Raw genomic sequence first — 64,213 nt, 5'->3', positions numbered from 1 at the left:
GTCGATTTCCCTTTCGACAATCCATGCTGACTCTGTCCAGTTCTGTCACTGTTTTCAAAGTGTTGTGCTATAAAAAATATTTATCATGAACTTGGGCATTTTCTCCACTGCTGATTTCTGGCTAATTGGTCTAAAATTTTCTTATTTCCGCTCCCCCCCCCCAACCCTCTCTCTCTCTTTCAATAATTGTGTTAAATTAACTCCCTCCACTCTGTAGGACCGATTCCACAGTCGACAAACAGATAACCATCAATGTTTCTCATATTTTCCAACCACTTCCTGAAGCACTCCTGAAAATAGATTATTTGGCCCTGCTGATTTAACACACTTTAATCTTCCCAGAATCATTCTCTCCAATAACTGATTTCCTTCAGCTCCTTCCTCTGATAAAACCCCAAGTTCACCAACATGTCTGAGATTTATTTGAGAATTCATTTGTGCAGAAAGATCCAGAATATGTTTATCTGTCTTCTCTTTGTTCCAACTATAACATTATAACACTTGTGTGGAACTACCTTGAATGTCATCTGGACGTCCATATAAACAAAACATTCCCTTATTTCACACATTAGTGACCTCGTTAAAACATGTAACCAGGTTAATTAAAGATGTCTGGCCCTTCTTAAATCCATGCTGACTTACTCTGATCTGTTCATATTTGTCAGACATTCTGTCTCTAAAACCAGATTCAACTACTTCCCAACAATAGACATTCAACAGAGATGTTCATTGTGAGTGAGGTTAGTAAACAGCTAGCATTGACATGACGGGCTGAACAGCCTCCTCCTAGAGTCACAGAGTCAAAGAGATGTACAGCATGAAAACAGACCCTTCGGTCCAACTTGTCCATGCCAACCAGACATCCCAAACCAATCTAGTCCCACCTACCAACTCCTGGCCCAGATCCCTCCAAACCCTTCCTGTTCATATACCCATGCAGATACCTTTTAAATGTTGCAATTGTACCAGCCTCCACCACTCCCTCTGGCAGCCCATTCTGCACTCGCACCACCCTGTGCGTGAAAAAGTTGCTCCTCAAGTCTCTTTATATCTTTCCACTCTTACCCTAAACCTATGCCCTCTATTACTGGACTCCACCACTCCAGGGAAAAGACTTGGTCTCTTTGCCTATCCATGCCGCTCATGATTTTATAAACCTCTGTAAAGTCACCCTCAGCCTCGGACACTCCAGGGAAAACATCCCCAGCCTATTTAACCTCTTCCTATAGCTTAAATCCTCCAACCCTGGTAACATCCTTGCAAATCTTTTCTGAACCCTGTCAAGTTTCACAACATCTTTCTGATAGGAAGGAGACCAGAACTGAACGCAATACTCCAAATGTGGCCTAGGTGACCTCCCAATTCCTATACTCAATACTTTGACCATTAAAGAAAAGCATACCGAATGTCTTCTTCATTATCTTATCTACCTACAACTCTACTTTCAGGGAACTATGAATCTGCACTTCAAGTCTCTTTATTCAGCAACACACCCGAGGATCTTACCATTAAGTGTATAAGTACTGCTAAGATTTTCTTTCCCAAGTGCAGCACCTTGCATTTATCTAAATTAAACTCCATCTGCCATTCCTCAGCCCAATGGCCCATCGAATCAAGATCTGTTGTAATCTGAGGTAACCTTATTCACTGTCCACTACACCTCCAATTTTGGTGTCATTTGCAAACTTACTAACTCTACCTCCTATGTTCATATCCAAATCATTTATGTAAATGACAAAAAGTAGTTGACCCAGCACCAATTCTTATGACATTCCACTGGTCACAGGCCTCCAGTCTGAAAAACATCCCTCCACCACCACCCTCTGTCTTCTACCTTTGAGCCAGTTCTGTATCCAAATGGCTAGTTCTCCTGTATTCCATGAGATCTAACCTTGCTAACCTGTCTCCCATGAGGAACCTTATCGAACGCCTCACTGAAGTCCAACCACATCCTGTCTAACGCTCTGCCCTCATCAATTCTTTCTGTTACTTCTTCAAAAAACTCAATCAAGTTTGTGACACATGATTTCCCATGCACAAAACCATGCTGACTACCCCTAATCAGTCTTTGCCTTTCCAAATATAAGGACAATCTGTCCCTTAGGATTCCTTCCAACAACTTCCTCACAATCGACGTCTGGCTCATTGGTCTACAGTTCCCTGGCTTGTCCTTACCACTTTTCTTAAATAGTCGCACCAATTAGTGAACTTCCAGTCTTCTGGCACATCATCTTTGACTATTGAGGATATAAATATCACAGTAAGAGGCCCAGCAAACACTTCCCTAGCTGCTGACAGAGTCCTAGGTTACACCTAATTAGGTCCTGGGGATTTATCCACGTTTATGCATTTCAAGACATCGAGCACCTCCTCGTCTGTAATGTGAACATTTTTCAAGATGTCACCATCTATCTCCCTACATTCTATATCTTCAATATCCTTCTCCACAGTTAAACTGAAGCAAAATACTCATTTAGTATCTGCGCCATCTCCTGCAGCTCCACATAAAGGTCGCCTTGCTGATCTTTGAGGGACCCTATTCTCTCCTTAGTTACCCTCTTGTCCTTAATGTATTCGTAAAACCCCTCTGGATTCTCCTTAACCTTATTTGCCCAAGCTATCTCATGTTCCCTTGTTGCCCTCCTGATTTCCCTCTTAAGAATACTCCTACTGCCTTTGTATACCTCTAAGGATTCACTCAATCTATCCTGTCCATACCTGACATATGCTTCATTCTTTTTCTTAGCCAAACCCTCAACTTCTCTTGTCATCCAATATTACCTTCACCCACCAGCCTTTCCTTTCACCCTAATTAAAATATACGTTTTCTGGACTCAAGTTATCTCATTTCTGAAGGCTTCCCATTTTCCAGCTGTCCCTTTACCTGAGAGCAACTTCCCCCAATCAGCTTTTTCAGAGTTTTAGATTAGATTACTTAGTGTGGAAACAGCCCCTTCAGTCCAACAAGTCCATACGGACCCTCCAAAGAGCAACCTACCCAGACCCATTCCCCTACGTTTACCCCTAGCCTCACACTATGGGCAATTTAGCATGGCCAATTCACCTAACCTGCACATTTTTGGACTGTGGGAGGAAACCGGAGCACCCGGAGGAAACCCACGCCGACCTGGGGAGTATGTGCAAACTCCACACAGACAGTTGCCTGAGGTGGGAATTGAACTGTGAGGCAGCAGTGCTAACCATTGTGCCACTGTGCCTGATACTGGCAAAATTAGCCTTCCTACAAATTTTGAAGTTCAACTTCTGATCTGGTCTATCCTTTTCCATCACTATTTTAAAATGAATAGAATTATGGTCTCTGACCAAAAGTGCTCCTCCACTGACACCTCAGTCACCTGCCCTGCATATTTCCCAAGAGTAGGTCAAGCTTTGCAGCTTCTCTAGTAGATACATCCACATACTGAATCAGAAAATTGTCTTGTACACACTTAACAAATTCCTTTCCATCTAAACCCTTAACACGATGGCAGTCCCAGTCTATGTTTGGAAAGTTATAATCCCCTACTATAACCACCCCATTATTCTTACTGATAGCTGAAATCTCCTGACAAATTTGTTTCTCAATTTCCCGCTGACTACTGGAGGGGGGCTATAATATAATCCCAACAAGGTGATTATCCCCTTCCTTTTTCTCAGTTCCACCCAAATAACTTCCCTGGGTGTATTTCCGGGAATATCCTCCCTAACTACAGCTGTAATGCTTATCAAAAATGCCACACCCCCTCCTCTCTTGTGCCTCCCTTTCGGTCCTTCCTGTTGTATTTGTATCCTAGAACATTAAACGGCCAGTCCTGTCCATCCCTGAGCCATGTTTCTGTAATTGCTATGATATCCCAGTCTCATGTTCCTAACCACGGCCTAAGTTCATCTTCCTTCCCTGTTAGGACTCTTGCATTGAAATAAATGCAGTTTTAATTTATCAGTCCTACCTTGTTCTCTGCTTTGTCCCCGCCTGCCCTGACTGTTTGACCTGCCTTTGTTTTCAACTGTACCAATCTCAGATTGAAATCTTTCCTCACTATCTCCCCCAGGGTCCCACCCGCCCACCTTACTAGTTAAATCCTCCCGAGCAGCTCTAGCAAATTTTCCCTGCCAGTATATTAGTACCCTTCCAATTTAGGTGCAATCCGTCAGGTCATTTCTACCTCAAAACAGCTTCCAAAGATCCAAAAATGTGAATCCTTCTCCCATACACCAGCTCCTCAGCCATGCATTCATCTGCTCTATCCTCCTATTCCTGCCCTCACTAGCTCATAGCACCAGGAGTAATTTAGTTATTACTACCCTTGAGGACCTCCTTTTTAATTCCTGCCTAACTATCTGCAATCTCCCTTCAGAATCTCAACCTTTTCCCTTCCTATGTCGTTGGTTCCAAAGTGTACAATGACCTCCTGCTGGTCCCTCTCCACCTTAAGAACTTTCTGCACCCTCCCTGAGACATCCTTGATCCTGGCACCAGGGAAGCAACACACCATTCTGATTTTTCGCTGCTGGCCACAGAAACGCCTGTCTGTACCTCAGGCTAGAGAGTTCCCTAACACAGTCGATCGTTTGGAATCTGACGTACCTCCCATTACATTAGAGCCAGTGTCAATACCAGAAACTTGTCTGCTCATGCTAAGTACCCCTGTATTTTCCAAAACAGCATACTTGTTTGAAATGGGAATAGCCACAGAAGACTCCTGCACTACTTGCCTACCTCTCTTGCCTTTCTTGGAGTTATGGTAAGAGCCCATGGGATCCAAGGCATTTTGGCAAATTGGATCCAAATATGAGGCAAAGAGTGATGGTGGAGGGTTGTCTTTGTGATTGGAAGCCTGTGACCAGTGGTGTAAGACAGGGATTCGGGCTGGGACCCTTGCTGTTTGTAATGTACATTAACAAATTGACTGTGATTGTATAATTCAAAAGTTTTCAGAGGCCACATAAATTGGTGGTGTTATTGATATTGATTTGATTTTTATTTTAGTTTATTGTCACGTGTACTCGAGTACAAAAGTATTGGAGTACAGTGAAAAGTATGTAACGTCACCTCACAAGGTGCCATCTTAGGTACAAGGACCACAGTACAGAATCGTAAGAACAAGGTAGAAAGAAAGAATAAAATTCAAAATTACATCCTGCAGATATTTTTAGTTTTAAGTAGAAATGAAGAAATAAAGCTGAAAGTTCAAGCATTACAGCATTTCTTAAGAATGTAGCTATCATGGGATCATACTTTAAGTCATCATCTCGAGACCGGAAGTCCACGCTGAGGCCTTCCCTGTTGGAGAGACCACCATATACAGAAAGGACCACTATGTGGGCTGAGAGACACCCACTCTGGGCCACTCAGAGATCGCCACACTAGGCCGAGTGACCATCACGCTGGGCTGACAGTCTAGCATGCTGGGCTGAGAGGCCACCACATCGAACTGAGAGGCCATCATGTTGGACCAAGAGTCTGCCTCGTCGGGCTGGAAGGTCTCCCTGCCAGGCCAGGACACTGCCACACCAAGCCAAGAGGCCACACCATTAGGTCTGCACTGGGTCAGAGGCCTGGCCTGGCCTGGGTCAGACTCCTGAGACTGAGAGTCCATGCCCGGGAGAAGAAATAAGGGAGAAGAACAAAAGAAAAACACAAAAGAAATGGAAAAGAGAAGTGGAATAGAAAGAAGAAAAGGAAACAGACAGAGCAGATGAACTCGGGCTGAAGCATCCTACTCTGCTGCCATCTTGGATGACTGGGTCTCAGGCTACAGTCTGATATTGGTCAGCTGGTAAATTGGGCAGAGCAATGGTGGATGGAATTTAATCCTGATACCTCTGAGGTGATCCAACTTGGGAGGTCTAATAAGGGAAGGATATACACAATGAAAGGCATGTGCCTTGAGTATCCTTATGCATGAATCACAGAGGGTTGGTCTACAGGTACAACAAGCAATTAGGAAGGCAAATGGAATTTTGTCCTTCATTGCTAAAGGGATTGAGTTTAAAAAGAGGGAAGGTTATGTTGCAGCTGGTGAGGCCACACCTGGAGTACTGCGTGCAGTAATGGTCTCCTTACTTGAAAAAGGCAATACTGGCACTGGAGGGGTGCAGAGAAAGTTCACTAGGCTGATTCCGCGGTGGAGGGGGTTGGCTTATGAAGGGAGACTGCGTAGACTGGGATATACTCATTGGAACTTAGAAGAATGAGGGGAACTTTATAGAAATAAATAAAATTATAAAGAGAATAGATAAGACAGAAGTAGACAGGGTGTTCTCATTGGCAGATAAAACTAAAACAAGAGGGTTTAGCCTCAAAATTAGGGGGAGCAGATTTAGGACTGAATTGAGAAGGAACGTCTTCACCCAGTGGGTCATAAATCTATGAAATTACTTGCTCAGTGAAGAAATTGATGCTATTTCAGTTAATGCTTTAAAGCTAAGACAGATTTTTTTTAACAATCAAGGAATTAAGAGATACAGTGAGAGCAAATGCCAGGTCTTGCACTTTAGAAAAAAAATACAGGCATGGACAATTTTCTAAACGGTGAGAAAATTCATAAAGCCAAAGTACAAAGTGATCTGGGAATGCTAGTCCTGGATTCTCTAAAGGTTAACTTGCAGGTTGAATCCGTGGTTAAGAAAGCAAATGTAATGTTGTCATTTATCTCAAGAGCTGAAAAATGTGTTGTTGAAAATGCGCAGCAAGAATGAAGAAGGGCTTATGCCCGAAACATCAATTCTCCTGTTCCTTGGATGCTGCCTGACCCTGCTGCGCTTTTCCAGCAACACATTTTTCAGCTCTGATCTCCAGCATCTGCAGCCCTAACTTTCTGCTAATTTATCTCAAGAGGGTTGGAATGTAAAATGAGTTGTGCTACTGAGACTTTATAAAGCTCTGGTTAGACCCCATTCAGTCCAGTTTTGGGCCCCACACCTCAGGAAGGACATATTGACACTGGACCATGTCCAGTGGAGATTCACATGGATGATCCCTGGAATGGTAAGCCTAATATATGATGAACGGCTGAGGATCCTGGGATTGGATTCATTCGACTTTAGAAGGGGAGATCTAATAGAAACTTACAAGATAATGCATGGCTTAGAAAGGTTGGATGCTGGGAAATTGTTTCCATTAGGTGGGGGTACTAGGACCCGTGGGCAAAGCCTTAGAGTTAGAGGGGGTCAGTTTAAAACAGAACTGAGGAGACATTTCTTCAGCTAGAGAGTGATGGGCCTTTGGAATTCATTGCCACAGAGCGCAGTGGCAGCTGAAATATTAAATGTCTTCAAGGCAGAGATTGATAAATTCTTAATCTTGCAATGAATTAAGGGCTACAGGGAGAGTGTGGGGAACTGTCCTTCAATGCCCATCACCCATGATTGAATGGCGGAGTGGACTCGAGGGACCAAATGGCCTTACTTCCACTCCTTTGTCTTATGGTCTTATGTGGAGCTGAGTCCATGAAAAGATCAGCCATGATCTTATTGAATGGCAGAGCAGGGTTGAAGGGCCAGATGGCCTACTCCTGCTCCTAGTTCTTATGTTCTTATGTTCCTTGGGAGTACTGAGGAACAAAGGGAGCTTGGTGTACAAGTCCATCAATCCTGGAAGGTATCAGCACAGCTAGACAGGGTGGTGAAGAAGGCATATGGGATGCTTGGCATTATTAGCCAGGGTGTAGAATATAGGAAGTAGAAAGTCTTGTTGTTACCTGACAGAGCACTGGTTAGGTCATGTCTGGAATATTGTGCACAGTCCTGGTCGTGACACTGTTGGAAGAACGTGATTGAACTGGAGAGGATGCAGAGGAGATGTTCCCGGGGATGGAAAGTGTTAGTTCTGAGGAGAGACTGGATAGACTGTATATGTTTTCTCTGGGGGAATCTGATTGAGATATACAAAAATATGAAAGGCATAGACAAAGTCAATTGTGAGAATCTTTTCCCCATGTCAGACATGTCTATGACCAGAGGGAATAAGCTTACCATGTGAAAAAGTGGTTTAGAGGGGTTTTGAGGACTTGTTTTCCCCAGAGGGTGGTAGAAATATGGAATGTGCTGTTTGAGAAGGTGGTGGAGGCAGGTCCTCTCACAACATTTAAGAAACATCCCGATGAACACATAAAATGCCAGGGCATGGAAGGCTATGGACCAAGTGCAGGTAAATGGAGTTTGGTGATTACTGATTGGCATCGACATGTCGACAAACAGAAGGGCCTGTTTGTTTGTTGTATGACTCTATGACAATGAAGAGAAGGATGTGGAAGCATTTTTCATGTTGTTTCAGAAGATAGCAACACAAGTGAGGTGGGAAAAACAGGTTGGACCTTGCCCATGCAAAAATGAACTTGGGAAGCACAAGAGGTTTCTACATCCCTGTCAGAGGAATGTTCTCGGGATCACGAGGTGGTGAAAATGGCTATTCTAAGCACATATGAGTTGGCTCCAGAAACATACAGACAGATGTTTCAGAACTTACACAAACAGCCTGGACAAACCTCTACTGAGTTTAAGAGAGTTCAACAAAATAATGTTGACAGGTGGATAAGAGCATTAACAGCTGAGAATACTTACAATGCTCTCAGAGAAGTTATCCTTTGAGAAGAATTTACAACTTCATTCCCTTCTAAAATCAGAATTCACGTAAAAGACCAAAGGGGAACGACAGTAAGACAAGCAGCTAGAATGGCTAATGATCATAGACTTTGTTAAAACCAAAACCTTGCAGATGCTGGAATCCAAAGTAGACAAACAGGAGGCTGGAAGAGCACAACAAGTCAAGCAGCATCAGGAGGTGGAGAAGTCACCTGATGGGAGACCGATCCAGAAACCTTTTTCCCATCAGGCCCAGAAATGGGAGAAAAATAAAAATTGGGAGAGTCTAAGGAAGGTAGATAGCCAGGGGAGAGAATGGACAGGAGGGAACAGCCCGAGAACTCCTCCTCAGATTAAGAAGGAAATTGCTGAGGGTGGAAGTGATGATCAGAAGCTGAAATGTTTCTCTTGGAATAAGGTGGGCCATGTATGTTTGGAATGTTGGAAGTTGAGGTAAACCCATGGGATTAATGGGAGTTAGTAAAATGAGTCAGAGAAGGGAACACAGACAGATAATCCCACAGAGCAGGTTGTAGCTGTCACTATAACAAAAAGGCCGGAGCTGAATTTTGTCATTAGTAAAGGAGGTTGTCAGGTAGATGAGAGGTGGATAGGACTTTTATCAAAAGGAATGGTGACTCCTTTACTTCAGCTAAACCCAGAACCAAACTGAGAGATACAGGAGCAACACAGTCACTTTTACTGGAGAAAGAACTAATTACCCTCCAGAGCTAAGGTATTCATCAATGGAATTGGTGGAGAATATATTCCACTTCCATTGTATACAGTACAACTGGAATGTGATTTGTTATCAGGAGAAGTAATTGTCGGAATGGGAAAACATTCCCTGTTGAGGGAGTCGATTTCCTTCTGGGGCATGATTTGTCAGGACTAAAGGCAGTAGCTTCCCCGATAATTACAGAATGTCCAAAGGAAGGCCAAGAAACAGAACAATGACAGGAACAGGTTCCTGGTCTCTCTCCTTCGTGTGAGGTAACCAGGGCAATGGTTAAACAAAATCCATCAATAAGGGTTGGTGTGACATCACAGCAAGTGAAAGGATCGCTGAAACTTTCCGAAAGGGTGAAGATAATCCAGGTGGAGTGGTTGGTATGATGTCCCTAATTACAACAGATCCAAAAAGCAGATCCTGACTGAGATAAATGAGCACAGTCAACTCATACTGAGGTCGAGGCTGAAGGAGTTTCAGAGTGTTATTGTGTTCAGAATGGAGCGCTGATGAGGAAGTGGAGACCCCCTCATAGACCCCCAGAAGAATGGTCAGTTAGACATTGGCTAGTGGTCCCACCCAGCTATCATAGGGAGATAGTACAAGGAGCACATGCGACTCCCATGGCAGGTCACATGGGGATTTGGAAAACACAGGCATCCAGAAACAAATATTTTACTGAGCCACAATTGGATAAAGATGTGGTGCAGTTTTATAAAACGTGTCTTACTTGTCAAGTTATAGGTAAACCTCAATGCAAAACCAGCATCCTTAATTCCTCTCCCAGTTTTTGAGGAACCATCCCGTCATGTACAAGTTTGTCAAGTAGTGAGTATAATAGAGGAGGGGATCAGAAAAAGCTTGAGATCAAAAAAGACCTGGACACTTCCCAAAGGAAACTTCCTGTTATTAGATGAACAAATTCAGAGATATTTGAGACTTCAGACACTGTATTTTTGTATCTGGAGAAAGATCAACAGGTAGATTTAGTGAGGCTGCTCAGACAATACAAAGATGTTTGTATGAGGTTTCGTTGAGGACTTTGGTTCTGTGCTTGATGGAGTTTAGAAAGATGAGAGGGAATGTCATTGAAACTTAGAGAATACAGGGTGGCCTGGATAGAGTGGACATGGAGGGGATGTTTCTAATAATAGGAGAGTTGGAGACCCGAGGGCACAGCCTCAGAGTGAAGAGACGATCTTTCGAACTGAGCTGAGAAGCAATTTCTTCAGCCAGAGTGTCATTAATCTGTGGAACTGCAGAGGGCCTTGGAGGCCAATTCATTGAGTGTATTGAAGAAAGAGACAGATTGGCTCATGATTGGTCAAGGGATCAAGATTTACAGGGAAAAGGGAAGAGGGCTGAGGAACATTATCAACTGTAAATGACCAGACATGATGGGCCAAATGGCCCAATTCTGCTCCTTTATCTTGTGGACTTGTATTGATACACTTAGATCTACCACGTGATTCAAATATAATATGAATTTGGTAATTCAGACAAAATAAAGCAAAAACCAACCAAAACTGGCAATGGAACAGAGGGCTTCCATGTTGGAGAATCAGCTGATTGAACCATATCAGAGTAATTGGAGTTCTCCTGTAGTATTGGCTCCTGAACCAAACTGTTCAATTTAATTCTGTATAGACTTGAGGAATGTGAGTCGCGTCACAAAACCAGATTCATTCCCTATTCCCACCTGAGAAGGTTGCATAGAGAGGGTTTGTAGAAAATCATTCTTGTATAAAATTGATTTGTTCAAAGGATGTTGACAAGAACTCACTGATAACTAGAACTAAGCGAGTTTCTGTATTTATCACACCTAATGGATTATACCCAATGGCAAGTTTTGCTCTGTGGACTTAACAACTCTCCAGTCACATTTGAATGATTATTGTGAAAGTGAACAAGGTCACACTCCCCCACATTACACTCCATCTGCCCAATATTTCTTCAAAGCCCAGCTGTATCTAACATTCAGCAGGATGGACCTTCACTGAGAAATAGCCATTTGTAACTAGAATAATGATATCTCTGAGAATCACATTAATAATTATTTCTATTGAAGCTTTCATTAGTTCTATGTTGATTGACACAATGCTCTGGTTTGGGCTTTGCTGTCTGTACAAACCATCTGTAATGTCTTTGCTGCAATGGTTCACATTTACATCATCAAACTCACACTCCAAATATCCCGTCATTATTCTCCATGGGATTCACTGGCATTGGCTCAGATCGAACTCCCAGCAGCTGCAATGGAGGGAGGGATACGGCTTAGAGAGCAAGAGATGGAGCACAGGGAGAGAGAGAGAGAGAGAGAGATAGATAGATAGATATAGAGAGAGAGATAGAGCACTAAAAGAGAGGGGGCTAGACCTTGGACAGAGAAAGAGGGATGGAACTCAGAGTGAGATCTATGCAGCTGAGTTAGAGAGGGGTGTGGAGAGAGAGTGAGAGAGAGGGAGATGGAGTCAAGGAGTTCTATGTCACAGATAAATTATACTCTGTTAAAGATTGCACTGGATGAATGCTGACTCTCTGACTCTATGAACACTACCTACAAAGCTGCCTAACTTTGTGTCGTTAGCAAACTAGAGTATCTGACTTTCTATGTCATTATCCAGTGCATTAATAAATAATATAAATAATTGAGGAATGCGCACACATTCCTATTGGACACCACTGGTCACATCCTGCCAATTTCAGCGCTTATCCATGATCCCTATTTTCTGTCACCTGTCACTCAACCAATTTCGGTATGGCAGTATTTTAGCCTCAATTCTGTGGATTTCTAACTGAGTTGAACAGTTTCTTACATGGGATTTTATCAAATGCCTTCTGGAAGTCCCTATAAACAACATCCATTGACATTACTGTGCCCAGTAATTTTGTTTCCTCTTCAAAAATGTTCAATGAGATTTTTCACCATGACCAACTTGTCATGAATCCATGCTGATTCTCCCTGATTAACTGACCATTTTCAAGGTCTGCAGTTACCCCCATCCTTGATTATAGACTACAACAATTTCCACACCACAAACGTTGGCTTAGTGACCTGTAATTCCCTGGCTTTTCTCTAACATCCTTGTTAAATGTGAAATGAAATTTGCAATTTTCCAATTCAGAGGTACGACTCCTGAATCCAGGTAACTCTGAAAGATTATAGTCAGGGTGTCTGCAATGTGGTCTATTACTACTTTATCACCCTCAGGTCCTGAGGATTTGTCACTCTTTAGTTCCATTATTTTCCTTATTACACATGTTATATTGACATTAACTTTATTTAGGTGACACAGTGGTTAGCACTGCTGCCTCACAGCACAGAGTCCCAGGTTCAATTCCAGCCTTGGGCAACTGCCTGTGTGGAGTTTGCACATTGTCTGCATGGGTTTCCTCCTACTATCCAAAGATGTGCAGCTCAGGTGAATTGGCCATACTAAATTTCCATAGTGTTAGGTGCATTAGTCAGAGGGAAAATGGGTCTGGGTGGGTTACTCTTCGGAGGGTCGGTGTGGACTGGTTGGGCCAAAAGGCATGTTTGCACACTGCAGGGAATCTAATCAGTCCCTGACACAGATCCTCTGTTAATTCCTTTTGGACTTCAGGCAAGTCCTCTTCCTTTTCTACTGCAAATCTTGAGGTAAAGTATTTATTTAACATGACTGTCATTTCCCCATTGTCACTTTCAGTCTTTAACGGCCAATATTGCTCCTGACCTCCCAGCTTCCCTTTTATGGAACTGTAACATTTCTCCTGATTGATTTTGTTATCCCTTACATGTTTCCTTTCAGAATCACTTTTGGTAGCTCTTCGAAGTTGACATGTGGCCCTTTTGTATCCATCCCATTCAGCGGAATCTGACCTTATTTTTTGCTTTTCTGTAAGCCTTTTTTTTAACATTTTATTCTTTCCCTTATCTCTTTAATTGACCATTGTTGTTTGTTCGCTTTTCCCTCTCAGGTATAAACTGGCTTTGTTTTGTGTTGAATGTTCCTTTAAATATTCCCCACTGTTCTTCAATTGTTTTACCCAAAAGCAGATTTTCCCAGTTTACTGTGGACAGTCTCTGTCTCATCTCGTTAAAGTCGGCCCTTACCTTAATCTCAAACTCTAGCAGCTGATTCATGCTTTTTACTTTCAAATGCGACACTGAACTAGATCATGTTATGATCACTATTTGATAAATATTCATGCACAAATAGTTACGAACTAAATCTATCTCATTATTCATGACTAATTCCAATATTGCTTGTCCCCTTGTTGTATCCAGGACCTATTGCTGTTGGAAACTATTCTGGACACACAGCAGCAATTCACTACCTTTCTGACAGAGGGCTTGTCTGTCTCCCAATCTAAGTTAAAGTTAAACTTCCCCATTAATAATACACTGGCTTTGCTACACACTTGTCTAATGTCTATATATATATAATCCAGCACCTCAGAGCTGCTGTCAGGGGGGTCTGTATCCAACATCTACTACAGTTTTAGATCCTTTCCTGCTCCTCAGTCCCACTGAATGTTTTCTCCTCATTATGACCTCCCTCACCATTGAAGCCATTTTTTCCCTCATCAATGAAGCTGCTCCACCTCTTCTGCCATTTCCCCATATCCACCCTGTGAACCTTCTAACCCGATAGATATCGTTCCCAATCTGAATGATTCTGCAACTATGGCTCAGTAATTGATCCGATACCACAATCTTAAATTTGAATTTGTGCCTGCAGATTATTGTATTTATTCCTTACGCTCCATGCATTCATATGTAGGACTCGTATTTGGTCCATTCACTGGAATCTGTTCCTCAGCACTGATGCTGTACTCACCTCTTTCTTATTTCTCTCCATCCGTTTAATCAATATCCTTCTGATAGCTTTCCTGATATTGTCCAAATAGGACCTTTTGCCGATTTTTGCTGATGTTGTTGGTCCCGACACAGACAACAACAACTGGATCCTCAACCCCCACCGCAACCCCCCCCCCCCCCCCCAAGTCTGTTATAATTAAAAGATGGCTCGAGGTGCCTTTACCTTAAAAACCAGGCAGGCAACACACCATGTGGGGCTCTCAATCCTGCTCACAAAGGATGCTATCAGTTCCCTTCATTATCAAGACCCCTCTTTTCTTTGTGCTCCCCCAATCTGAGTGGCCTCCTGGACCATGGTGCAGTGGTTTCCTTCATTCATTCATAGGAAATGGACATCTCTGGCCATCACTTGATGTGGTCACTCTGAGCTACAATGGGCTCCACCAGCTTCCCCATCGTACAATTACTACACATCGCCTGGCCCTGTATGTGGAAATTATTTGAGGATTTTTTAATTTATGTTTTAAAATTTGCTGCTGGTCTTTAGTTTTTAATCTGTAAAATACTTCTGTCCAGGAGACAGAGAAGGTGCCAGCACAGGAGGAGGCTGTTCAGCCCCTCGTGTCAGTGCTAGCTGTTTACGAGCCTCAATCACAATGAGCATCTCCATTGAATGTCTGTTGTCAGGAAGTGATTGAGTCTGTTTTTAGAGACAGAATAACGGACAAATATGAACTGGTCCGAGAGAATCAGCATGGATTGACAAAGGTTCAGACATCTTGAACTAACCGGGTTACACTTTGTTAGGAGCTCACTAATGTGGGATATAAGGGAATGTCGATGGCTATTGTCTATAGGGAATTCCAAAAGATATTTAAAAATGTTCCACAAAAGAAACATTGATTCAGATCTTACACTCCACAACCATCTGATGAAGGAGCAGCGCTCCAAACGCTGATGCTTCCAAACAAACCTGTTCCATTAGAACCTGGTGTTCTGTGATTTTTAACATTTACACGACAGATCGACACCGGCATCTCCAAATCATGGAATTGGATGGAATTTGAGAAATGCATTTACCTTGGGTCAGGAATGGGTCTGTCTAGGAGACAGAGAGGAAGGATAATGTGCGTGTGTTCCAATGAGCCAGATGTGAGTAGTGGTATTCCCAGGGATCTGTGCTGGGACCTCAGCTTTTCACGATATTTCTCAATGACTTGGATGAAGAAACAGAGAGCCATATATCCAAGATTATTGATCACACTGAGTGAGGCAGCTTGGAGGAGGTCACAGAGATAGGGAGGGTGGAACAACAGGGAGCAGATTGAGAACAAGGATGAGAATTTAAAAATCGAGGTGTTGCTGGACCAAGAGCTGATGTCAGTCAGTGAGGATTGTGGTGGTTATGGTGGGGTGGGGAGGCGTGGGCAGGGGTGTGGGGTGGACTTGGTATGAGTTTGAACACAGACAGCAGAGTTTGGGATGAGGTGATGTTTACAGAAATCAGTAGCTGTGATGTGGGCCTGGATAACATTGGAATGGTCACAAAAACATGGTTGAGATTTTCAGTGGCTGATAATTGTGATGTGGAGGATTTGGGCCTCAAATCAGCCCCAAAGATGAGGCCAAAGTTGTAAAGAGTCTGGTTGAGCTGCAGACAGTGCTCAGAGAGAGGGATGGAGTTTGTACCGGGAACTGAAGAGGATGGTTGTGATCTTCCCTATGTGTTTCCCAGTGAGCCTGACTGCTCTGAGCTGCTGTGATTGTCACTGATTGGGCACTTATTATTAGAGATTCTGACCACAGCAGAAAGCCCCAGTGTAACAAATAACTGCAAAGATTGTCAGATCGCAACGTTGAAACTTCACCAAGAGAGGAAGTGAAAGAAGGAGCTCGGAGCAGCTGGATGCTTGTTACTGAGACGGGAGAAAACTGTCAACCATCTGCACTCTCTGGAATCTGACAGCACAGGAGGAGGCCATTCAGCCCATCAAGCCTTTGAATGACTCAGTTAGTCCCACTGCTTCCCCCCTCTCTCCCTGTAACCCAGAAAATCTTTCCTTTATAGCTCAATCTCCAATTCCCTCTATAGACCTCATGTCCACAGAGTGAGACTGCCCTGAACCTGGGCTTCAAATTGGCATCTCATTCATTCATTGCGAAACAAACTGCCTGGGCTGGGAAATGGAGCTCAGGACCCTGAACATTCCCTCTCCCCTCCTGAGGAACACTTCATTTGGTTTTGCATATTCACTTGTGGGAAGGGGCTTCACTGGCTGAGCCTAGTTGCCCTGGAGTAGGTGATGGGAAGCTGCCATCCTGAATTGTTATCGTCCACAAGCTGTAAGTTGACCCACAATGCCAGCATTTTAACCCAGCAAAGCTGAGGGATCAGCGACATATTTCCAAGTCCGGATGCTAAGCTTTTTTGAGGGGAACTTGCAGCTCACAGTGTTCCCATGTATCTGCTGCTCTTGTTCTAAATGGAAGTGAACGTGGGTTTGGAGGGAAACTAAAAGAACTGCAGATGCTGTAAATCCGAGACAAAAATAGAAAGTGCTGGAAAAGCTCAGCAGGTCTGGCAGCATCTGTGAAGAGAAATCAGAGTTAATATTTCATGCTAAACCTGTAATGATATTTTTGATTTCACTCCAAGATGCTGCCTGACCTGCTGAGCTTTTCCCACAATTTCTATTTTTGTCCATGGGTTTGGAAGGTGCTATCTGAAGATCAGTGATGAATTTCTGCAGTGCATCTTATCGATAATACACACTGCTGCTATGGAGCGTCAGTGATGGTGAGTTTGGATGCTTTGAGAATGCGATGCCAATCAAGGAGTTTGCTTTGCTCTGGATGGTATCAAGCTTTTTGAGTGGATAAGAAAGACATAGGATACAATCGACATAGATAGGAAAGGTTTCAAGGGATATGTGTGAAATGCAGGCAAATCAGATGAATTCTCTTCAGAAAACCTGGTCAGCATGTCGAAGTTTGGCTTAAGGGTTTGTTTCTGTGCTGTATGACTCTGTGACAATATCAATCTATGAATGTTGTTGGAGCTGCACCTGTCCAGGCAAGTGGGGAGTATTTGCTCACACTCCTGACTTGGTTGACAGACTTTGGGGGGATCAGGAGGTGAGTTACTCGATGCAGTATTCCTAGCCTCTAACTTGCTCTTGTAACCACTGTGTTTCTTTGGTGAATCCAGTTGTGTTTCTGGTCAATGGCACCTCAAGAATGTTGATAGTGGGGATTCAGTGATGGTAATAGCATTGATTGTCAAGGGGCGATGTTAAGTTTGTCTCTTATTGGTGATGGTGATTGGCTGGCATTTGCATGGCACCAATGGGAAATGTCACTTCTCAGACAAAACCTGGATATTGTCCAGATATTGTTGCATTTGCACGTGGACTGCTTCAGTATCTGAGGAGTTGAGAAGAGTGCTGAGCATTATGCAATCTTTGGCAATCATCCCCATTTACAAGTTTGCCTTGAGTTGCAATATCTGTTCGGAGTCTGTCCTATTTAGTACGGTGATAGTACCACACAACACAATGGAGGGGATTCTCAATGTGAAGGTCAGACTTTGTTTTCACAAGGACTGTGTGCTGGTCACTCTTACCAATACTGTCAAGGATAGATGCACCTACAGCCACAAGATTGGTGAGGATGGGGTCAAGCATCTTTTTCCATCTTTTTGGTTCCAGCTGCAGAGCCAGTCCCTCAGCTACATCCATGAGGAACCAACCAGCTCGATCAGTAATGCTGCTGCCGAGCCACTCTCAGTGGTGGACATTGAAACCCCAAACCCAGAGTACACTCTCTGCTGTCATCACCCTCAGTGCTTCCTCCAAATGTTGTTCAACATCCAGGAGAGACTGATTCATCAGCCGAGGGAGCAAGATATCTTGTAATCACCAGGAGGTTTCCTCGCCCATGTTTAACTTAGTTTCATTAGTCTTCATGGGGTCCAGAGCCAATTTTGAGACTTCCCAGGGTAACTCCCTCCTGACTGTAGACAACTGTGTCATCAGCTCTGCTGGGTCTGCCTTTCTGGTGGGACAGGACACATGCAGGGACAGTGATGGTGGTGTCTGGGGCATTGTCTGTAAGGTATGAATCTGTGAGTATGACTGTGTCAAGCTGTTGCTTGAGTCATCTGTAAGACAGCTCTCCTGAATTTGGCACTAGCTCCCAGATGTCAGTAAGGAGGATGGAGCAGGGTAGACAGGGCTGTTTCTGTCATTGTCTTTTCGGTGTCTAGATCGATGCCTGTGGTCCGTCCGGTCTCATTTCTTTTTGAAACATTGTCATAATTGATACAACTGAGAGCCTTGCTCGGCCATTTCAGAGGGCACTAGAGAGTCAACCACATTGCTAGAGGACAGTGCCGTGTACCCCGGCAGTACATTCCGGCTTCCCCCACTTCCCCATTTTGTATATGGAAGGCGGAAGCCTGCCAGTTGGATATTCACCCACAGGAGCTATCACAGCCCGTGTGCAATTCTGTCCCCACATTAAATCCACACAAATCCTGAATTCACATAACTCCTTCAATGTCCAAACATTCCAAGAATGTTCACAAAGTTGCAGTAAGAGGGATGGGGGAGAGGATGGAGGAACATAAGAACTAGGAGCAGGAGCAGGCAATTCAGCCCCTCGAGCCCACTCCACCATTTAATACAATCATGGCTGATCCCATCTCAGACTCAACTCCACTTTCCTGCTCACTCTCCATCATCCTTTAACCCATTACCCATTAAATATCTGTTCATCTCCTCCTTGGTGTGAGACAGGGAAGGGAACACTCCATTTCAGAAAAGACTGACCATGGAAGGGGAAGGAGAGGGGAAGGGATTGGAACATGTTGTGAATGGACAGGATGGGTCAGTGGTCAGAGCCTGTCCTGTCCCTCCAACTCACACTGATGATCTGAGGATCTCCTCTCTCTGCTAGGCCTTCATGGAATGAGGTTTGTGTCCAAATGAGTCCCCAGTGAGAATAGGCCAACAGCACAGAACAGCCCTTCATTTGACCAGAATCTGTCCATCTTCCTGAGAGAGGCCAAACCCTGGTCAATGTGGAAATAGGGCCTTACTCCAGGACAAAACAGGGGTCAAGGGTTAACATCCATTAGTGGGACAGAGTAGAGGGAGATTTATCCTGCATTCAACTGTCACCACCCAGGACACTGTCAGAAAGAGAGAGCAGTGAGGCAGAGAGAGAGATGGAGTGAAAAATAGTGTGAGAGTGAGAGTGAGACTAGCATCTGATATGGTGTAAGATATGTGAGGGGACCAAGAGAGTTAGAGGGAGGTAGAAATGGTGAGGCTGAGGGATAGAGAGAGAAACAAGATGTGAGACAGTGTGACTGAGAGGGATGGAGAGAGACAAAGAGACAAGGAGAGAGAGAGAGTGAGAGACAGGATGGGTGTGAGACTAAGCATGAAGAGAGTTGAGAGGGAGGGTAAGATTGAGTGTGAGAGAGAGATGAGTATGGGTAGATTTATAATGACAGAGAGAGAGAGGGAGAGAGACTGTAAATTGGGAGGTCGAGAGGGAAGGAGAGAGAAAGAGGGAGGAATAGAGAGTGACAGATAACAATTGGAGGCTTTTAATTGAAGTGAGAGAGGGAGCGAGTAACAGAGACAGTGAGAGATGGAGAAACAGATGATAAGATGGAGTGAGAAAGCATCAGTGAGTTGGAGAGAGTGGCTATGAGACAGAGTGTGTGTGTGAGAGAGAGAGAGAGGGAGAGAGAGAGAGACAGAGAGAGAACATGAAAGAGATTAACAGTGGGAGAGAGAGGTAGAGGTAGAGAGAAAGAAATGGCAGATGTGAGTCAGAGAGAGAGAGGGACAGGTCCTGGTCACCACACTCTGGGAAGAATGTGATTGTACCTGAGAGGGTACAGGGGAGATTTCCCAGGATGCTGCCTGAATGTGAGCTTTGAGCAGTGAAGGCTTAACAGGGACCTGATAGAGAGGGATAAGATTATTCAGAACAGTGACAGGGTAGGTAGGATGGCACTTTTTACATGAGTAAAAGACTTAAAAACCTGGTACAGAGATTGAAGGTAACACAGACATGGACACGTAGAAACTTGGAGCAGCAGTAGGCCATTCGGCCCTTTGAGTCTGCTCTGTCATTCAGTATGATCATGGCTGTATCAATTTTTGAATGTCATAATTTCTTCGAGGGTCAGTGTGGGCTTGTCGGGCCAAATGGCCTGTTTCCACACTGTAGGCATTCTATGATCTATGGCTGATCCTCTCTCTCAAAGCCATATTCCTGCGTTCTCCCCATTCTCTTCAAGTTGTTAAAATGCAAAACAATTATCTCTCTTGTTTTCTTGAATATATTCAGTTCCTTGTCCTCCACAGCCTTCAGTGGTAGCGAATTCCACAGGTTGACCACCCTCTGAGTGAAGAAATGTTTCCTCATCTCAGTCCTAAATGGTCTACCCTCTATCCCCCTGAGCCTGTGTCCCCTGGTTCCAGACTCCCCAACCAGGGGAAACCTCCTCCCTGCCCAGCCCTGTTACAATTTTATATGTTTCAATCAGATCCCCTCTCATCGTTCTGAACACGAGGGAGTCCATGGCCAGGCGAGTTGGAGAATTGGAGAGTGAGAGGAGAGTTGAGAAGAAATGTTTTCACCCAGAGGGTGGTGGGAGTCTGGAACTCACTGCCTGAAAGGCTGGTTGAGTCACAAACTCTCGTGACATTGGAGCAGTGTTTAGATATTCCCTTGTGTTGCTGTAACCTCCAGGGTAACGGGCCAAGAGCTGGAGGATGGGATTAGTGTCATCAGACCGCTGTTTACCAGCACAGACACAATGGGCCAAATGGCCTCATTCAATGTTGTTCACATCAATGACTCTGAGACAGAGAGAGAGAGAGAGAGAGAGAGAGAGAGAAGAGGAAGTGTGTGGGGCTGACGTGGCTCTCTCTGCCTGATGCCATTTACATACTGAGGAACACCCAGTCAGACTCTCACAGGCTGCAGCTTTATAAAGCAGAGCCCAGAGAAGGGAGAGTTTATCAGGAACCAGGCACAGGGACAGGAGCACACACCATGATTTCACACATCCAGCTGATCTGGCCCCTGGCATTCTGTGTCGCAGGTACAAATCTCTCTCCTTCCACCTTGAATCTTTAGCTGCTCTCCATTTCACTCCAATTCCACTGACTTGTGATTGAAGGGAAAATGCTGAAACCAGAGGAATGCTCAGTGTCTCCAACAATCTCTCATTTGACAGGCTCTTTGTGTGACAGTTCTGACTTCACTGTGTTTCTCTCTGACCCCTCAGGTATCAGTGGGGACATCACCATGACCCAGTCTCCCCCGGTGCTGTCAGTGGGACTGGGCCAGACCGCAACCATCACCTGTAAGGCCAGTCAAAGCATTAGCAGCAACCTTGCTTGGTACCAGCAGCGAGAAGGTCAGAAACCCTCTCTCCTGATCTACAATGCAGCAACTCGATTCACAGGAGTCTCCGATCGATTCACCGGCAGTGGATCAGGGACCAGTTTCACCCTGACAATCAGCAACGTTCAGAATGAGGATGTCGCTGACTATTACTGTCAGCAGTATAGCAGCTACCCTCGACACAGTGATACAGAGCCATACAAAAACCTCAACACGCACAACACCACCTCCTGGACTGACACATCGCACAGTCACATAAAATGTATAATAATGAACACACAGTCTCACTGCCTGAAGTGATATATCCAGTTAGATCTGAATGAAACTGATCAAATTACCCCATGCTGGGATTTCCACTGTCCACGGCACACTCCAGTCCCTGTGGTGTCTCAACGCTCACTGAAGGCCTCTAGTTTCTCTCTTACACTCCATGGCCACATGTGAAGAGCTGCCTCAAGATTTAACATCGAAAAATAAATTTCACAAACCTCCCGAGCCCAGCTGGAAACAACCCAGAGAGACAGAGAGAGAAAGACACATGAATGAGGGAGAGACAGAGAGGGGCAGGGAGAGGGTGAGAGTGAGCGATAGACACACAGAGACAGAGAGAGGTTGACAGTGATAAGAGGAAAGCAGAGAGCTGAGGTTTTTGTACAGCCTCTGCACTGGGAGCTCTCACTGTGTCTTACGTTCGGTAAAGGAACCAAGCTCAGACTGAGTAAGTAAACCTCAATCCTCTGTTACTAACCCTGTCAATACTGAAACACACTTTCTAAAATACAGTTGCTGATTTGTTGAAGGTGTTAGTGGGAAGCTGCAGTGAATGAAATGGTTGATTGAGGAGCACTGTGTCGAACAGGGTGTCCAGCTGTATTTCTTTACTTTCATGCCCTCTTTAAAAAAAGCAAGATATAAGTCAGTAAGTTTTACTCACCGTGTGGAGGAGCTCTGCCCATTTGCAGCCTGTGGTCCCATTCCTGCAGCATGGAGTGAAATCAGTGAGTAGCCTCCTGCCAGTCTCAGTGTGACGGACACGGGGCAGAGTTTGATGTGAGCTCTGGCTCCCTGTCCCAGTCTCTGATCTCACTGACCTCAGCAGCAGCAGCAGCAGCAGCAGCAGCAGCAGCAGCACAGTGAGACACCGAGCTCCCACCTCCCCCAGCTTTAACTCTGCTCAATCACACAATCACAGAATTGTTACAGTGCACAAGAAGGCCATTCCGTCCATCCTGTCTGGACTAGCTCTCCGAATGAGCAATTGACTGAGTGTCATTCTCCTGCCTTCTCCCTGTCACCCTGCACATTGTTCCTTTTCAGATAACAGTCTCATTCCCTTCGGAATGTTTTAATTGAAGCTGCCTCCACCACACTCTCAGGCAGTGCATTCCACACCTTAACCACCCACTGGCTGAAAATGTTTTCCCTCATCTCACTTTTCTTACTTTTCCAATTACTTTCAATCTGTGGCCTCACAGTCTCAATCCTTTCACAAGTGGAATCATTTTCTCCCAATTTACTCTGTTCCAGGCCCCTCCTGATTTTGAATTTCTGGAACAATTCTCCTCGCTGCCTTCTCCAAAGACTTGGAGGTGCCGGTGTTGGACTGGGGTGGACAAAGTTAAAAATCACACAACACCAGGTTATAGTCCAACAGGGGGTTTATTTGGAAGCACCAGCTTTCGGAGCATCCCTCCTTCATCAAATGATTGTCAGCGGCGCACCAAAAGCTAGTGCTTCCACATCAACCTGTTGGACTATAACCTGATGTTGTGTGATCTGTAACTTTCTCCAAAGAAGACAGTCCCAAATTCTCCAATCTATCTTCAGAACTGATATTCCTCATCCCTGGAATGATCTTTGTGCATATGTTTACCAGCTCTACAAAACATTCACCTCCTTCCTGCATTATTCACATTATTTATGTCCCTCATGATTTTATAAACCTCTGTAAGGTCACTCCTCAGCCTCCGGCACTTCAGGGTAAAAGATCTCAGCTCTTCCAGCCACTAATGTTCACAGAGTCAGACAGCGTGGAAACAGATCTTTCAGTCTAACTCCTCCATGCTAACTAGATATCCAAAACTGACCTCATCCCATTTGCCAGCATTTAGCCCACATCCCTCTAAACCCTTCCTATTCATGTACCCATCCAAACATCTTTTAAATGTTATAATTGTATCCGTCTCCAGCACTTTCTCTGACAGCTCGATCTGGACACGCACCACCCTCTGTGTGACAAGTTACCCCTTAGGTCCCTTTTGGATCTTTTGCCTCTCATCTTAAACCTATACCCTCTAGTTTTACATTCCCTTTCCCAAGGCAAAGACCTGGGATATACACCCTGTCCATGCCTGTCAAGATTTTATAAACATCTATAAGGCCACCCCTCAGTCTCCGATCCTGCAGGAAAAATAACCTCTTCCGACAGTTCAAACCCTCCAGTTCCAGGCAACATCCATGTAAATCTTTTCTGCAGAATTTTAAGTTTAACAGCATCCTTCCTATCACAGGATGATCAGAATTGTCCACGTTATTCCCAAAATAGCCTCACCAATTTCCTGTACAGCTGTTAATGATGTCCCAACTCTGATACTTAGTGCAGTGACCAATAAAGGCAAGTGTACCCAACACCTTCTTCATCTCCCTGTCTCCCTGTGACTTCACTGTCAAGGAATAATGCCCCTGCCCCTGCCCCTGCTCCTGCCCCTGCCCCTGCCCCTGCACCTGCCCCTGCCCCTGCCCCTGCCCCTGCCCCTGCCCCTGCCCTGCCCCTGCCCCTGCCCCTGCCCCTGCCCCTGCTCCTGCACCGGCCCCTGCCCCTGCCCCTGCCCCTGCCACTGCCCCTGCCCCTGCCCCTGCACCCTGCACTTGCCCCTGCCCCTGCCCCTGCACCTGCCACTGCCCCTGCCCATGCACCTGCCACTGCCCCTGCCCCTGCCCCTGCCCCTGCCCCTGCACCCTGCACTTGCCCCTGCCCCTGCACCCTGAGGTCACTTTGTTGAGCAACACCCCACAGGGCCCCACCATTAACAGTATAACTCCTGCCCTGGTTTGACTTTCCAAAATGCAACATCTCACATTTATCTAAATTGAACTCCATTTGTCACACGTTTAGATCAGAGTGGTGCTGGAAAAGCACAGCAGGTCAGGCAACATCCAAGGAGCAGGAAAATCGATGTTTCGGGCAAAAGCCCTTCATCAGTATTCCTCTAGCCGAAAAGTCGATTTTTCTGCTCCTCGGATGCTGCCTGACATGCTGTGCTTTTCCAGCACCAGTCTGATCTAAACTCTGGTTTCCAGCATCTGCAGTCTGCACTTTTGTCCATTTGCCACACTTCTGCCCATTTCCCCAAATGATCAAGGTCCCACTGTACTCTCAGATAAGCTTCTTCACTATCCACTGTACCACCAATTTTGGTGGCATTTACAAACTCGCCATAATTCCTATATTCACATCCAAATCATTTATTTAAATGATAAAAAGCCAAGGACCCAGCACCAATCCTTGTGGCACACAGCTGACATCTGATCTCCAGTCTGAAAAGCAACCACTTACCACCACTCTCTGTCTCCTATCTTGAAGTCATTTTTTTTTACCCAAATGGCTAGCTCCCCCTGGATCCCATGTGGCCTAATCTTACTAATCAGTCTATCATGTGGAACCTTGTCAAATGCTTTGCTGAAGTCTATATAGACAGTGTGTACTGTTTTGCCTACATCAATCTTCTCTTCAAACAATCTCAATCACGTTAGTGAGACATGATTACCATGCACAAAACTGCATTGTTTGTCCAAATGCATGTAAATCCTGTCCCTCAGAACTCACTCCAATAACTTACCCAGCAATGACTTCAGGCTCACTGGATTAGATTTCCCTGGCTTTTCCTTACAGCCTTTCTTAAATAATGGCTAACATTAGCCAACCTCTCTGGTTCTCCAGAACCTCACTCATGGCTGTCAATCAGAAACATACCTCAGCAAGGGATCCAGCCATCTCTTTCCTAGCTTTCCACAATGTCCTGGGATACACCTGATCAGGTCCTGGAGATTTATCTACCGTCTTGCACTTTAAGAAATCTTCTTCTATAATGTGGACTTGTGTCAAGACATTACTATTTATTTCCCAAGTTCCCAAATTTCCATGTCTTTCTCCATGATAAATACTGACCTGGAATATTCATTTAAGACCTAAACCATTTCCTGTGGATCCACCCAGAGGTACATTGTTCATCTTCATGGGGCCCTATTCTCTCTCTAGTTACTCTTTTGCCCTTTTCTTATTTACCATAATTCTACCACTTTTGCCCTTGAGTAAGTTCAGGAATTGTTTGCCCTCCTTCAAATGTATCTCGAATATACCTGGTCCACATCCTCTACTATTCTTTTCAGGACTTTCCTGCCAACCTTTGATCCAACTTTATTCAGATCTGAGACATCCATATCTTATAGAAGCTGGCATTTTCCCCAGTGAAGATGTTTTACCCTGAAAAGGCCTTTGTTCTTTTCTACCGTCACCCTCAACTTTGTGATACAATGATCACTCTTCCTTAAGTGTCCTCTCACTGACACGTGATCCACTTGGGCCTCCTCATTTCCAAGATCCAGATCTAGCAGAGCCTCCTTTCTCATTGGACTGGAAACATGCAGCTGGAGAAAATTCACATGAACACACTCTCACGACTCTGGCCCCTCTGTCCTTCACACTGCTACTACCCCAGTCTATATTCAGAAATTAAAGAAATTCCACCCCCCCCCCCCAACCCCATTTGTAATGACTATTATATTTGCAGGTCACTGTAAATTCCTTGCAAATGTATTCCTCTAAATCCTTCCCATTGGGTGGTGACTTATTGACTGCACTGATGATTCTGTGGACCTTGGTGTTCCTCTCTGACAGTCCCTCCTGACTCCCACAGCTCTGCCAAGTTAGTTTAAACCCTCTCCAACAGCACGAGTAGATCACCTCATTGGAGCTCAGTGCCAGCTCTGTTCAGGAGCAACGCTGTCTGGTCTATCCAGGTCCCATTACCCCAGACCCAGTCCCGATGTCACAAGAATCTAAAACCCTCCCTCCTGGATCCTCTTCCCAGCCCCACAGTCACTTGTGTTATCCTCCTGCTCCTCTTGTCACTTGCCTGGGGCACTGGGAGTAACCTGAAGATTCCTACTTTTGAGTTCCTGATGTTATTTCCCTTCTGAGCTCCCTAAATTCTGACTGCAGGACTACATCCCTTTTCTCCCTCTGTCACTGGGACCGATGTGGACCACGACTGCTGCCTATTCCCCCTCTCCCCTCAGGGTGCTCTGCAGTCGCTCAGTGACATCCTTCACTCTGGCACCAGGGAGACAACACACCATCCTGGATTCCCATCTGCAGCTGCAGAAACACCTATCGATGCCCTCAGTCTCAAATCTCCTTTTACGATCACTCTTCCAGTCTTGCTAATACCACCCCACCACCCCACCACCCCTCACCCCCCCTCCCCCCACCCCCCCCCCCCCACCCCCACCACCGCCCCGGCAACCCCCCATTATAGCTGAGTCACCAGTGATGCCAGGGACTTGGCTCTGGCTGCACTCCCCAGATGAACCATCATTCTCATCAGGATTCTGAACTGTATCCTGGTTGGAGAGTGGGATGCCTGGGGACTCCTATACTAGCTGCCTGATCCTTTTGGACTGTCTGCTGCTCCCCCATTCCCTCTCTCCCTGCATACTCTGAGGCTGCAGAGTTACCACATCTAGAAACGTGCTCTCCACGGAGCTCTCAGCCTCACAGACGCTCCGCACTGACACCAGCTGCTGCTCAAGCTCCAAAACCCAGAGCTCTAACTGCTGTCACAGACTTCACTTCCTGTACTCATGGTATTCCAGGAGCTGGGAAACATTCTGAAATTCCCACATGGATGCACACTCTCTCCACTCTTTGTTTGTCTCTTGGCAAAGTTCTGATGACAAACAGCTCCAGCAGGGCTCACAGTCCAGTGGGTTCAGTGTTCCAGGGTTTTGGGGAAACTCTCCAGAAGTCTTTAAGAAATAGGAGCAGAAATCAGCCATTCAGCCCATTGAATCTGCTCTGCCATTTGATCTTGGCAGATATGCTTCTCACCCCCATTCTCCTGCCTACTCCACAGGAACGTTCGATCCCCTTCACAATCACGAACCTATCTATCTCTGTCTTAAATACACTTAGTGACTTGGCCTCCCCTGCCCTCTGTAACAATGAGTTCCACAGATTCACCACCTTCTGGCTGAAGAAATTCCTCCTCACCTCAGCTCAAAAGGGTCGGCCCTTCATTCTGAGGCTGTGCCTTGGTTCCCGAGTCTGTCCTGCATCCACTCTATCCAGGCCGATCAGTATTCTGCAAATTTCAATCAGATCCCTCCTCATTCTTCTAAACTCCATCGAGTACAGACACAGTGTCCTCAACCACGCCTCATATGACAAGCCTTTCATCCCCAGGATCATTCTTGTAAACCCCTCCAATGCCAGCACATTGTTTCTTAGAATATGGGTCCCAAATCTGCTCACAATATTCAAAATGTGGTCTGACCAGAGCCTTACACAGCCTCAGCAGTACATCTCTGCTCTTGTATTCTGGCCCGATTGAAATGGATGCGAACATTTCATTTGCCTTCCCAAGCACAAACTGGACCTGCCTGTTAAACTGAAGGGAAACCTGAATGAGGTTTGTGCTTTAGATTTCCAAAAGCTTTCCTTATTTAGCAAACAGTCTTTGCATCTCTTCTTCCTCCCAAAGTGCATACCCTCACACTGTCACACATTGTATCCTGTCTGCCACTTCTTTGCCCACTCTCCGAGCCTATCCAGGAGCTTTTACAGCCTTCCCACTTCCTCAACACTACCTGTCCCTCCACCTATCTCATGTCACGTGCAAACTTAGCAACAATGTCTTCACTTCCTTCATCCAGATTGTTAATGTATAACGTGAATAGTTATGGCCATAACATTGACAACTGCAGAACTCTACTAGTCACCAGCGGCCATTGTTCCTCATGCTCTGCTTTATGCCAACCTGCCAGTCTTCAATCCATGCCACTACATTGCCACTAATACTGTGGGCGCTTATCTTATGTCAAATGCCTTGTGGAAATCCAAAGAGATTACTTCCTCGGACTCTCCTTTGTCTGACTGGCTCATTGCCTCCTCAAAGAATTCTAACAGATTTGCCAGGCATGACGTCTCCTTGATGAAGCCATTGCACTTCCAATCCTCTGCAATTTCATCCTTAAATTGAAGTCTAAAACCTTACCAACAACTGAGTCCTGGCGAACTGGCCTACAATGTCCCACCTTCTACCTCCCTCCCTTCTGAAACAGGGGTGGTATGTGAGCCATTTTCCTGTCCCTTGCCCCCACCAAATCCGTCCCCATCTCACCTCCATACCCTGACTCCATTGATTACTGAAAGATCATCACCAATGCCTCCACAATCTCCTCAGTGATCTCCTTCAGAACACATGGGTGTAGTTCATCCAGTCTGGGTGCGTTATCCATATTCAGACCTTTCAGCTTCCCCAGTACCTCCTCCTTAGCGATGGCCACTACACTCCCCTCCGACCCCTGACAGTCTTGAATTACTGGGACACTGCTGGTGTTTTCCATGGTGCAGACTGAGGCAAAATATCTATTCAATTCCTCTGCTATTCCTTCATTTCCTGTTATTCTTTCTCCAGCCTCATTTTCCAGTGATCCATAGTCTATTTTTGACTCCCTCTTCCTTTTTATACACCTGATAAAACTCCTGCAATCTTCTTTTATATTACTGGCTAGATAACTCCCACATTTCACATTCTCCACCCTTAATGCTTTTTCAGTTGTCCTCTGCAGGTTTTTAAAGGCTTCCTAATCCTCGGGCTTCCCACTATTCTCCACCACATTGAGTTCCCTTTACTCAACTGAAATACTGTTCAATCTGATTGCAACTTCTCCCTCTCAAACTACAGGGGGAATTCTATTGTATTATGGTCACTTATCCACAGGGATACTTTCACCTTAAACTCACTAATCAAGTTAGCCTCAATACACATCACTGAATCCAGACCCGCCAGTTCCATAATGGCTCAACCACAAGCTGCTCCAAAATCATCGACATTCCATGAAATCCTTTCCTTGAGATACACTACCCAGCCCACCTATCCATTGAAGTCTGCCCTGACATTTTCTGTCTCCTAATTGATTTCCTTCCCCACACCCTGATTACTGCTTGGAGACCTGGACATAACTTGCATCAGATTCTTTATTTATTGCAGTTCCTCAGCTCTACCCACACAGATTCTACACCTTCTAACTCTACATCACTTCTTGCTATTGATTTAATTTCATTTCTCACTAACAAGGCAACTCTTCCCCCTCTGCCAATCTGCCCGTCCTTTTGATAGGACATGTAACCTTGGATATTTAGTTCCCAGCCCGAATTCCCTTTCAGCCATGTCCCTGTAATACCCACAACATCGTACCTGCCAGTTTCAATCTGTACTACCAGCCCATTGTGTATATTGTGTGCATTTAAGTACAACACCCTTAGTCCTGCATTGATTGCTCTCCTTCCCATCATTGTCCCCTTATCTGCTGTGCTTTATGTTCGATTCCTGATCCTTTCTGTACTCTCTGTCCTTTTACATCTTCTAGAAAAATGAATAACCTTTCCTGAGCCCTCCTCAACTTTAACTCGTTTAAATTCCTTGGAAACTCAATTTACCTGGAATTGTGACATCACTTTGTCAACCCTACTCAGAATGCTTTGTGCATTTAGATACAAACTCTTTAAGTTTGTTCTATTATTGATTTTCCCTGCACTTTTATGATCCCTTTGATATTCAAAAATTCCATCCCTTTCTTTTATTTTTTGGTAACAATCAATCCCATCACTAACCAGCAATCCTACCTCCTCCTTTACCTTCCATTTTCTCATTTTCCATCCAACTGAACCAAATTCCTTTCTCTTTGGGTTGAGTTCAGGCCAATATTTATCGTTGAGCCAACATCATTATTGGTCTTTGATCTCATTGCTTCTAGTGGGATCTTGCTGTGCAGAAACTGGCTGCCACGTTACTGACATTGCAACAGTGACTGCTTGTCAAACAAAACTGTCTGTAACTGTCTTTGGGAGAGCCTGATGTGTTAAGGGCTGGATTGAAATAAAATTAGAGTCAGAGGGATGGACAGCACAGAATCAGACCCTTTGGTCCAACTCGTCCATGCTGACCAGATATCCGAAATTAATCTAGTCCCACTTGCCAGCATTTGGCCCATATCCCTCTAACATCTTTCTATTTACATACCCATGCCTTTTAAATGTTGTAATTGTACCAGCCTTCACCACCTCCTCTGGCAGCTCATTCCATACATTTAACACCCTCTGATTGAAAACGTCCCTTAGGTCCCTTTTAAATCTTTCCCCTGTCACCTTCAGCCTATGCCCTCCAGTTCTGGACTCCCCAACTCTGGAGAAAAAATCTTCTCTATTCACTCTATCTATGCCGCTCATGATTTTATAAACCTCTATACGATCACCCATCAACCTGCAATGATCCAGGGAAAACAGCCTCAGCCTATTCAGCCTCTCCTTTTCATGCAAACCCTCCAACCTTGGCAACATCCTTGTAAATCATTTTAAGATTCGCAACATTTTTCCTACAGCAAGGAGAACTGAATTGCACACAGTATTCCAAAAGTGCCCTAACCAATGTCCTGTACAGCCGCAACAGCTCCCAACTCCAATATCCAATGCACTGACAAGTAAAGGAAAGCAAACCAAATAACTTTGTCACTTCCCAATGTACCTGCAACTTCATCTTCAAGGAACTATTCTTCATTTTTTGGAATAACTGAGAGTCTTTCAGTTGTGAAAGATGCCATTCCACGGCACTGTTGGATGAAGAGCAGGCAGTTCCCCCTGGTGTCCCTGGTCAATATTTATCCCCTAGTCAAAATCACTCAGAATGTATTTCTCTGCTAATTATCACATGGTGTTTGGGATCTCGCTGGTCACAGTCTGCTGGAAAGATCCAGTGGGACATCCTGAATTGGGGACAGGTGCTACACAAGTGCAAGTCTTTCTTGAAGGTTGGAGTCTCCTGATCTGGATCCTCATCAATTGTCTGCGCACTCTCACCTTCCAGGAGTCATGGGGTCATTAGGAGCAGTGACCCTGTCTGACCCTAGGACACTGAGACTCTTTGCAGCCTCACCCTTGACCTCAGCCCAATAGTGTGCAGCAAGGTTTGAAATATAATCTAGAATCTTCTACACAGACACCCCAACGTGATTCTTTCCTGACGTGTGTGGATCCGAGTCTTCTCCAATGTTCTTGGATAAAGTTCTCCTGATCTGTGGGTAATCGGAGGTTTGTTAAAGAGATACCACGCTCCATCCCACATTCCAGCTCTTGCTCCATAGCTCTGGAAGTTTTGCTGTTTCAAGTGAACATCTAAGTGTTTTTTCAATGTGATGAGGGTTTCTGCCTCTCCCACCCTTTCAGACAGTGAGTCCCACATCCCACCAACCTTTGGGTGAAAACAAAGACCCTCAACCCCCCTCTAATCCTGCCCCAACTGATTTCAATCTCTCCCCATGGTTATTGCCCTCTGTGCTGGTGGAAATCAGTCCTTCCTACCCACTCTGTCCAGGCCCCTCATCATTTTACACACCACCATCAAATCTCCCCTCAGCCTCCTGTGTTCCAAAGAAAACAGTCCCAGCCAATCCAATCATTCCGCAAAGCTCAAAGTCCCCACTCCAGACAAACTCCTCCTCTGTCCCCATCTCTAATGGAATCACATCCTTCCTGTATGTGGTGACCAGAACCGTACACAGTTCTCTCACTGTGCTCTAACTGGGGTTTTATACAGTTCCAGAATAAACAAACACCTTGCTTTCACAGTCAACCAAAAATGAGATAAGGGAGGTGATGGTCTAATGGTGTTATTGCTGAGCTGTTAATCGAGAGATCCAGGTAATGTTCTGGGGACCAGGGTTAGAATCCAGCAGATGGTGGCATTCAAATTCATTCAAAACAACATCTGCAATTAAGAGACTAATGATGACCATGAAACCATCGTTGATTGTCAGGAAAAAGCATCTGATTCCCTTATGTCCTTTAGGGAAGAAAACTGCCATCCTTACCATGTGACCCCAGACCCACAGCAATGTGGGTGACTCGAAACTGTCCTTTGGGTGATTAGGGATGGGCAATAAATGCTGCCGATCCAGCAATGCCCTCATTCCATCAAGGGAAAAAGAAAAACAGTTTATCCCATGTGTCTTCTGAACCACCTCACTGACCTGCATTAATCACCATGGCCACATCTTCCACCTCCACACACATCTGACTTCCAGCTTCAAAATGATGAGAGACATTCCTTCATTATCTGAGAAACAGATAGAAACATCAAACACAGGAGCAGCAGTAGGCCATTCGGCCCTTCAAGGCCTGCTCCACCCTTCAATATGATCATGGCTGTTCATCCAACACAGTCCCCTGTTCCTACTTTCTCCCCACATTCTTTGATCCCTTTAATCCTAAGAACTATATCTAATTCCTTCTTAAATACACATTGCATCTAATTCCCTTTTGCTGGAAAAATGGATGACAATTATTGGGTTGTTGTTTTTTGACCAGTATGGACACAATGGGCTGATGGGTCTTTTGGGCCCCTATGACTCTATTGTTATTTATTATGAATAACTGGGTACCAAGGGCTGACCCTGTGGCACCCTAAGTTGTTATTACCTGCCATTCAGAAAAAGACTCATTCTTTCTGTGCTGCCTGCCAACCAGTTCCCAATCCATGTCAGTACGTGAACCCCAATCCTCTTGTTTCTTTGGTCTAGATGTGGGAGTCCCACCCTTACTCATTGTGGGAACAGATTCTGAACAGTCTGTCTCATCCTTCGAGGGCTCCCACTGCCCTGACACTGATTTCCCATCATGCCATTGGTTCCGATCCACTTTTACCAAAGCACCGCACAGTTTAGTAAAATGAAAACTTTTACACTTGCTCCATGGTTCTCCATTTCCATTCCTCCTCTCAATCTCACTGAGTTGTAATCAGTGTCACTAAAATGCTTCCCCATCGATAGCCCTTCCAGCTTCCCACATTCATTCCATAACTGATGGTCCAAAATTGTCCCTTCTCTCTCTGCTGCTTCACCATCACCTTCTCAGGGACATCTAGGGACGGTAATGAATGCTGGCCCTGCCAGTGACACTCAGATCGCAAGAAGCAATTTGAACAGTGTCTGTTCATTTGTTGGGTTTATTCTGTATTGACTAAGAATGTTCAAGAAGATCGTATTGTCAGTGAATATTGTGAGGGTTGAATTCCCTTCAAATGTCAGGGATTAAAATTGTTTCTTTTGTCTTTCAGTCCGTGACAACTCTCAGCCCAAGCTGACCCTGCTGCCCCCCTCCCCTGAGCAGATTAATGCCAAGGACACTGCCACCCTGGTGTGCCTTGCCAATCACTTCTATCCCGATGAGCTGGAGGTGCAGTGGAAGAAAGACGGTGCAGTCATTTCGGACGGGGTTCAGACCAGCAACTACCTGCGAGCTTCGGACAGCACCTACAGTGTCAGCAGCCTGCTGACCCTCTCTGGGTCTGACTGGGAGTCCAACGCTCGCTTCTCCTGTGCCCTCACCCACGTGACCCTCCCCTCTCCCCTCAGCAAGAGCATCAGGAGATCAGAATGTGTGTAGAGTGTTGGAGACAGTCCACAGAGGAGACACAACTTTAAATAGAACAGGGCTGAGCTGGCAGGACAAAGGTCATTGTCAGCACTGAATTTCAACTCTCTTCCTTCTCAGGACTGCTCAGGGAACCTTCTGAGGTTTGGATGTTAAAGCACATCATTGCGACAGTGTCGAGGGAGCTTTATGCTGTGTCAAACCCCATGCTGTCCCTGTTCTGGGAGTGTTTGATGGGGACAGGGTTGACTTGTGATGCCAAGTAAAATCTCTTGAAGTTGCTGAAGACTGTCAGCTGTACAAAACAATGTGAACCTCAGAATTCTCTGCTTCAATAAACCAGATCTCCTTCCTGCTCAGCTGTCAGTTCCAATTTAAGGTTTTGTCACTGTTTAAAGGGACAGGATTCTCATGTTATTGAGCAATTCTCCACAAATGTTTTCCTTAAACACCATTGTGGCTGTGAATTTGAGCAGCTTCCTCTGTCTGGGCTGTTAATTGCAGTTTTTTTTCTGTCAATGTGAATGTGGAAAAGGGAATAAAGGTGAAGATTCAGTCTCTGTCTGGTGTATGCTTTGGAAATAGATAACCTTCCCCACCCCCCAGTTGATTGGCTGCATTTCAGCAGGTCATTGTCAAGATTGGCTGGTTGGCCTGTCAATCAATTACAATCATCAATCATTAATCATTTTCAAATGATCCCTTTGATCAGGAATTTATGTAGGTTACAAGATTCCAAAAAGAACAGAAACCGAAAGCTGTTAGGACTCAATAAGTACAATCTGATGCATTCCCTCTTCACTCTGTTGGTCCAGGCCCATCTGATGGGATCGCACTGTGCAATCTCTGCTGCATGTTGGGTAGCTGCTGAAACAATCTTCGGCCAATCACTGACATTGTCAGCTGTGTCTCTCTGAGGTAAAAACAAGGACTGCAGATGCTGGAAACCAGATTCTAGATTAGAGTGGTACTGGAAAAGCACAGCAGGTCAGGCAGCATCTGAGGAGCAGGAAAATCGATGTTTCGGGCAAAGCCCTTCATCAGGAATAAAGCTCTATCTGGAATGTGTGCCTCTCTGAGTGTGAGTGTTTAACTTAATGCTGCTTGGAGGGGTCTCTCTCAGTGTGGATTTGTTACTCAGAGAGACACCTACAGGCAGCGTTCAGTAACGCACCCACATTCGGAGACACCTGTCTCCAGCATGGAGTGTGATCATGGTCCTCAGTGCAACCTGTCTCACAGAGTGAGTGTGTTACTCTGTGCTGTCTGTAGGTGTCTCTCTGAGGTATGTGTCTCCGAGTGATGGATTGAGAATGGGCTTTGTGCTGGGGATTGAAGATTAGGCTTTAATCTTCTCAAATCATGAATGGAAAACAGTTCTGCTGATTCAGTCTGAGATGGCAGCTCATTCAGATGGCCAAAGTTAAAAAACACACAACTCCAGGTGATAGTCAAACAGGTTTATTTCAAAGTAGAAGCGTTCAGAGCACTGTTTCTTCATCAGGTAGCTGGAGGGGCAGGATCATTGGACACAGAATTTATAGTAAATTCAGATGGCAGCTGAAAAAGGTGAATACTGAGAGTGTATTCTCAGTAAGGGAGGGATTTCAGAGGCAGTGGGCACTGTGCTCCCTCATGCAGAAATGTCGATTTTCCTGCTCCTCAGATGCTGCCTGACCTGCTGTGCTTTTCCAGCACTACTCTAATCTAGACTGTGCTCCCTAATGTGATGTCCAATTACAAGGGGACTTTCTGAATCCAGGGTCAATGGTGGCTGCCTGCCCAGCCAATGCTGGCTCCCCATAGTCATATTTCAGTGGTTAATTAACCCAAAACAAGGTGCAGCAATATTACCTTCCAGGGAGGGGAGCTGTCTGAGGGAGGGAGGTTGAATTCTTGCAGCCCCAAGAGAGGTTGCGGTGGATTAATGACAGGTATGACCACCATGAAGGTGCCACTTTCTCTCCCCCTGCTACAGCTGTAATGACCCTCAGGTTAAAAGTGTGACTGCTCTGGGATGATGACCACATTCCTGGGTGATGGAGGGAAGGCCAACCTCTCCCAAAGGCAGCACAGGCTGGATCGAAGGTGAAACAAGAGTAAGCATGGGGAGATTGAGGGTGACAGAAGGAGGGGGTTGGTTGGCAGGTTGTTATTCAGAGTCAGGTCCCAGAGTATCAGTCCTTCTGACATTCCCCTTTTTATCTGTCAGCCAGGGCTCCCTGATTGGACAAAGTTAACCGTCCCTGTCAGGGAACTCATATTTCATCAAAAAGAATAAAACATTTATTGAACAAGGAGCTCAAGAGCTAAATGACATTCAACAAAATGAATGGTTTGAAAGATTTCATTATGGACACTGCAAATAAGATTTGGTGAAGAACTTTTTCACTCAACAGGTGGTGGGAATCCGGAATGGACTGTCATAAAATCCCTACAGTGAGGAAACAGGCCACTTGGCCCAACATGTCAACACTGACCCTTGGAAGAGTAACCTACCCAAGACCCAATCCCCTGTCTTATTACTCTGCTTTTCCCCTGACTAATGAGCCTAACCTACACATCCCTGACCACTGTGGGCAACTTAGCATGGCCAATTCACCTAACCTGCACGTCTTTAGACTGTGGGAGGAAACCAGAGCACCCAGAAGAAACCTACGCAGGCACTTGGAGAATGTGCAAACTCCACACAGACAGTTGCCTGAGGCTGGAATTGAACCTGGGTCAAAACACCCAATCCAGCCTTGACTTCGCTCCAGCATCTGCCTCCACTTCTGGCCCCTCCCACTCTGCAACCAGGACTGAGACTACAATTCCCACAGTCCCCCTGAGTCCAACTGCCTACCTGCAGCCAGCCAGCACACTCGCTCTCCCTCCTCACCCATCCACCCCCACAGTGCACCCTATCCCTCCACTTCTCCCTCTTCACCACATCCCCACCTTCCCACTCCTACACCTCACTCCATAACCCACCTCCACCCCAATCTCCTTTCTCTCCCACACCCATTCTCTCCCATTCCCATTACCCTTTCCCCCTCCCCTCCTTCAGCCATCTCAGACCCCCCTGAAAACCTCATCCCCCACCCCGAGCCTTGCCCCTTATTTACCACCCCCCCACGACCTCGAACTCTCTGAGGCCAAAAGATCCATCCTGAGAAAAGGGCTCACATTCGTTGCCTACTTCAAAAAATCCCGCACCCACCAGGACGTGGAGCTCTTCTTCCGCCGCCTCTACCTCCGTGTCTTCTTCTTTAACAAAAACTCCCAAACTCCCTCTGAGGACCCCTTCTCCCATCACCAACCTTCCTCCTCCACTTGGTCACCCCCCCACCCCCCCCCACCAACAGCTGTGTACACACCCTAGAGCTCTTTATTGCTGACCACTGATGTGACATCATCTGCCTCAATTTCTCCACCACCCTCACCCTCTCCAATCACCCCTCCTCCAAACGTGCAGCAATCCACTCTCTCCGTACCAACCCCTGGTTCACCATCAAACCCACTGACAAAGGCGGTAGTCTGGGGAACGGACCTCTATGTCGCAGTGGCCGAACCCCAACTCTCTGACACCACGTTCTGCCTCCCCCTTGCCCATGACCCCACCGTGACCCATCAGGCCAAAATCACTCACACTGTCAGTGCCCCCATTGCCTCCAGTGATCTCCCCTCCACTGTCTCCAATCTCATAGTCCCCCAGCCCTGCACTGCCCAGTTCTACCTGCTCCCCAAGATCCACAAACCCAACTACACCGGCCGACCCATCATCTCAACATGCTCCTGCCCCACCGAACTCCTCTCATCCTACCTCAACTCCATCCTCTCCTCCTGGGTTCAGGCACTTCCCACCTACATCCGTGACACCAACCATGCTCTCCATCTCTTCAGAAACCTTCAGTTCCCAGGCCTCCAGCACTTTACCTTCACTATGGACAGTCCTTATATATGTCCATACCCAACAAGATCAGCCTCCTGGCCCTCTGCTTTTTTCTCTCCAACAGATCCATCCACTCCCCCTCCACCAATACCCTCCTCCATCTGGCCCAACTGGTCCTCACCCTCAACAACTTTTCCTTTAACTCCTCCCAGTTCCTCTAAATCCAGGGGTGGCTATGATTACCTGGATGGGCCCCAGCTCCCCCTGCCCCTTTATTGGCTATGCTGAACAGTCCCTCTTCAGTGCCTACACAGGCACTGTGCCCCAGCTCTGCTACCATTACATCGATGACTGCATTGGTGCAGTGACCTGCACCCAGGCTGAACTGGAGCAGTTCATCGTCTTCGCCCACAACTTCCACCATACTCTCAAATTCACTTGGTCCACCTTGGACACCTCCCTCCCCTTCATTGACCTCTCCATTCCCATCCCCAGCGACAGTGTTCAGATAGACATTTACTGCAAACTCACAGACTCCCATTATTACCCAGACTATGCATTCTCACACCCAGTGTCCTGCAAGAACTCTATCCCATTCTTCCAATTCCTCCACCTCTGCTCTATCTGCTCGGATGAGGAAACATTCCACTCCGAAGTATTCCAGATGTCCACCTATTTCGAACAACATGCTTTTGCTCCCTCTGTCATCCATCGCACCACCTCCATTTCCCATTCCACTGCTCTAAACCCACCCCCTCCAAACAGAATAAAGACAGAGTGCCCATTGTCCTCACCTATCACCCAAACCAATCTCTGTATACAACACATCATCCTATTCCGCCAACCCCAACAAGACCCCACCACCAAGAATCTCTTCCTCACGCTACCCCTGTCTGCCTTCCACAAGGACTGTTCTCTTTGACAATTCTTGGTTTGCACCACTCTCTCCACCATCTCTCCTGAACCCCCCGGTACCTTCCCCTGCAAACGGAAATGATGCAAAGCCTGCTGGTACACCAACCCCAGCACCTCCATCCAGGGCCCCAAACAGTCCTTCCAGGTGAGACAGAGGTTCACCTGCCTCTCCTCCAACCGAGTTTACTGCATCAGGTGACGGCGATGTGGTCTTCTCTACATCTGGAAGACCAAACATAAACTTAGGCAGCGGTTGGTCGTGCATCTCAGCTGGGCCTGTAGGGGCCGACCAGACCTCCCAGTCACCACCCATTTTAATTCCCCTTCCCACTCCCTTTCCAACATGACCATCCTTGGCCTCCTCCATTGCCACAATGAACCAAACTGCAAATTGGAGGAACAATACCTCATCTTCTGCCTGAGCAGCCTACAGCCCAGAGGATTCAACACTGAGTTCTCCAATTTCAAATATCTTCCCTTGTCATCCCCTGACTCCCTCCCCAGCCCCTCCCATCTCTTCCAGTCCTCTCTGCCACCAAACAGATTCATTCCTTCCATTGACGAATCAGGTCGTGTCCTCTGCCTGTCTTCATCTATCCCTGTTCTCCACTCTGCCCCTGCCACCCCCTTTATCTGCAGCTCCGCCTACACCCACCACCATTCCTGAAGAAGAGTTACACCCAAAACATTAACTTCTTCACCGCCTGATGCTGCCTGACTTGCTGTGTTCCTCCAGCCTCCTGCCTGTCATTGAATGGAACCAGCAGGAAAGGGCTGGACAATCAAGGGTCAGGGCCATCAACAAATGGGAATGGGACACACTACAGATAGATGCATTGAGACAGTCAATTACAAAGAGAAGACCAAACTGGAAATGAAACACTCATACACAGTGGACAGAATTTAATATCAGAAAGTGAGACCATGCACTTTGTTCAGAATAATCGAAAGGCCGACTAGTATTTAAATAGTGAGAGATTCCAACAAAGTGCAATACAGAGTGATCTGAGTAGTATTGTGCATGAAACACAGAAAGTAAGTACAGCAAGGAATTGAGAAGGCGAATGGAATTTTAGATTACTTACAGTGTGGAAACAGGCCCTTCGGCCCAACAAGTCCACACCAACCTGCCAAAGTGCAACCCATCCATACCTCTACATTTACCCCTTACCTAACACTACAGGCAATTTAACATGGCCAATTCACCTGACCCGCACATCTTTGGACTGTGGGAGGAAACCGGAGCACCCACAGGAAACCCACGCAGACACGGGGAGAACATGCAAACTCCACACAGTCAGTCGTCTGAGTCGGGAATTGAACCCGGGTCTCAGGCGCTGTGAGACAGCAGTGCTAACCACTGTCCACCGTGCCGCCCACACGGCCACCCACAACCTTTGTTGTCTGGGGTTGGAATTTAAAAGTAGAGAAATCTTCTTAAATCTTTAAAGGGTATTAGTGAGCCTGCATTTGAAGTATTGTGTGCAATTTTTGTCCCTGTATTTAAGAAATGATGGACTCCTGCTTCTATTTCTCATGTCCTTGTGTGCTTCAGTGTCCTTCCCTCACAGCACAACTGGTTTGTCCCCTGCCTGCAGTAGCAGCCTCCAGTCTCTGGGTGGTGCTGCCATATGATCTGCCTTGCCCAGGCTGTCACAATTCCCACATCACAGCAATGCCAGGACTTCGGAAGTATTGAATTGGCTTTAAAACATTTTCCAACATCCAAGCTCAAAAACGGCAAAATACGAATATAATTCTCTCTCGTTTTATGTTTTGTCTCCAAGCCTTCCCACCTGTCATCCAACAACATCGCACACTTGTGTAAAATCTGGAATGGATCATGAATCTCTGGGAGAACTTACTTTGTGACAACACTGGGTCTAATGACCACATCCTCAGTGTGCTTTGAGGATGAAGGTCAATAGCAGTCTCACTGGGACTTGATCTGAATTGTCTCCAGTCAGTCAGTGCTTTTGTCTGGTCCAAACAGCATTGACTAACCTTAGACCCCTGTGATCTGATTGAGATGAAGGGTGAGCTGTGCTGGACTTTCACTCATGGCTCACACACATGGTGAAGTAGGGGTTACCCATTTCAGAAGAGTAAATGGAACGAACGAACCGGGTGGATGTGACATCCCTACCTGTCCCCAAGAGAGTGGAGACAGGAACAGTAATATTCTCACACAGAAAGGATGGTAAAAATTTTAACCCACAGAGAGAGAGGGGACAGGAAAAGCAATGCTCCCTAAAGACATGGGACAGCATCTGTCTGTTCCCCACTTTCTTGTTGTGTTGTGACCATGGGAAATTGATTTGGTTTATATTTTCTCCATTGTATTTAGGTTTGATGAGGTGATTCATTAACAAGGATTCCAATTGCATATTTCCTGTAGCAGCAGATCCATTGAAGATCACATTTTCATTTGGAATTTGCCCAAGTTTCTGTGCAGGCTGATGCAGCATGGTCTACCAGTGCTGCTCCTATTGGGCTAAACCATCACACACGAGGGAATCTGACGGACACTTTCTCTTTGTGCTGACAAAGGGAGAGTTTTGGTTTTACTGCGATGGTGGCCAGAGAAATTAGTCAGTGGATGTAGTTTCAACTGAGCAGAATGTTCTGATGTTCATGATGGGATTAACCACGACAGTTCCCACTTACCTTTACACTGACAGTGGGGCAGGAAGTCACCACACAGTGGTCTCCTGGCTCACACTGAGAAACCAAGTTGATGGTCTAACTGCAGAGAGCAAGACAATGGCTTTGACTAACCGAACAACCAGAGGCTTCAGCCAACATCTGGGTCACCGGCAAATGGCGTGTTGTATAAACTCTCAGTATCTCAGAGAACATTCATTGACAAACATAACTACAAAATGGAACAGGATATTGTTTATGAAAATTGGCATTGCAAAAATAAAATCCAAACACATTATAGATAATCTCATTTCAAAGACTACAGCATTTTCTTTGAAAACTGGACGATAGTGAGATGAGAAATCAAACACCCATCCACTCCGTCACACAGAGTTGAAGACGCACTGTCCTCATCATAACAGGTTTGCAAGCATCTGAATAACACATAAGTGGAGAGAAACATTGCAAACTGTATTATCATGAGAGAGGATCCATTAAAACCTAGAACCATGATGTTAAATGCTCCCTGCTATAAACAACACTGATGCATTCACATCATTGGAATGTTAAATTATTTAAATCTCAAGAGGCATTGATGATTTTTTTCCAAGTCCATAGCAAGGAAGCAGCAGCTGACATATGAACTCTAACAAAATGATAACAGGCACTGAATACAGAGCTGACTCCAGAGAGAGAAGAAAAATCAACAGCAGAAATCTGTCCAGTGCTAGGAGAATTTTAGACAAGACAGTTTGTTGCCAGCAGCTTGAAAACTCCAGTACGGTCAGAAAGAGAAAAAGGACAATGTGCAGATTGTTGAACAGGCCCCTACACCTGGGCCTGAGGGAGGAGCCCAAGCTCCAACACACTGGCCTCACGTCACACCAACCTTCACACAGTGCGGGGTCATGAACTCCGGCCATCAATCCCTCTGGGACAGGGACGGAGTGAGGGAACAGGGACAATTGTAGAAGAGTCAATAAGGAGTAAAGCAAGATGGAGAGGGTGTTTTGGAAAGGGGTTAGAGGAGGAAAATATACTTTGTGCCACTCAGTACTGACATCATCTATGTGTTTCACAGAATGAACAAAACAGCACACTGTGAAGACAAACGAAAGTCACATCAAAGTACTTTTCTTATCACAGGGGACATTTTCATTGTGGTGTGATAAGTACCCTGCTTCTAAAGCTGCACTGCCTCTCTATGGGTCTCTATAGATTCAGCCTCTTTGCTCTAAGCAGAGTCCCAGTTAATTTTTTACTGATCAGGGACAATGAAGCACTACCCTCTAGTGGCGAGAGAGCGCTTGCACTGATGCTGAGGATTATGGGTAAAGTCCCCTTCCATTGGCGCCCACACACACCAGCAGCCACTTCAGCTGCTTTATTGAAAACCACAAGCTTTCAAGGTGCTGTTCTTTCAACGGTGGAACTGGACACACGATCAAATGAGTGAGTGGCAGAGGAAGGAGATTCATCCTCTTGAGCCTGCTCCCCATGGCTGACCTGATTATTCTACATTCTTGCCTTACTCTGATAGATTCTTGAAAGCAATGGCTATCTACCTCTTCATTACAAGCATTCAGAGGTTTCATTTCTATGTTTGATGAAGAGTTCCGAAGATCCATGACCTTATGCAAGAAAAAGAACCTGCTTATCTCCGTCTTCTATGAGGGAATTTGTTTTAATTTGATATTCTCGCTGAAAAGGAAACATGCTTTTCACATCCACGCTGTATTCTATGCTCATGTTGATATGGCATCTGCTTTAATCAGCTGCTCTCTTATGAGAACAGCAGCCTATCCTGCCACCTTCAGTGACTGATGCACAAAAATATCCAGATCCAAGTACCCCTACACCCATCCATACTTGTACCCTTTAGTTTGTTTTGTCTCCCCTGTTTTCTTTCCAAAATGAATCAGTGACATCTCTTTCCATTAAATTGTTTCTACAGCTATCTGCTCATTCCATTAACTTATCTACATCCTTTTTGAAGTTAGAACTATCTTCTTCATCAGCTGTAATACATCCAAGTTTCATACCATCAGCAAATTTTGAAGTTATGCCTTGTGCACTCAGGTTAACATAGATTTAAATATTTTAAATATTTTTTTAAATGAACTATTTTATAAACTATTGTAAATTAAACCACAAATTTATTGCCCATCCCTAGTTACTCGGACTGAGTTCTGAGCCAGATTATGGGGCCATTAAGAATGAATCACGTCACTGTGGGACTGGAGTCACAGACGGGATGATGACTGGGTTCCCTTGTCCAAACTACATTCATGAACACGACATTGAGTTTCATGGGTTTTATTGTTCTGATCGCAGCGCCTTCCTTCCCAGATATTATATGGCTCACCACCGCCCTCTCCAGGACAATTAGGAAAGGGCAAAAAATAGCAGCCACTTTTGTGCCCACCCATCCTCGGAGAAATCAATATAAATGAGATACTCTTCAAATGATCAAACTGGTGAAGCTTGAATTCATCTCTTTGAAAGACTGGACCCTCGGCCAGAAACAGAGCCATGACATGGGTGACCCTGGTTTGTCAGACTGAAAGGTGGAGTGTCCTTCGGATTGACACTGAGATCAGACACAAAATGAATTATACTGAAAGACTGAACAAACTGCTATCAAAACGGGTCACCAAACTGGAAAGAGCAGCAATTTATCTGGGAGACCTCAACAGGTATCAATGGGTGTAAGAGCATTCGGCAGGCAAGTGTCAGATATTGTTGAACACACTAGAAACACAGTCACACAGAAAGGGAAGCAATTGGGGTAGAGCAGGGAAACGGGAATAACTGAATTTCTCCACTGAGAGCTGGAAGAGGTTTTCTTGGTTGTAACTCCTCTGAGAACAAAAAAGGTTGAAGGGTGGTCTATATTATAAACAATACTGCAGCGCGCAAGAAAGGATTCAAGTGACAGATCTCCTTTAACTTAGAAAAAATATCAGAAATAAAGGTCAATGTGATTTTGGATTGAATATTGATAGTGAGGAGATGGAGGGGAGAGTGACCATGGTTAGGTCATGGCTAGAATGGTGCACAGTTAGGGGCTGCTTTGAGGGGCAATAGATAATGGGACATGGATAGGGGATCTTGGGTCACAAGAGAAGTGCAGGTTGGCAAATGGAAAATGCCATGGAAAATGCAGGATTACAGGAATAGGGTGGGGAAGGTGTGCGTCTGGGTGGGATGGCCTTCAAAGGGTCAGTATGAGCTTGCTGGGCTGTGTGTCCTGCTTCCAATCTGTAGGAATTCCTCGATTCTGTGATTCTATGAAGGCCAGAACAGGATCTTGACAGTGGAGGGAGGGTGTTCTGGTGTTCAAAAGTTCTTAAACAAATAATCACAGTAAATGTAGATTTACTATCAGTGCAGATAAACTGAAAGGCAAAATGACATATTCTCCAGTCATATACCAGGTACAGAAAAGAGATCAGGAAAAACATTTTGATGCAGTTATTGGAATTGAATGATGAATGATGATAAACAGAATGCTCCATTCAAATAAAGACAGAATTTTAGAATTTCAACAGGCCTGAAGTAAAACAGGAAATCAGGTTCAAATAGTCATTTGAGAATATAGTACTTGAGTGAGACAAAACCCTTCTTGTGGAAGCATTTCTTTTTGCCTTGCTTTCTCTCCATGGATGCTGCCTGACCCGCTGGGATCTTCATTATTTTGCTGCGCTATTTCTTACAAAATGTCTTGTTGGGTGCAAGACAAAAGCTTTGACAAAATGTCTCTTTTTTTTCAGCAACACTTGAATTTGGATCAGTTTGGAGAGAAAGCAGGGCCATGGAATCATCTTTCCCTGTCGGGAGGGAGGGAGTGTGTGTGGAATCTCCCATGGGCAGGGTTCTCCTGGCTGCCAGCACATCAGGAAGGCTGGAGCTTGATGATCGGGCTGAATGGACAGGGCTCGCTCTCACAGTCCTCAGGGCCATGGAACCTCTTGTGATGGGAGCATCTGCTTGGTGTCGAGGGCAAGCAATGACATTGCAGTGGGATTGGAAATGGATGCTGCACAATGGCTGCACCGATTCTTCCTCTCTGCCTGATCCCTCCCCATGCACAGGAGAAGTTGCATTAGAAACCTGTTCTAAAGGGCTACAACCCACTGCAGCACTCCCAACCTGCAAAGAGAAGTTCACTTCTACAAAGACTTTGCCAAGGACAGATATTCCTGCAACTTCATCCACAGGTGCATAACAGACAAACAACGCGATGAGGGTATGCCACGACCTAACCCACTAGCCACACTGCCTTATATAAAAACATCACAGAACTCCAACCACTCATAAACAGCCCAGAAACTGATAGCCACGCTCAGACAACCCATGAGAACAAAAGGCCCAATACCCACCGTGTGAAAGACAGATGGAGTTTACAAGAATCCATGCAATGTTTGCACAAAACACTTGGGACAAACAGGCAGACAACTAGCCATCCACATCCATGAACACCAACGAGCCACTAAACCCCATGAGCAGTTTTCCTGAGGAACTATACACACAGATGACAAGGACCACAAATTCGATTGGGCCAACACTATGATCACAGGACAAGCTCAACAGAGTACAGCCAGAGAATTTCTAGAGGCATGACACTTATCCATGGGCTCCATCAATAAGCACATTGACCTAGACTCAGTATACCGACCACTTCAACAAACATCCGGAACCAGTAACTGGAAACAGCAGGAATGGAATCAAATAAATTCCAGAAGACACAGCACAACAGCACTTCACAGGAAGCTCCAAAGCTCTGATGATGTCACTGAGACAGGGGACAAAATGTTTACAAATCAACTTCCCAGCTCGGTGAGCATACCCACAACTACAGCAAAGGAGGGGGCGGGGAGGGTTTCTGTTCTACAGTGCTCTCCAAATCCTTACCTGCCATCTTCACAGTCAGATATTCATGCCCCTCACTACACATGGAATTGGACGGACTGGTCCTGAGGCTTATAACATCCTTCTGGGACAAAGTCTCCAGGTATCTCTGCACCTCCCTGATGTGTCACCAATACTTTCAACTCAGCCTCAAGTCCAAACACCCTGTGTGGGGGTTGTTGTAGATTTATACATTCACTACAGATGTATTTAACCTGAGTCACTTTAACTCAATAAAGAAATGTTGATCCCATTTACAAATGAAAGATATCCATTCCTCTATTAAACCAGTAATTGTCTTCAGTATCTGAATTAAAGTTTTAGTGCTTTCCATTTATTGACCCTCCCGAATTGGGGTGTCCCAAAGCAGTACAAGACGACATGAGGATACAGATGGGCTGGGAGGGTCCGATGGGCTGATCAGTAACAAGTGGAATTCATTCAGATAAATGTGAGTCAGTGGACTGAGCTCCCCCTGACCATGTGAGTGAGGTGAGGGCAGAGTGACAGCACTTGACGTCAAGGCCTGAGCAATGCAGCAGTTTTTCACCTGCTATTCCAGGGAAGGGATCAACATCGGGATCCCTCCGAGCAACTCCTGGGAATTCTGTCATCCCAAAGGGACACGTCCTCCTCTTCAGTTCCCACAACCAGCAGCAAGTCAGCCACACACTGTGCAAACTGTTTGGGTGAGCTGACCTGAACTCTCACAGTCCTGTGCCACGCTCTGCTGGAAGATGGAGGGACTATTGGGGAACCCTTGGCACAGGCAGCTCCATCAATATTGTTGGTCTTTAAACGTGAAGGTGAACTTGTCCTGGTCCTCAGCCTTCCCTGACCCAATATGGACCAGAACATGTTCAAAATGACCAACAGTGTAATGATCCACTGCCAGTCCGACAGCAATGAGCCAATCTGCTCTGAACACTCCCTGAGTGAGCTCACTCCATTATGTTCAGATACACTGCCATTGAGTGCCCAGGGAGCCCACCCTTCCACTCTCTGGTTTTGATAGCCCTCCCATCACAGAGACCCCCAGGAACCCCTTCAGTTCGTTCTCCACTGGAGGGGGCTGGTCTCAGTGGTTTTGATGGATGCATCTGTGGGTGAGATATAATGATATATAACTCAATATGTTCCCTATTCCCCACCCACACACGTATGGACACAAGCTCTTCTCCATTCATCAGGCACAGGTATTCAGGATGGGTACTGCCCCTTCAGAGCACCACCATGGTGGATGGAGGGTTATGGAGTGAAAGGTACCCTCCCCACTCTGGGTTTGGATCTTTCCCATCGACACTCTGAGTTCAGCTCACTCTCATCATGATTCTTCGTTCTTTCTAAACTCCAACATACCTTCCTTCTTTGCTCCATTTATTGGGGATGATTTTCTCAGGGCCCTGCATTCCTGCTGAAAGTGCCCCTTCTGTCCCTAACTGTAGTAATGCCCTCCTGCTCCCGGGACCCCATTGCCCTATCTATTCTCCCCCTCGTGTTCCGTGCCTTGAGGGTGAAGGTTAACACTTCACACACCCTTTCCCTGAGGCTTCAGCTCGGGCCATTTGCAAAGCACACAGAGACAGAGACTGAATCTTCTTCATCTTTATTCCCTTTTCCAGATTGACATTGACAGAAAACAGTCAGCAATTAACAGCCCAGACAGAGGAAGCTGCACAAATTCACAGCCACAATGGAGTTTGAGGAAAACACTTGTGGAGATTTTCTCAATAACCTGAGAATCCTGTCCCTTTAAACAGTGGCTAAACCTTAAATTGGAACTGGCGGCTGAGCAGGAAGGAGATCTGGTTTACTGAAGCAGAGACTTCTGAGGTTCACATTGTTTTTATACAGCTGACAGTTTTCAATCTTTGAAAGGTTATGCTTGTTATTACAACTCAACACTGTCCCCAACAAACAGTCTCCTGGACAGGGACAGAATAGGGTTAGATCCAAAGTAAAGCTCTTTCCGTACTGTTCCCACCAAAGACACCCAGGACAGGGACAGGATAAGAAGCAGAATAGAGCTGTCTCCACACTGTCCTCGTCAATACTCCCAGGACAGGGACAGCATGATTGGGTACAGAGTGAAGCTCTCTCTACAGTGTCACAGTAACCTGCCTTAACCCCTGAACCTCAGAGTCTTCCAGAGGCCAGTCTCAAGAAGGAAGAGAGTTGAAATTCAGTGCTGACAATGACCTTTGTCCTGCCAGCTCAGCCCTGTTCTATTTAAAGTTGTGTCTCCTCTGTGGACTGTCTCAAACACTCTACACACATTCTGATCTCCTGGTGCTCTTGCTTAGGGGAGAGGGGAGGGTCACGTGGGTGAGGACACAGGAGAATGAGCGTTGGACCGCAGAAGTATCAGTTTGAATATTTGTATCGGATACCTAACAAACCCGATGTTTTTTAAATTCCTTTTTGATTGTGGACATTGAAGTCCCACACCCAGAGTACAGTCTGTGCCCTCACTACCCTCAGAGCTTCCTCCAAGTGCTGTTCAACATGGAGGAGAGACTGACTCATCAGCCGAGGGCGGACAATACATGGTCATCAGCCAGAGGTTTCACAGAATCAGAGAATCATACAGTGTAGAAGAGGTCCCTCATCTGATCATGTCTGTCCCACCAAGGCAAAACTAAGGCTACTCTCCATCAGCTTTCCAGAACTGGGTCCAAAGCATTGAATGTTTGGATATTTCAGGCGCTCATCCAGGTATTTTCTAAAAGGTATATTTGTTAAATATTGACCAGGACACCATGGGGATCTGCTCTGCTCTTCTAATAGAGTCATGGCATCTTCTATTGCCCCCTGAGAGGGCAGACATCAGAACATCCCATCTGAAAGATAGTCTTTGAGCACTGAACCTCGGACAGTGTTGCACTCCCTCAGTATTGACACACCAGCAGTGCAGCACTCCCTCAGCATGAAATATCTGATAGTGCAGCACTCTCACGGTACTGACTTTCTGACAGTGCGGCATTCCCTCAGTACGAAGCCTCTGACAGTGTGGCACTGTCTCAGTACTGACCTTCTGACAGTGCAGCACTCCCTCAGTACTGACCCATCATTAGGGCAACATTCCCTCAGTACTGACCCTCCAATAGTGTGGCACTCCCTCAGTACTGTCCTTCTGACGTGCTGCATTCCCTCAGTACTGACCCTCTGACAGTGTGGCAGTCCCTCAGCGCTGCACTGCACTCTCGGCCTTGATAATTTGCTTCAGTGATAGAATCACGTAATGATGGAATCTGTACAATGTTGAAGCAGGCCATTCACCCCAATGAGTTCACACCAATCCTCCGAAGAGCATCCCACCCAGATCTAAACCACTGCGCTATCCCTGCAACCTGCATTTCCCAATGGCTCATCCATCCAGTCTGCTACATTGTGAGTGTGAGGGGAGAGTGCTCCCCACTGAGACCAGGTTGATACCTCCCAGTCCAATGGCCTGCCTTGCTTCCCCATCCCAGCCCACACTTGGAGGAATGAGACCACCTGGGGAGGCTCGAGATGTTTCCCAGCCAGAGATAGTGCCTTCAGGAGAGAGATGGTGAACAGATGATAGGGGCAGGGGGCAGTGGGGTCTGTTGTCTTGAGGTGGGTTGTAGGACACATTGAAGCAGGCGATGGCAGGTGCTGAACCCTTTCCCCAGAAAGAGTTTGTAAATTGATGGGTGAAAGTAGCGGGGGGGCGGGCACTCGAGTAATCTTTTGTTGCTGCTCAGTCATGTCTGAGAGACACACAGACACATCAGACACACAGGAGGCAGCTTTCTGTGGATGTTCTCCTGGGGCAGGTCTCGTCAATCATGGAGCTATGATCAGTAACAGTGTAAGCTGTGCGGCCCTGAAAGCCTGAGTCTGCAACTCAGCTCGGAAGGACGTCAGCTCATTCATCAAAACTGGTTCTGTCCCTCTGCAGCCTAGCCGGTCTGCCTGTGCCTTTTCACCACTCCCAGGTTTTCCCTTGTGTTACAGCTCATTCTCCTGAGGGACAGCTGTACTAAGGCCCAGTGGAGTGGACTCGATGGGCCGAATGGCCTTACTTCCACTCCTGTGTCTTATGATCTTGTTACTCTGTCAGATCCTCTGCAAGAAACTCATGGCTAACCATCGCCCTCTCCAGGATAGTTAGGGAAGGACAATAACTAGCAGACACATCAATGCTCTCCCCATTCCAGGAGTAGCTGAAAATGTGTTGCTGGTTAAAGCACAGCAGGTTAGGCAGCATCCACGGAATAGGAAATTTGACGTTTCGGGCATAAGCCCTTCCTCAGCAGGTTAGGCAGCATCCACGGAATAGGAAATTCGACGTTTCGGGCATAAGCCCTTCATCAGGAAGGGCTTATGCCCGAAACGTCGAATTTCCTATTCCTTGGATGCTGCCTAACCTGCTGTGCTTTAACCAGCAACACATTTTCAGCTGTGATCTCCAGCATCTGCAGACCTCATTTTTTACCCATTCCAGGAGTAATCAACATAACTGATGGACAATTCAAACAATCAAACTGATGGAAGGTGGTTACCTCAGTCCAGTGATTAAACTTCACCTGGTAATTCCTGTATTAAGTTCAAGGTGAAGCTATCCTGGTCTCTGCTGAATTTAGATCAATTTTCATTGTTAACTTAATACATTTCCATCTTCATTCTTTCTCTCCAAACTGATCCTAATTTGAATGTTGCGAAAAACAAAACATTTTGTTGAAGCTTTTTGTCTTGTACGCATCAGGACAATTTACAAGAAATGCCACAGCAAAGGAAAAAAATATTTAAACTGGCGTGTTCATAGTGACAACACCTCAGTCTGTCAGCACTTTCCTCATATGCAATATCAATGTCATGTTTTTCTCCTTTGATTGGTACTTTTACAATTATCCTGATGAGGGCAAAATGAAAAGCTGCCAAACACTGGGCATTTTTCAGTCCAGTTCAATATTCTCAAATGACTATTTGATCCTAATTTGCTCTTTTGCTTCAGACCTGTTCAAATTCCAAGAAGTAATTCTGTCCCATATTGAATGGAGGACCCAGTTTACCAGCACTCACTAAATTCCAATCTCTGCGTCAAAATAGTTTTCCTGATCTCCTTCCTGTACTTGGTGAATGACCAGAGAATGTGTCGTTTTGCCTTTCTGTTTGTCAGTATTGACAGTAAATCTACATTTACAGTGTCGATTTCATAAAGAAGTTTTGTTATCAGAATACCCTCCCTCCCACCTCGAGATCCTGTTCTGGTGTTTCCTTGTAACCTGGATCCCCTATCCCTGTCCAATCTGCATTGCCCCTCAAAGAACCCCATTACTATCCACCATATCCCAGATGTGACCTAACCATTCTTCAGTACATCTGTCCTGGCCAATCTCCCCTCCATCTCCTCACTCTCAATATTCATTCCAAAGTCCCATTGGCCTTTCCCATTTCTTTTTTCTGATTTTCTTTCCCAATTTTAAGTATTTATGTTGCTCAACATCCTTTCTTGCCCACTGCAGTACATTGTTTACAATATGAGCTACACTTCATCCTTTAACGTTCTGAGTCATTACAACCAGGAAAGCTGTCAACAGAAAAATTCAATTAATCCCATTGCCCTGCTCTATCCCAACAGCTTCCATGTATTTATGGTGCATTCAATGACATCTGACACTTGTCTGTCTTACCCTCTTACACCCACTAATGGCTTTCTCTTGAGTTCTTCCTGACAAATTGCTGTTTATTGCAGTTTGGTGACACACTGTGGTAGCCATTTGTTCGGTCTTTGAGTGTAACTCATTTTGTGCCTGATCCGTAGGGGACTCCACCTTGCAATTTAAAAATGCAGGCTCACCCATGTCATGGCCGATGCTCCAGTCTTTCAAAGCAATGAGTTCAAGCCTCACCAGTTTAATCATTTGAATTGTTTATTTTCATTTCTCCTGGGACAGGGCAAACTTTGATTTGTCTGCTATTTGTTGTCCTTCCCTAATTGTCCTGGAGAGGGCAGAGGTGAGCAATGTCAAATCTGGAACATAAAACATTACAGCGCAGTACAGGCCCTTTAACCCTCTGTGTTGCACCGACCTGGGGAACTATTCTCTTCTTCCGCCTGGGAACCCTCCAACCACAAGGGATGAACTCAGATTTCTCCAGTTTCGTCATTTCCCCTCCCCCCACCTTGTCTCAGTTGATTCCCTCGAACTCAGCACCACCCTCCTAACCTGCAACCTTCTTCCTGACCTCTCCGTCCCCACCCCACTCCGGCCTATCACCCTCACCATGACCTCCTTCCACCTATCACATCTCCATCGCCCCTCCCGCAAGTCCCTCCTCACTACCTTTTATCTTAGCCTGCCTGGCACACTCTCCTCATTCCTGATGAAGGGCTCTGGCCCGAAACGTTGAATTTCCTGTTCCTTGGATGCTGCCTAACCTGCTGTGCTTTAACCAGCAACACATTTTCAGAACTATTCTGAAGCCCATCTATCCTACACTATTCCATTTTTATCCATATGTTTATCCCGTGACCATTTAATTGCCCTTAGTGTTGGCGAGTCTGCTCCTGTTGCAGGCTGTGCATTCCATGCCCCTACTAGTCTCTGGGTAAAGAAACTACTTCTGACATCTCTCCTATATCTATCACCCCTCAATTTAAACCTATGTCCTCTCAGCATCTGAGGAAAAAGGCTCTCACTGTCCACCCTATCTAACCTTGTGATTATCTTAGTATATCGCAATTAAGACAACTCTCAACCTTCTTCTCTCTAACAAAAACAGCCACAAGTCCCCCATCCTTTCTTCATAACGCCATCCCTCCATGCCAGGCAACATCCTAGTATATTTCCTCGGAATCCTTAAATTCCCACATCCTTGTTTTAATGCGGTGACCACAACTGAATGAAATACTCCAATTGTGGCCACACCAGAGGTTTGTACAGCTGCAGCATGACCTCATGACTCCTAAACCCAACCTCTCTACCAATAAAAGTTAATCCACCATAAGCCTTCTTAACCACCCTGTCAAACTGGATGGCAACTTTCAAGGATCTGTGTACATGGACACCGAGATCTCTCTGCTCATCTACACTACTAAGCACCTTACCATTAGCCCAGTGCTCTTTATTCCTATTGCTCCTTCCAAAGTGAATCACCTCACATTTTTCTGCATTAAACTCTGTATTTCCCACCTCTCAGCCCAGCTCTGCAGCTTATCCCTGTCTCTGTGTAACCTGCAATATCCTTCAGCACTATCCACAACTCCACAAACCTCAGTGTCATCCACAAATTTATTCACCCATCCTTCTATGCCCTCATTCAGGTCATTTATAAAAACAGCAGTGGCCCCAAAAGAAATGCTTGCATTACACCACTAGTAACTGAACTCCAGGATGAACATTATCCACCAATAACCATGCTCTGTCTTCTTTCAGCTAGCCAACTTCTGATTAAACCACTAAATCACCCTCAATCCCATGCCTCCATATTTTGTGCAATAGTCTATCGTGGGGAACTTTATCCAATGCCTTACTGAAGTGCATATCCACCACATCAACCGCTTTACCCTCATGCACCTGTTTGGTCACCTTCTCAAAGAACCCAATAAGGTTTGTGAGACCCGATCTACCGTGTTGACTATCCCTAATCAATTTATTCCTTTCTAGATGATTATAAATCCTATCTCTGCTAACCTTTTCCAACATTTTACCCACAACTGAAGTAAGGCTCACTGGTCTATAATTACCAGGGTTGTCTCTACTCCACTTCTTAAACAAGGGGACAACATTTGCCATCCTCCAGTCTTCTGGCACTATTCCTATAGACAATGACAACATAAAGATCAAAGGTAAGGTCTCTGTAATCTCCTGGATTCCCAGAGAATCCCAGGATAAATTCCATCCGGACCAGGGAACTTATCTATTTTCACACTTTCCAGAATTGCTAGTACCTCCTCCTTGTGAATGTCAATCCTGTCAGTCTAGTAACCTGTATCCCAGTATTCTCCTTGATAACGTTGTCTTTTTCCAGTGCGAATACTGAGGAAAAATATTCATTAGCACTTCCCCATCTCTTTGCACTCCACGTACAACTTTCTATTACTCTCTTTGATTGGCCCTAATCTTTCTCCAGTCATTCTTTTATTCCTGATATACCTATACAAAGCTTTCGCATTATCCTTAATCCTATCCACCAACAACATCTCATGTCCCCTCCTGGCAGTTCCTAGCTCTCTCTTTTGGTCTTTCCTGGCTAACTTGTAACTCTCAAGCACCCTAACTGAGCCTTCAGGTCTCATCCTAACATAGCCTCCTTCTTCCTCTTGACAAAAGATTCAACTTCTTTAGTAAACCACAGCTCCCTCGCTCGGCCACTTGCTTCCTGCCTGACAGGTGCATACTTATCAAAGACATGCAGTTGCTGTTCCTTGAATAAGCTCCACATTTCAGTTGTGCCCATCCCCTGCAGTTTCCTTCCCCCACCCTATTCATCCTAAATCTTGCCTAATCGCATCATAGTAGCCTTTCCTCCACTAATAACCTTTGCCCTGTAGTATATATCTATCTCTTTCTATTGGTCTGGTAAACAAAACCAAATTGTGGTCACTATCATCAAAGTGCTCACCTACCTCCAAATCTAATAGCTGGCCAGTTTCCTTAACCAGCACCAAACCCAACGTGGCCTTCCCATTCTGGGAAGGAAGGTGCTGGGATGGGTACAAACAAAAACCATTAAACTCAATGTCATGTTCACAAATGTTCTTTAGGCAAAGGATCCCAGTCATCACCCGGTCTGTGACCCCAGTCCCACAGTGACATGATTCATTCTTAATGGCCCCATGAACTCCCTCAGCAAAGAACTCAGTCCGAGCAGCTGGAGATGGCAATAAATATGAGGCTTGTCAATGATATTAATGCCCTGAGAAGGAATAATGCAGCTCTTTGCTGTCTGCCTTTAAGCCTCGGGTCCACCACACTCTCGCTGTTATGGGTCTCTAATCCTCTCACATTAATTCATTAGATGATGGCAATATGTGGGCGGCACGGTGGCACAGTATTCAATTCCCACCTCAGGCTACTCTCTGTGTGGAGTTTGCACATTCTCCCTGTGTCTGCGTGGGTTTCCTCCAGGTGCTATGGTTTCCTCCCACAGTCCAAAAATGTGCAGGTTAGGTGAATTGGCCATGCTAAATTGCCCATAGTGTTAGGAGTGGATTTGTTGGGCCGAAGGGCCTGTTTCCACACTGTAAGTAATCTAAAAAAAATATGTGTTAAGCTTTTACTTTGAACTGTCAGGTCTCTTTTCCCATGCCTCTCTCCTCCCACCACCTTCCAAGACTTTCACCAGATGTTCCCCATGACAGCCTTGCTGTGCAGAGTGAAAGCTCTCTGTGTTCTCTGAGGCCTTGCTCTGTCTTGTGTCTGTCTACTCTCCAATTTTCATTTACTAGGAAGGTAAGGGTTACAGAATTAAGTGGGAATATGTTCCAGGTCAGCCATGGCCTGATTGACTGACTGGGGAACAAGGCCGAAACAACTGATAACTTATTCCCACTGGAATCCACCGGAATGGCTGCTGTTTCGTTCAGATGCTCATAGCCCAGGACTTGACGCGTGGCACGGTACCAGCACTCTATAGCCACTAGAGGGCAGCTGTTTCACTGTCCCTGAACAGAACAAATGAACTGGGGCCCTGCTCGGGTCTAACCGGTTCAATCTGGAGAAATGAGGAGAGAGAGAGGGGGGGGGGGGGTGGAAAAGCTTCTGAACCAGGATATTTATCCCACCCCAGTGAAATGTCCTTTTTGATTTGTTTGTCTTCAAAGTGTGTTTTTTTATTCATTCTCTGATACACATAGACAATGTCAGTATTGAGTGGGACAAAGTATATTTCCTCCTCCAAAACACCCTCTCCATCTTGCTTTACTCCTTATTGCCTCTTCTACAATTGTCCCTGTTCCCTCACTCGGTCCCGGTCCCTGAGGGATTGATGGCCAGAGTTCATGACCCCGCACTGTGTGAAGGTTAGTGTGAAGTGAGGCCAGTGTGTTGGAGCTTGGTCTCCTGCCTGAGGCCCAGGTGTAGGGGCCTGTTCAACAATCTGCACAATGTTTTGGTTTTTCTTTCTGATCACAGACATTTTAATATTGCTTAACAAACTAATGATGGAAATATGTCAGTGCCGGGATTATTTAACATCTTGGTCCTAGTTGTTAATGGACCCTCACGCGTGATAATATAGTTTTCAATGTTTCTCTCCCCTTGCGTGTTATGAAGAGCTTTGCAAACATGTTTTGACGAGGACAGTGCATCTTCAACACCATGTACCGGAGTGGGTGGGTGTATGAATTCTCATCCCACTACGTCCAGCTTTTAAGGAAAATTACCTCCACTGACCCATCTCTTTGGCCGCCATTGCAGCAAAAGCAAGTCCCTTCCTTTGCCAGCACAAAGAGAAAGTGCCTGTCAGGTTCCCTCGTGTGTGATGGATTAGCCCAATAGGAGCAGCACTGGTAGACCATATTGCATCAGCCCGGACAGAAACCTGGGCAACCTCCAAATGAAAGCATGGCCTTCAGTAGATCTACTGCCACACAAAATATGGAATTGGAATCATTGTTACCAAATCACCTCATGAAAGCCAAATGCAACTGAGAAAATATAAACCAAACCAATTTCCCAAGGTCATTCATCAGAACATAACAAGAAAATGGGTAACAGACAGTTACTGTCTCCTTTCTCTGGAGAGTGTCACTATAACTGTCCCCTCTCTCTCAGGGGAGTGTAGTTGTTCCTCTACCCTCCCTCTTTGAGGCCATGCCATTTTGAGCATCCTTTCTGTCTGAGGATTTGACTGCTCCTGTCCCCCAACTCTCTCAGCATCAGGGAGGGGCTTGACAGCCACCCCTGGTTTGTTAATTCCATTTACTTTCTTGTGAAATGGGTAATCCCTGCTTCATTATACTGACCCGTGTGTCAATACCGGGTACAGTTCACCCTCCATCTCAATCAGATCACAGGGTCTAAGATTGGTCAGCACTGTCTGGCCCCAGAACAATAACACTGACTGACTGGAGACAACCCAGATCAAGTCCCAATAAGAGTGTTATTGACCTTCACACTCAAAGCCCACCAAGAAGGTGGTCATCAGTCTCTAATGTTATCACAGTGTAATGTTTTCCAGAGAAGTAGGAGTCAGTCTAGATTTTAAACAAGGAGGGGATGTTGTGAGGAGACAGATGGGAAGGCATGGAGAGGAAACAAAAGGAGAGAGAATTGTATTTCTGTTACACCATTCATGAGCTCATGATGTTCAATGCTGTTTAAAGTCAATGGGATACTTCTGATGTGGAGACAATGTTGTAATGTGGGGAATGCATCAGCCCGTTTACTCTCAGCAGGCTCCCACAATAACAGCGAGCTATTGACCAGGACATTGGGGCTAGGACACGGAGCAGAGAATGGAAGAGGCTGGAAAATAAAACCCAAGCAGTCAGTGAGGCCTGAGTATTGGCTGGGTAGGAGGGAGATGGCAAAGCAAAGGAGCTTCTTAAAATTCATTCATGAGATGTGGGCATCACTGGTTTTGCTGGCATTTTATACCCATCTCTAGCTGCCCTGTGAAGGTGGTGGTGCACTGCCTTCTTGAACTGCTGCAGTCCATGTACTGTAGAAAGACCCACAATGCTCTTTGGGAGGGAATTCCAGATTTTTTTCCCAGTGACAGTGAAGGAATAATGATATATTTCCAAGTCAGGGTGGTGAGTGACCAGAAGGGGATGTTTCAGGGTGTGGTGTCCTTATATGTCTGTTGCCCCTATCCTTTGAGATGGAACTGTTGATGGGTTTGGAAGGTGCTATCTCAAGGAAGCTTGGTGAGCTGGTGGTGATGGTACAGCTGGCTGAAAATGATCACCTCTCCACAGCCAGTGGTCACTCCCTTTCCTTTTATATCAGTGAAACCTGTCAATAAATGACTTCTAGTCAGTAATAGCAACAATAACAATTTGTATTGACATAACATCTTTAATGTAGGAACCATCCAAAAGTTGGGCACATATAGTGTTTTTGCTGATGACCAAAAGAAGACAAAGAACTCATTTGAAGAAGTGAGAGGGGTTTGTGGAGGAAATCCCCGTGCTGACGGCCTGGGAGACTGAAGGCACAGCTGCCAGTCAAGCGGTGGAAGACCAGATTGGAGAGTTTGGGAGATGGGGGAGGGATTGAGGATAACCGAGTGGTCCATTATATCACCGCCCCACCTGCTGCAGCAGGAGACTGGGGAGAGGAATTGGGAGGAGAAAGTGAGGTCTGCAGATGCTGGAGATCAGAGCTGAAAATGTGTTGCTGAAAAAGCGCAGCAGGTCAGGCAGCATCCAAGGAACAGGAGATTCGACATTTCGGGCATAAGCCCTTCCTCAGGAAGAAGGGCTTATGCCCAAAATGTCGAATCTCCTGTTCCTTGGATACAGAGAGGAATCAGGAGGCTGGGCAAGGCACCACCCAGAGGCTGGAGGCTGCTACTGCAGGCAGTCTCCAAACCAGTTCTCTCTGAGGGAATGGCACTGGAGCACACAAGACCATGGGAAATAAGAGCAGGAGGAGGACTCCAATGCCAGTCAATGCTTTCGTAAGTACATGGACCAAAACTGCACACAGTACTCCATGTGCAGACTCACGAACACCTTGTACAGTTATAACAAGGTTTCTCTACTTTAACATTTTAAGCCAAGCAATAAAGGCGTCAATTCCATTCACCTTCTCAATGACTTGCTGCACCTGCACTAACTTTCTGTGTTTCTTGCAGAAAAACACCCAGATCCCTCTGCACTGCACTTTGTTGGAATCTCTCTCCATTTAAATAATAATCTGTATTTTGATTATGCCTACTGAAGTGCATGACCTTCCACTTTCTGTCTTTAAACTCCACCTACTGTGTATTAGTGTCTCATTTCTAGTTTGGTCTTCTCTATGTGATTGTCCGTCTCTGTGCATCTGCCTGTACCATGTCCCATTCCCATTTGCTTACGGCCCAGAGACTTGGGTGTCCAGCCCTTTCCTGCTGGTTCCATTCAATATTGAACAGCTTCCTCGAGACAACGTAGCCCAGCATGTCATCCTCTCCTTCAACTGGGATTTTCCTTGCTGTCCTGTGATGGCACATTCAAGGCTCGGAGAGTTACTTCATGATTCGGTCCCAGACTCTGTGACAGGGGGAGGGGGTGGGAACAGAGGGTGATCCAGGCTGCATGACTGGGGAGTAACGGGGAGACCCAGGGCCCAGGCTCCGTGACTGGGGAGTGAGGGGAGACCCAGGGCCCATGCTCCATGACTGGGGAGTGAAGTGTAAGTGTAAGCTGCATCATTCCTTAAAACTGGATCACAGGGAGTCAGGGCGATGAAGAAGGTGTTCGGAACGTTTGCCTTTAGTGGTCACTGTATTGAGTATAGGAGTTGGGACATCATGTTGCAGATATACAGGAAATTGGTGAGGCCATTTTGGGAATAATGTGAACAATTCTGATCATTGTGTGATAGGAAGGATATTGTTAAACTTTTAAAAGGTGCAGAAAAAGATTTACAAAGATTTTGCTAGGACTTGGAGGGTTTGAACGATAGGGAGAGGATGAATAAACTGGTGCAATTTTCCCTGCAGTATCAGAGGCTGAGAAATTTATAAAATCATGAGGGACATAGATAATGTGACTAATTGAGGAAGCATGTGAATGTTTTGGGTAGATGACAAATTATATTCCCAAAGGTCATTCCAGGGATGAGGAACATCAGTTATGAAGATCTAGTGGAGAATTTGGGGCTGTCTTATTTGGAAAAGGCTGGAAGGAGATTTATTTGAGCAATTCAAAATCAAGAGGGGCCTGAACAGAATAAATAGCGAGAAAATGTTCCCAATTGAGAAAGGATTGAGACTGAGAGACCACAGATTGAAAGTAATTTGGAAAAGTAACAAAAGTGAAATGAGGAAAAACATTTTCAGCCAGTGGGTGGTTAAGGTGTGGAATGCACGGCCTGAGAGTGTGGTGGAGGCAGCTTCAATTGAAACATTCCGAACGGAATGAGACTGTTATTTGAAAAGGAACAATGTGCAGGGTGACAGGGAGAAGGCAGGAGAATGACACTCAGTGAATTGTGAATTCAGAGAACCAGTACAGACAAGATGGGTGGAATGGCCTCCTTACGCACTGTAACGATTCGGTGATTGTGTGATTGAGCAGAGTTAAAGCTGGGGGAGGTGGGAGCTCGGTGTCTCACTGTGCTGCTGCTGCTGCTGCTGCTGCTGAGGTCAGTGAGATCAGAGACTGGGACAGGGAGCCAGAGCTCACATCAAACTCTGCCCGTGTCCGTCACACTGAGACTGGCAGGAGGCTACTCACTGATTTTACCCAAATGGCTAGCTCCCCCTCAATCCCATGTGGTCTAACCTTACTAACCATTCTATCATGTGGAACCTTTTCAAATACTTTACTGAAGTCCATACAGACAGTGTCTACTGTTCTGCCTTCATCAATCTTCTTTGTCAACTCCTCAATTAAATCAGGGAGACACAATTTGCCACGCACAAAACCACATTGATTATCCAAATGGATGGAAATCTTGTCCCTCAGAATCCACTCCAACATCTTACCCAGCACTGACATCATGCTCACTGGTCTATAGTTCCCTAACTTTTCCTTACAGCCATTCTGAAATAATGGTACAACATTAGCCAACCTCTCTGGTTCTCCAACATCTTACCTGTAGCTGTCGATGATAAACATATCTCAGCAAGGGGCCCAGCAATCTATTCCCTCATTTCCCACAATGTTCTGGGATACACCTGATCAGGTCCTAGGGATTTACCTACCTTCATATGTTTTAAGACCTTTCACATCTCCTCATTTGTATTGTGGACTTTTTGAAAGCATCACTATTTTTTCCAAATTCCGTCGCATTCATGTCCTTCTCCACAATAAATACTGACCTGAAATATTTGTTGAGGATCTCACCCATCTCCTGTGTCTTACCAAAATACAGCACTCACAATTATCTGAATTAAATTCCATCTGCCATTCCTCAGACCACTGGCCCAGTTGGTCAAGATCCCATTGTACTCTGAGACAGCCTTCTTCACTGGCCACGATGCCACCTGAAAATTCACCTGAACACAGTCTCACACCTCTGGCCCCTCTCTGCCCTTTACATTGCTACTACCCCAGTCTATATTCAGAAATTAAGGACTCCTTCCCCCCACTTAGAATGACTCTATCATATTTGCAGGTTTCTGTAAATTCCTTGCATTTGCACTCCTCCACATTCTTCCCACTGGGTGGTGACTTATTGACTGCACTGAGAATTCTGGGGACCTTGGTGTTCCTCTGTGATATTCCCCCCTGGCTCCCACAGCTCTGCCAACTTAGTTTAAACCCTCTCCAACAGCACTAGTAAATCACCCCAAAGGAACTCAGCCCCAGCTCTGTTCAGGAGCAACACTGTCTGGTCTGTCCAGGTCCCATCTCCCCCAGACCCACTCCCAATGTCCCAAAAATCTGAAGCCCTCCCTCCTGGACCCTGTCTCCAGCTCCACAGTCACCTGTGTTACCCTCTTGTTCGTCTCTCACTTGCATGGGGTGATGCGAGTAATCTGAAGATTCCAGCCTTTTAGCTCCTGCTCCTAATTTCCTTCCAAGCTCCCTAAATTCTGACTGGAGGACCACATCCCTTTCCTCCCGCTGTCACTGGGACCGATGTGGACAACGACTGCTGCCTGTTCCCCCTCTCCCCTCAGGGTGCTCTGTAGTCGCTCAGTGACATCCTTGACCCTGGCATCAGGGAGACAACACACATCCTGGATTCCCATCTGCAGCTGCAGAAACATCTATCGATTGCCCTCACTCTTGAATCTCCGCTTCTCTCACTCTTCCAGTCTTCTTGTTCCCCCCTCTACAGCTGACCCACGCGTGCTGCCAGGGACTTGGCTCTGGCTGCACTCCGCAGATGAACCATCATTCTCATCAGGATTCTGAACTGAATCCTGGTTGGAGAGTGGGATGCACTCAGGGGATTCCTGTACTAGCTGCCTGGTCCTTTTGGACTGTCTGCTGCTCCCCCATTCCCTCTCACCCTGCATACTCTGAAGCTGCAGAGTGACCACATCTAGAAACGTGCTCTTCATGGACCTCTCAGCCTCACGGATGATCCGCACTGACACCAGCTGCTGCTCAAGCTCCGAAACCCGGAGCTCCAACTGATGCCACTGACCTACACTCATGGCATTCCAGGAACTGCAAAGTATCCTGAAATTCCCATATGGATGCACACTCTCTCCACTCTTTGGTTGTCTCTTGGCAAAGTTCTGATGACAAACAGTTACAGCAGGGCTCACAGTCCAGTGGGTTCAGTGTTCCAGGGTTTTGGGGAAACTCTCCAGAAGTCTTTAAGAAATAGGAGCAGAAATCAGCCATTCAGCCCATTGAATCTGCTCTGCCATTTGATCTTGGCAGATATGCTTCTCACCCCAACCCCCTGCCTACTCCACAGAAACGTTTGATCCCCTTAATAATCACAAACCTATCTATCTCTGTCTTTAATACACTCAGTGCCTTGGCTTCCACTGCCCTCTGTAACAATGTGTTCCACAGATTCACCACCCTCTTGCTGAAGAAATTCCTCTTCATCTCAGCTCGAAAGAGTCGGCCCTTCGTTCTGAGGCTGTCCCTTGGTTATCGAATCTCTCCTGTTTTTGAAAACATCTTTTCTGCATCCACTCTATCCAGGCCGATCAGTATTCTGTAAATTTCAATAAGATCCCTCCTCATCCTTCTAAACTCCATTGAGTACAGACCCAGAGTCCTCAACCGTGCCTGATATGACAATCCCTTCATCCCCAGGATCATTCTTGTAAACCCCTCCACTGCCAACAATTTTTTTCTTAGAATATGGGTCCCAAATCTGTTCACAACATTCCAAATGCAGTCTGACTAGAGCCTTACACAGCCTCAGTTGTACATCTCTGCTCTTGTATTCTGGCCCTATTGAAATGAATGGTATCATTTCATTTGCCTTCCCAAGCACAAACTGCACCTGCCTGTTAACATTAAGAGAAACCTGAATGAGGTTTGTGCTTTAGATTTCCAAAGGCTTTTCTCATTTAGCAAACAGTTTTTGTATTACTTCTTCCTAACAAAGTGCATAACCCAAAGTGTGTAACACATTGCATTCTATCTGTCACTTCTTTTCCCACTCTCCGAGCCTAACGAGGAGCTTTTTCAGTCTTCCCACTTCTTCAACACTATCTGTCCCTCCACCTATCTCATGTCACCTGCAAACATAGCAACAATGTCTTCACTTCCTTCATCCAGATTGTTCATGTATAACGTGAATAGTTATGGTCCCAACGTTGACACCTGTAAAACTCTACTCGTCACCAGCGACCATTGTTCCTCACTCTCTGCTTTAAGCCTACATGTCCATCCTCAGTCCTTGCCAGTACATTGCCCCTAACACTATGGGCTCTTATTTTATGTCAAAAGCCTTCAAGAAAATCCAAATAGATTACTTCCTCAGACTCTCTTTTGTCTGACTGGCTCATTGCCTCCTCAAAGAATTCTAACAGATTTGCCAGGCAGGACCTCCCCTTGATGAA

At 45.7% G+C, this 64,213-nt stretch overlaps 1 gene segment (V, D, J or C); it reads left to right on the top strand.

The window, feature by feature from the left end:
* The first annotated feature begins 21,178 nt into the window (after positions 1-21,178).
* Positions 21,179-34,801, top strand: LOC132809354 (Ig kappa chain V region Mem5-like). The segment is given in 4 exon segments: positions 21,179-21,246; positions 21,433-21,732; positions 22,234-22,269; positions 33,944-34,801. Coding segments are annotated over 4 exon segments (714 nt in total).
* Positions 34,802-64,213: the final 29,412 nt, after the last annotated feature.

The sequence above is a fragment of the Hemiscyllium ocellatum genome, unplaced genomic scaffold (genome assembly GCF_020745735.1).
Source record: "Hemiscyllium ocellatum isolate sHemOce1 unplaced genomic scaffold, sHemOce1.pat.X.cur. scaffold_1105_pat_ctg1, whole genome shotgun sequence".
In the NCBI taxonomy this organism is placed as follows: domain Eukaryota; kingdom Metazoa; phylum Chordata; class Chondrichthyes; order Orectolobiformes; family Hemiscylliidae; genus Hemiscyllium; species Hemiscyllium ocellatum.
Note: the sequence above shows the minus strand (reverse complement) of the source record. Positions and strands in the feature narration are given on the sequence as shown.